The 72,089-nt window shown below is 44.7% G+C and overlaps 1 protein-coding gene across 1 annotated transcript; it reads right to left on the bottom strand.

The window, feature by feature from the left end:
* Window positions 1–24,461: 24,461 nt before the first annotated feature.
* Window positions 24,462–61,860, bottom strand: FAM174B (family with sequence similarity 174 member B). The gene is made up of 3 exons (XM_079127377.1): window positions 61,333–61,860; window positions 32,801–32,932; window positions 24,462–24,850 (listed from the first exon to the last, which is right to left on the bottom strand). Exons 1-3 carry the CDS (start codon window positions 61,668–61,670, stop codon window positions 24,847–24,849), a joined length of 474 nt encoding a protein of 157 aa, XP_078983503.1. The 5' UTR covers window positions 61,671–61,860; the 3' UTR covers window positions 24,462–24,846.
* Window positions 61,861–72,089: the final 10,229 nt, after the last annotated feature.

Below are 72,089 nucleotides of genomic sequence, written 5' to 3'. Positions count from 1 at the left end.
TGCACCAAAAATTTGGCATATTTTCATAATTTTTGTATTTTGTTGCTAAATAATGAGAGAAGGGCTGTGCGCATTCTACACTCCTACTTAACACACTGCAGCAGAGGAAGGCTTTCATCCCAACATCCCTGAAATACACGTTTATTTTCCTTTTGAACACTTTTTTTTTTTTTTAAGGTGCTGGACACCTCTTGATGTAAGAGTACTTCAAAGTGTTGTTCAAACTAAGGATTTTGATGAGATGAATGTAACTTACAGCTCTGGCAAGGATTATCTCACAGCACATCTGTAGAATTATTTTCATGTCTGTGTTCCACATTGACGTAATTCAACATCAAGATTCCCCTTGCTTCCTATTTTTAACTTAACAAGTTCATTATGACTATAAAACAAATGACAGAGGACCAAGAAAAAGAGTAATCACTATTTAATGGTCAGAAAGCCTCATGGTAACCACCAGTGATGGACAAAGGGCTAAGATCTGAATGACTGGAGTCCCAAACATACTCACAGGGTCTCCAAACTGTCAAAAGATGCAATCGACTGATGCACAGAGCTTTATTAAAGGGGAATTATTTTCAGAAAATATTTAAGCTTTTTTAAATTATATATCTACCTTTTTAAATTCCTCCGTGCGCCTCTCAGAGTTGATGAAACAGCACCTGGGTAATGTCTTCCAGAACACCTGACGAGAGGCAGGATGACCAGGACTTTGAAAAGTTTCAAAAGGGCTTATTTGGGGTTGCTTTCTATTGGTCGGCTTGTTGGAGGGAAGCCCTGCCCCCTGCATGTGCTGCTGTCTAACCCTTGCTCTTCCAACCCGTGGGTCATTTCCTAGATCTCAGTTCTACTCCAGCTGAGCTGACTGTGAAAGCACCATGGAATCAACATGCTCTGGGGTCAGCAGGGGCTGTGTACTCACTCATCTAAGAACAATGGGCAAACCTTTCCAAAATGCAGACCATCCTGTTCATTGGGCATTCCAAAGTGGCATTGTGCAAGTTTTTAAAAACCCATTCGTCATTTTGATGAATACGAAAAAAGCATACTGTTCTTTAAAGTTACTTAAAATTTCAAAATTCAACCCCTTAACTTGAAAAATGTTGAGGCAATGGGCCCATGCACCCACTTGCTTTCTTTTTTTTTATTTGTTCTAATCAGATACATGACTGTAGAATGCATTTTGACACATCATACATATGTAGAATATAACTTCTCATTTTTCTACTTATACATGATATAGAATTACACATGTTATGTACTCATATATGCACATAGGGTAATAATGTCTGATTCTTTCTACTATCATTTCTTCCCCCATTCCCCCTTCCCCTCCTTTCCTTTCCCCTTTCTAATCCAAAGTACCTCTATTCTTCCCTAATTTCATTCTTTAGGGCTGAGTAATATTCCATTGTGTATATATACCACAATTTCTTTTTTTTATATAATTTTTTTGGTTGTGGATGAACCTTTATTTCTTTTCATGTGGTGCTGAAGATCCAACCCAGTGCCTCACACATGCCAGGCAGGTGCTCTACCACTGAACCACAACCTCAGCCCCTCCACAATTTCTTATCCATTTATCTGTTGAAGGGCATCTAGGTTGGTTCCATAATTTAGCTATTGTGAATTGAACTGCTATAAACATTGATGTGGCTGCATCACTGTAGTATGCTGATTTTAAACAAGGAGTTTAAACAAGGAGTAGAATAGCTGGGTCAAATGGTGGTTCCATTCCAAGTTTTCTGAGGAATCTCCAAACTGCTTTCCTGAATGGTTACACCAATTTGCAGTCCCACCAAAAATGTATGAGTGTACCCTTTTCCCCACATCCTCACCAACCCTTATTGTTGCTTGAATTCTTAATTGCCATTCTGACTGGAGTGAGATGGAATCTTAGTGTAGTTTTGATTTACATTTCTCTAATTGCTAGAGATAGTGAACATTTTTTCATATATTTGTTGACCGATCTTATTTCTTCTGTGAAGTATCTACTCAGTTCCTTAGCCCATTTATTGATTGGGTTATTGGGTTTTTTGGTGTTAAGTTTTTTTAGTTCTTTATATATCCTAGAGATTATTGCTCTACCTGATGTGTGTGTGGTAAAGATTTTCTCCCATTCTGTAGGCTCTCTCTTCGCATTGTTGATTGTTTCCTTTGCTGAGAAAAAGTTTTTTAATTTGAATCCAACCCATTTGTTGATTCTTGGTTTTACTTCTTACACTTTAGAAGTATTGTTAAGGAAGTCAGTTCCGAAGCTGACATGGTGGAGATCTGGGCCTACTTTTTCTTTTATTAGGCACAGGGTCTTTATTCTAGTGCCTAAGTCCTTGATACACTTTCAGTTGAGTTTTGTGCAGGGTGAGAGATAGGGGTTTGATTTCATTTTGCTACATATTGGATTTCCAGTTTTCCCAGCACCATTTGTTGAAGAGGCTATCTTTTCTCCAGTGTATGTTTTTGGTGCCTTTGGGTTTGTCTCTGTGTCTTCTATTCTGTACCATTGGTCTACATATCTGTTTCAGTGCCACCCACTTGGCTTTCAGACTCTACAATAAGAAGAAGAAAACAAAATGATTGATACTTGGGGGCTATACTATGATTACACATTGCGATGCCATAAATTAACTGTCAAATTCTAGGTACTAATAAGGAATTAGGGAAGTGGTCAGATACAAGATAAACATACCAACATCTCCAAAATCAACACCTTTCCTATTTCAACAAACATGCAAAAAATATAGAATATTGTATTCATAAAACTATTGAAAAAAATTTTGATCCCTCCCTCATACCATACCCTCAAAATTCCAGTGTGTAAAATATAAAAGACGAATTGAAAATATCCAGAAGAAAATATTGGCATGTATTTAACTGAAGTTTGAATTGAATGAAAGCTTTCTGAACATGAAGTAAATGAAAGTGATCACAACAGAAGAGTGAGTTATTTTAAAACACATAAGATATAAAGTGAAAATTATAGTGGTTAAAAATATACAAAGAGGGCTGGTGCATGGGGGGATGTGACTTAGTGGTAGAGCACTTGCCTAGCATGCATGAGGCCCTCATTTGATTCCTAGCACTATAAAAAAAATTTTTTTGACAGAAATAAACGAATAAGTTTAGTATAACACTCTTACATATCAATAAAGAATATAATCAGATGTAGAAGAAATAAGTATAAATTCATGAGAAATATTTGATCTCAAATGTTAATCAGACAATCACAAACCAGCAAAATGAGATCATTTTTGCTGTTAATAATTACGTGTTTTAATTATATGTAGTGCTGACCTGGTGAAGTGGGATAGCCATGTTGGGGGTGTGGAGGGGTCCTCTGGCCTCCTCCTTGAGAACTTGGCCCTGGGAAGCAGAGTTGACTGACCAGTTGCCTGCCCCCTGGAAAACCCCAGCCAAAGCTTCAGCATGACGAGAGTCCTTAAACCAACCCATTCCTGCTCTCCTAGAATTCTTCTTGCAATCTACTTTGGTTTGGGGGCTCCACACCCCCTGTTCAACTTCTTAGCATCAGGCAGCAGCTGGAGATGACTCTACCCAATTCTTCCCTCCACCAACACTGGGCTGAAGGCTTTCCTTCTTGTCTGCTTCCTCCCTCTTGCTAGAATCTGACCCTAACTTCATCTCATTATGGTGAGATAATACAGGCACTGAGGACACACGGCTGTCTCCTAGACTGCTAGTGGGAAGATAAATGAGCACTGCCATTTTGGAAGCTATAAATAATTGAATTATGATATTCTCTCATTCATTCAATAGAATATTTCCATAGCTAGTAAATATCAAGTCTGGAAAGAGCCCCGACTAGGAAAGCACTTGTTCTTTAATCTTAAGTGAAAAAAGTGAGAAACAAAAATACATCAACATCATAGTATTCATTTGATAAACTATCACATATAGTAGATACATAGGTAGGAAAAAAGATGGTCAGTGGTTCCATCAAGATGTATGGATGCCTCTCTCCAAGGATGGAATCATGAACAATTTTTATTTCTTCCCTTCTACCTTTCTCTGTTTCATGCTTCCTGCAAAAAAGTGTACATTCTTTCACAATGAGAAGATGTTGTTTAAAAAACAGGATTTAAATCTAAGCCAAAGCAAAAGGTAGCAAAAGCGTGGGGGGAGTGCAGGTAGAAACAACTGTAATGAACTGGAAGAAGAAAGAGTGTCCTGCCTGGGTTGGATAGAAAAGGTGCCATTCTGATGGCAGGTAGGGCCATGCCCACCAGGAGGAAATGGATATGCATAGAGAATAATCTGAACAGTCATGAGGGCTTGTGAGGAAAGTAATGGGAAACACTAAGAAACTCAAATCAGAACTACAAAGAACCAATGCCAAACTATGTGGTCAGAGGAAACCATCAAAGGTTTTATGGCATTGAGAATTGATCAACACAGCTTTCTCCCCAGCCTTCCTCTAAATTTTCAAAATATGCACTCAGAGAAAGCAACCTCCCCTAGAAGAGGCCCCTGAACATGGCCACTGCACCATTCGTGCCTTCCCATCCAGGGAGGCCAGGCTTCCCTCAAAGAGGCTGCTTCTCTGGATTCGTTGTTGTTTTATTTTGCTTACCCTGCTTTTCCATTTTAAAGGGAGATGTTTGGGAAATATTCCCTTAGATTATGTCATAGTCACACATCCCCAGAATGTGGCTCTGAATCATCCTCCCCATCCTGAGGGATGCCCACATGTCATTACATTCTGAAGTGTGCAGAAATATCTCAAATATCTTGAAAGGAGGGGTGAGGGTAAACAGAGTCTGTAGGTGAATACGTGGAGCTCCAGTCTGTCAGAGACGTCTTTCTGGTACAAACACACTCACTCTCTCGCATGGAGGGGTGGGGCAGCAGGGACCCACCACAACCTATCGCTTCTCCTTGCTGTGGACCTGAGAGGAAATCTGAGATGAAGTGGTCGAGGACATTTCTACGCTCCTGTCTTCTGGAGAGACCTCTGCTAGGTCAACAATGATCAAATTTTTTAAAGGGATGGAGAGAGACAGAAAACAGATCTCCAACCCTGCCCTTGAAGAGTTGGGAGAACATACTTTTAGAAATTTCCCCAGGCAATATTTCTCATCCATAATTTAGCTCACAGTTTGGGCAATTATGACAACTGATCTTCTAAAGATATTTCCATTAGCAAAGCAATAATAAAGGTCTTCCAGGGTTCTCCCTCTTGTTTCTGTTTGACTCTCAGGGATCCTGCAGAGCCCATCTCCCCTGAGGATCCACCTTTGTCTGCTCATGCTTTATACTTCTGTATCCTGTAAGGAGCCACACCTGTCACTCTTAGATATCAATGATGTGAGACCATGTGACCCAAGAACCCATTCTGGCGGCCTCTCTTCTCCCTACCCCGGGGAAATACTAGCCCCTATAGTGTCTTCCTGGATCACTACAGATCTGACCTTCCAGTAAGGGATGGGTCCCAGATACTGGGACCTCCCACCCCGTCCAAGTGCTGTCTATTCCAATCTCCCTCCCCTCAGGGGTGGTGGGGGCTGGATAGGGAAGGAAGCCATCAAGTCTCCTCTTCCTTCCATGCTGTAGCAGGGCTGTCTCCTTCCAGTCTGTGCATCTCAGAAATTCATGGAAGTTTTAGGGGTGAAGCAAACACTGGTCGTGTCATTTACACTTTTACAACTGGCCACTAAATCAATCCCTTTTCATTAAATTCCCAAAGGGCAGGCTTCCTTCCTACCCAGGTACTCTTGACAGGACCTGCTACAAGAAGTAGTCAGAGTACAAGACTCATGATGGTCTTCCAGGCCCCCAAAGGCAGGATCAAATCACCTTAGACTCTCAAGGAGCTGAGAAGGCTATTGGCATCTAGCTAGGAGGCAGCCTTTTCTCTCATCTCACCCTACGTAACTCCAGGATTAGTGGGGATCAACTGAGATGCTTTAGAGAATCGTTCAAATGTTGTTGTTGTTTTTAACAAGGAATACCATAAGAAATATATTTTATGTGGGCACCCTTTCCATCCATTATTGTACCCAAACATGAAACACAAGTTTTGCAGACCATTCAACATATGATGTTCAGTACATGCTGATATTTTCTCTTCTATTATTCTGACTTTGTTCAAGATCCACTAAATTATTGGGCAACTCACTATCAGACAGCAATTGGCAGTTTAAAAAGCACTGACATAGGAGGCAAGAGCTACCCTTGGGCTCCCAGGCACCTCCCTTTCTGCTCTGATTCCCTGTGGTGTATCACAGTGAGCACCCAAGACTCTGGCACAGCTGTCAGGGAAGAGGGATCAAGCACTGGAGAATTTGCTGCTGGACCTCACACCATAAAGAAGACACAGGCCAAATGATCTCAGCAGAGCACACCTTATGGATGTCATTCCAGGATCTTATTCATGTCTCTCCAGAACTCACCTCTGCATACTTCCTGTCACTTTTTAGGTTGAGGGGCACAAACTCAGCTCCTGAGTAGACAAAGATGCCCAGAAGACAGATACTAGCAGAGGAGGGAATTTCTGAGGGAATCTGCCAGATGGTTTCCCATGCAATTTCCAGGTTTGAAGCAAAATTTGTCCAGTAAAACTGTGTTCACTAAGTCTTTCCCATGCAGTCCTTCCTCCCGCCTGCTGAAGAAACATTTTTTTATCTATTGGGACAATCACTCAAGGAATCCTGGGTCCCCATGTGACCCCAAGTTTCAGAGATAAGCTGGTCAACCACTTGCTGAAGGACTGGCATTTAAGAAGTCCTTCAAATCCCAACTTGCAGAGGGTGAGATGAGCCCCTCTGGTATCCTTTCCCTTTGGACGCAAGAAATAGATAAATCCCGCTCCAAGTCACCCTCCCTCTCCCAGGGTGAAAAGCCTTGTCTAAAAGGTTCCCAGGGGAATGAAGCAGGAAAGGCAGGGGAGGCAGCCCCAGAACCCTTCCACAAGCCCTGCTTTCCTCCCTTGCCTTGCCCACAAACCACCTGTCATTGCTTTGGGAAGCTGTGGTCCTATTGTTCTGTCCATTGAGCTGAGTATTTCCAGGAAAATCACCATCAGACTCCAGCAAAATAACATCCATCTGGTTGCCAGCACTCTGGCCCTGCCAGACACTCCAAGGTCCCAGAGCACTGCACAGGAGAAACTGTAGAAGCTAAGGCTGGGTTCACTGTTGCTGAGAAGTCAGGAGGTCTAACTTTTGTTGTTCTCTCCTCTCCTCTCCTCTCCTCTCGTTGAGTCTTTTCTTCTGTTTCCAACCACCAGAGACTGACCCAGGAGCAGGATTTTATCAAACCTGACCATCCAAGGCTACATTTATCTGCATTCTCTGGCTCAGGCCACTGCAGAGTCTTCTGAGTTCTCAGTGGACCGTAAACATTTACAGAGTGCTCACTGCACCATGCTCAAAACTGAGGAAGTGACAAAAGGCAAGACAAATTCCAAATGGGCAAAGGGCTCACAATGTCACTAGGAAAACAGGATTAATATTGAAAAATGCACACTATAATCCAAGCAATGTTTTGGCCCATGAGTGACCAAGATAAGAAGTCCAAGGAACAAGAAGACAGAGGCAGGTGGAATGGGAGCTCCAAGGGCAGTGGTAGGATTTACATGTCGAAGAAGAACTGAAGATTCCACTAAACCAGGGAGGGAGTGTCTGTGTGAGAATGTCACAGGGGGTTGAGAGAGGGACATCAGGAAGTTTAGTCAAGCTAAAGACACCATTCGTGCAGTAGGCAATTAGAATTCTGAGAAGCTTCTAAAGCCTCCTGTGGGTTCATGTTGGTTTTCTCCAAGATCACACACATAAAAACATTCTAGAAAGGCAGTCACAGCCACAATTCAAGCAGTAACTTCAGGTTTCAGGGATCCTGTGACATCATCAGTGACACAGCACAGTTCTGTGAGTCTGAGAATAATGAAGGCCAGGGATGGCCCAGTCTCAGCCTCCCAGGGCCACGAAGAATGAGCTTCCCCCTGTAGGTTACTTCTCTGGATTTATTTTCTCCCTCCTCTGCATTTTCATTTTTGTCAAAGCGGCAACAAATATGTTTGAAAAAAGAGATTCTTCCTGTTCTCCTCCCATTCACCAATGCTTAGTCTTCCTCCTGCCACAGATCAGAGTCAGTTTAGGTACCTGATGGGTCAGGAAGCACAATAAGCAGGAGGATCAGTGCCTGTACTGGGTTGTATTGGACTTACGGAGATGCCTAAGACCACTTCCAAATCCAAAGGCTGCCAATCTCTACTCCTCCCAAATTTACCCCCATTTCCAAGGTGGCTGGGTATATGGTTGACAGTTATTACCCCATTTTCAATGAGGGACAGGCACGTGACTACCTTCTTTCCAATGTGAGCAGAAGAGGTGCATGGTATCCATAAAAGCTCCCAGGTTTTTCCCATAAGTCTCATAAGCTAAAACAGTGATGACGATAATGATGGCAATGTTGGAAGCCCTTTGTTACATTCGGCAATGCCACCATCAGCCTGGTCCCCAGGGGACTGCACAAAGCAGCACATCCTCTACTTGGACTGACTGCACTCCAACAATCTAGAACATCTGCCCTGGACTATTAGGTGAGAAAGAAGTAAAGGCCTCTTGTGTTTGAGTCACTATCTTTTGTATCTATTTGTCATAGCAGTTGGGCCTAACATAATCTATAAGACCCAAGTTTTCTTCATGAGTCAACTGAGTGACCAGATAACCAATTACTTATGATTTTGGGTACTGATAGCCTAGGGAAAGAGAGAATTAGGTGGAAATTTAAATGAAGGGCTACATATTAATATACTTTTGGAGATGTCAGCCTCTGCTGGGTGTATCTCTGCTGGATGTATTTGAAATTGAAGGCAGTTGTGGAAATTCACTCAAAGGGGAGGTATCTAATTGAGAATTGTTCTTCAATTCAGCAAATATTTCCTGAGAGAATCTCACAGGTTCCCTAATGGAAAAGGAACCGTAAACAAAATTGAAGAAGAACTCAGGCCTGACCCTAATCAATGTAGCATATAGTAGAGGGATAAGTTTCAACAGTTTACTACTCTTTCTTCCTGCTTGGCTCAGCGGTGTCTCAGTTCCAGACATACCTTGTTTGATTCTGACTGAAACTCTTAACAGAATTCTGCTGAGCTCAGAACAGGGCTTCAGGACTTCCAGCCTCATGCTGGCTCGGGCATTAAGGTGAGCAGAGATCCAGGTGTGTTTCGAGTGACTTCCTAGAAACAACGGTGCTCTTTATTGAGCTCCAAAAAAGCAATACAACACAGTGACCAAACAGGTCCTTGCCTGCAGAGTTCTTTGGATAATACTGACATAATGCTATTGTGCTGTGTAAGGGAAAGAAACCAAAGGGTCCTGGAAGGAGGAATGATGACTTTCCTCCACTTAGAATTCCCCTTTCAAAGGGGAATTGTGTCTTAGGAAGAAAACTACTGTTATCAGCACACACCATCCAGGAAGGCAGAAATGCTAGGGGGAACCTGGGCTGGGAAGAGAAAGACTTCCCCTGGGTCAGCCACGAAAACATCCTCGTGAAAACTCCAGGAGGTTTCTGGAGCCGGCATTTTAAAACACACATGTTGACATATTACACATCAAAGAACCTGATATATAGCTTCTCTCCAATTCCCATTAAAATAAAAATATCCCCAAATATGCCCAGCCCTGGGGGGACCCTCACCAATTGCTTTAGTCACGACGGCAGGTGAAGAGGCATGTCCCTCGAGAAGCACGAGCTTCCCTCTGGTGTAGCAGAGCACATCTTGCCTCAGCTAAGGCACAGGACTGCCCTGGCCCACCTGTCTGCTACTAACTCTGGAACACGGGAGCTTCCAGACTAGCCCGGAGGCAGCCCCTCCCTACTGCCCAGAAACTGTTCTGATGGGGAGAGGATGGTGCCCCAGCTTCACCCTCACCAGGTCAACAGAGAGAACAAGTGCTCGTGGGCCCAGAGCCAGGCTTAACAGGTGGTGAGGCCTAAGTGTAGTGCATCTAGGCTGGGGAACGGGGGGTGCACTGGCAGTCTTCCCCTCTCTACCCTATAAAGTTCTAATCATAATCTCCCTTATCTTCTCAGGAGGGCTGGCTTGGTGAAGGAAAAGCCCTTGTCCTTGCTGAGCACCATCGGGAGTGAGATGTAAGCTTAGACAGAGAATGTGCAGAGGACTATACTATCTTACCCAACAGAGAGGGGAGTTCTCCTAAGAGAGGGAAAGGTGTGGGAAGAGGAAGGAGTGACAGGGGAGGGGAGGAACACTAGTGACATTTCTGTGGTCGAGCAGAAGAGTCAACAATAGAGCCCAAGCAATCTCTGGTGCAACTGGATTATCTGGGGGAAATGGTGAGGGGCAGTAGGAATGCAAGCCACTGACAAGTCTGCGGCCGGGGGACAGTAAGAAGATGCTTTTCCAGAAGTCAAGGGTATGCTTTGGCCTTGTGCAGATCTAAGCCCTGGAGCACTGACGGTAAGGTGACCTCACAAGCTGCAGGCAGCTGGGAGGCCCCCTTCCTAGAACAGGAGGGACCCATGCAGTGGACCACTGTCGTCCTGCACAGTGGCCTCACTGGTGACACACGTGTCTTAATGAAGCTCAGTCACTTCGATAAGTTGAGAAGTGCTAAATTGTAATCATGCAAATCCGTTCTACATCCCATTTCTTAATCTAGGTAATGGAAAGAAAATGCAAATGAATGCCCCCAGAACATGCCACAACTGGATAAACCCTTTTTTCCATCTCTGTACTCTTGTGAAGTTAGACATCAGTTCCAGCAATGCCATTAACTGGTCTCAGGTCCTAACAACCCAGCTAAATGAACTTCTGCTGCCGCACTCTTAGCTGACATCAGGGCCACCAGAGACAGAAGTCAGGCTGCCTCTGATCATCTGGCAACCCACCCTCTGGACTCTGCACAGCATCCTCCCCTTGGTGAAAGTTTTGTAGTACCTGACACTGAGCTCTGGAGTACTATGCAACCTGCCCTTCCCTGCAGGCAGAAACTTGGCAGAGGGATCTGCCCAATCTTGGGAGGCTAGTGATAGAAGCTAAAGAGGCTCTATCCTCCCTGGGTTATTGACAAGAAGTTTTTTCTAAAAACAAGTAAACCAGGGGGTGGGGAAAAGGGGTTCTAGAGCACAAAGAGAATGGAAACTCACCCTGGTGACTCAGGAGCGTGAAAGATTCCTAAACATCCTAATGCAGGAAAGCAGGCCTGAGAACTGGAAATCTACAAGGGCAGGTCTTTCTGCCCCTCACCCCCACCACCACACCTTTGGTCTGTTTTGTAGGCTAGTATGTCTCCAGTGACCAACATAGGACTTGGCATATAGTAGGTGCTCAGTAAATATTTGTGAAATGAATAAAGGAATAGATAGATCAGTTTCTTACAAACTGAAAGTTGATCTGTGGAATGATGGAGTTGCAGAGGACCCATGCTGGTAGAGCTGCTGTAAGCAGATCCCTAGGAGGACAGCTGGCTCCTTTCCAAAGGGCATGTTTTTCCCTAGAGGCCACAGGAGGACCAGTGGAGGCACAATGCCTCCGTCCAGCCTTCACAAGCTCAGAATCCAAGGAGATCATTCAAAACAACACCTCCATCCCAGGGGCCATCGGCAGGGTCTGCAGGCATACCTGCCAGAATTGGACCCCTCTCTCTGAACCACTGGGGTCTACAGGTCCCTTGAGTACTCAGGACTCATCCTCTCTCCTCTTTTGTTGTCCCCCTGCCTACAAGGCCCCTTTGACTAAGCACCAAGTGAGTGACAATGCCACCTCTGGAGGCTCCCTTGGGTGACCTCAATGCACCAGCCTCCTCCAGTCTCATGCCAGGACCATGAGCCTCCTATCTGCCTTTTCTGCCAAGCTCTGATGCTCCACTCTCTCAGCGTGCACATCCCTGGAGCTGGTGAAAAGCCCACAGCAAGGAAGGGCCCAGAGAAGTTGCTAAGGCTTCTGCTTTTAGAAACAGCCCACTAGGCCATTGAAATCACCCACTGGAGCCAACTAGGAAACAAAGGCATGGGACATTTAAAAAAAATAAATAAGGAGAAGGAGAAGAAGAAGGAGAAGAATCTTTTTAAAGGCATCAAAGAGATTACAAGATAGTGAAGAACTACTGGGCAAAGACAGTCCTAGAGAAGAGAACCCAAAAGAGTAAACTCAGCTCTCAAAGCTGCTTTTGCCTGGAGGGCACTGGTGGCTCCAGGTGAATCTGCTTAGAAGCCCAATTGTGCTTCTGATGGGCTCACAGTCCAGTGCCCTCCCACCCTGAAGGCTCACACTCTCAGAATAAGGGGGAACTAAAACTCAGCCAACCCTGTACAGACTTGCAGCTCGGCTTCATGCCATTGGGTTGGTCCAGAGAACTTCAAGCTGTGAACTTGGATTATGGTGGTTCCAGCCTGGGAGCACCAGCCTGCAGGTATCCATCAGAAGCAGAGAAATGTTTTCTCAGGAGGAAGACAAAATATCATCCTAGACCTTAAGTTATTTCTACAAAGAAAGAGCTACCCTGTAAGTGCTCCCCAGGAACTTACAAAAGAAAAAAAAAAAAGAAGTAGTATGGAAGCCACCCCAAAAAGATGCTGTACTGTTGTCTGACCCCTGGGGCAGAAACAAAACTAATCCCTCCCCAAGCTTCAGTCCGCCCTCACTGTCCACTTTTCTGGGATGAACCTGGATCCAGCTGCAGGTTCTCTATGAAATCTGCTGCATCCAAGCTGGAGGCTGTTTCTGGCTAAGGGGCAAATAGGAAATGCAAACGAGGACCATTAAAACCCATCACGCTCTCCAATTTTTTCTTTGCAAGGAGCTGTAATGTTCTCTTAGCCACCAGCTAGCCCCACCCCAGAGAGGGCATCTAACACTGGACTCAGAACACATCCCACCTCTTGACCTGTTCTCCTGAGCCTCACTCTGATCCTTCCTGGTCCCACCCACATCCCTTGGCCTGCCCCCTGTGATCAGCTTCGAGACTGATCACCACCTGAGCCTGAGGTCTGCAGTGGTTGGGCAGCTGCCCTCCATCATCCCTGAGAGCTCCAGGCCACAGGGTTTTGTTTCTTGTCTTTTACTTAATAAAAACCCTCGGAAAGGAGAAACTGTCTTATTTTATTCACTAGGGTGTTCTCAGTTCCTAGAACAGTGCCTGGCACAGAGCAGGACTCGAGAGTCTACTTTCAGGGGAATGAATGAAATCATAGCCTTTCCTTGAATCCTGGCAGCATCGGGGCTCCCCCACTTTTCCTGCAGTACTGGACTTCCCTTTCCTCAGGTAGGGCGGGGAGCCCCTCTCTGTATCTTGCTTCATTTTCCTCTTCTTTGGTGTCCTCCTTTTGTACAAGATTTTCCCAGTGCCTGGATCATCTGGTGTTTTCAGAGGATTTGTACAGTGAAGTGCTGGCCAACTTCATCTTCCTCTCTAAAAACACTCCCAAACTCACCTAGAGGCAGGTCCTCATATTACTATCATTGTCACTATCAAAATTGCTCACTGCCCTGCCACTCAAGTGCAAGATCCAGGCCTGGCTCTGGTCCATGCTCACCCTGAAGCTGGGCCACCAAGGGGAAGCCTGGACCGATTGTAAAGAGTGCATGGGGAAAGTATGAATAGCTGGAACCTTCTTCGAGAAGGAATGCTCTTTGCTTGAGAGTGGAAGGAGGGGGTTGGTCCATGCTTATGACAGGTGAGTTCTCAAGACCCTGATGTGGACTATGCCAAGACTCAGAGAAGGGACTGTCTGCATGCAATGAGCAGGCAAAGCTGGAATTTTTTTCTTTTTTTTTTTTTTTTTTTTTTTTTGGTTGTTGGGGAGGATGAGAGAAGGAATTGAGTGATGAAAAAAAAAACAGGAAACAAAAGCACAGAGGAGCAACAAGTATGAGGCTGGACACTGAGCTGGGACAAAGGGGACCTTCCAGTGACAAGGGGACAAGAATAATATTTAAAAGCAAGAATTCCTCAGGTATCCTTGTGAGCATGTGGGTGTCAGCCATTCGTAATGCTGGTCCTCTCCAGCTCCTCCATAAAGTCAAAACTTTACTCCCAAATATTTCATGTGACTGACTTTTGATTGTATCTTAACTTGTCATGATATGGTAAACAGAACAGATGTGTAGAAGGGAGAAACCGCAAGGCCCAGACAGCTTTGTGGTCCCAAGCCCTTGGGTCTTCAGGGAAACTTAGAAAGTCGAATTGCATCTGAATTCCCTAGATCTGGTGCCAGGCAGGCCACATTGCTACTTAAAAAGTGGAACTTGAACTGAGTGTTGACCTAAGAGGTCCGTGCAGGACAGGGAGGGGATGTGGCATGTTAAGAAACAATTGAGACTGGGAGGACAGAAATGAAAGGACTGTGCAGGAAGCTAAAGGAGCCAGGTGCCAGCTTCAAAAAGACCCCTAAGCTGAGTTAAAGAGTTTGGACTTTTAATCTGTTGGCACTGGGGAGACACTGAAAGTTTATCAGCTAAAGGAATGCCTGAGCCAAAGAGTGATTGAGACAAATCACCCTGAGAGTGGCATCTAAAAGGTCCTAGGACAGCCCTGGGAGCTCCTGGAGACTGAGCCACTCTGCGGTTAGGAGACTGCAGGAGTTTAGGCTACTGGGCAAAAGACCTGGACAAGAACTGGGCGGCGGCAAGCAAGGACCAAGACTCACGTTGGCTGGAAAAGTGGCAAGAACCGGTGAGCTGGTGGTCAGTAGGGGAGGGGAAAAGACTAGAGAACAGATGGGCACTGATATCTGGGAGAAGAGGGGGACCAGAGATTCCCCCAAGAGAAGCAGGGAGCTTAGGGTGTGTCCGTTGGGAAGGAAATCTGCCAGATGAGCTCATGTGAGGAGAGACGGGAGGTTTTCCTCAATCTTCACACTATTCTCAAATGCAAACCTCCTCTGTCCTCTGCTGTGTATAGAGGCGGCACACAGGCTTGCTTTGGGATAAGAGAGGCACCTGTGTCTCATTGGGCAGAAAAATGCCTCACCCCAAAATACCCTCTATGCAGCCATTCAGCACCCCTGACTTAACTAACGGCATTTGCAAAGGGAAGCTGGCAGCTACCACCTGGCCTGGGTCTTTTGCCAGTTTTTGCTGGGACCACCCTGCTGTCCTGGCGAACCTGCTCAGAATCCACACAGCCTCCAGGCTACCCAGCTACCCAGCTACTCAGCTGCCTTTTCCCAAAAAACCACTCAGACCACCACCTATACAAAAGCAGCCCTTGGGCATTTGATGTGCCCCCTGGGTGAAGATCTGAAACTCTTCTGGGATTTAATCCCTCCCCCGTGCATGTCTGCTGTCCTTTGTCTTCTCGTGCTGTCTCTTGGTTCTTCACCTCTGCTTCCAAAGTTTGCACCTGTCGCTTTTCACGTAATGCAGTTGGAGGTTTCACATTACATTTCTTTTTCTCTTTTGCATCTATTTCTTCCTTGGGCCAATTTGTGTCACTGGTTGGCTAGTTTGCAAATGCTTTGCTGTATTCATTTTCTCCACAATCATCATTCCCCTAGATAGATAGTGATGATTTGGCCTACAGCCCTATAATTACACCATGTCCCGTCCTTCTCTAACCCAACCTGAACTCTTATCTCACACCACAAGTCCTAGAGCCTGGCAGCATCATGTTCTGTTTTAACTCCCCACCTACCCTAAGCTCTGGCCCTTCGTGCTGCACTGATTCCTGGGGAAGCCAGTAGTGGCCTGTTTTTTTCTGGGATCTTCTCCAGGCAGGATGCAGGGGTCCTGCAGGGAACATTTGGTCTTCTTCAAGGACTAGATCCTCTTGTTCTGCTTCAGCATTATTTTGCCTATAGGTTTCTGAGAAGGAAACTCTGTAGTACTTTTTGAAGTCTTTTCTGCTCATCAGAAAGACCCGGTCAAATATCTGTGGGGGTGCAGCCTGCCTTCCTACCAGTCTAGCTGACCCTTCCTCAGATGTAAGGAAATCCTGTTCCTCCAAACAGGGAGGTGGCTTCCAAAGCATGGAAAGGAGTCTGTTCCCCCACTCTCCTGCCCACTCCCCTCCAGGGCAGGCGATGTCTTCATCCAAGCCTTCTGGCCTCAGGTATCTGGGATGGTATTTGGAGTCACATGTGTGACCCTCTAGCCAGGACATCCATATCTGGCCACCATGATTTTGATACAAGAGGCATCAAGGTATCTGAGAGTGAGAGGGATGGGGGTGATTACTGGCTGTGGCCCATACCCTCAAGGAGAGAATCCACACAGCCAAGGGACACTGGAAATGGGGTACTAGAGGAAAGGAAACCTAAAAACCTCACTTCTCAAAATGGAGCCCCTGAACTAGGAGCTATGGTGTCTCCTGGGAACTTGTTGGAAATGCAGAATCTCAGGCTGCACACGTGTGGAGTCAGCACATGGCACCCTCTACACAGGTCTTATGGCGATCCCTCATGCATCTTCATATACTGTGTGGCCTTGGCCTCGGTGAGTTTCATGGTGGTCCCCAAGGGGGCCTCCCAAGGACTCCCCCTGGGCTGGATGTTGGATTCTCTGGGCCTCGCCCCTCTTGCTGGAACCCCTGGTGCTTCTCATATCCAGCATCCCCCTCCCCCAACACAGGACACCCACCACTGTATCCTCCACCACAAAGCCCCAGAGTACCCTGACTGAGAATTGCAGCTGAACCCCCAGCAGAAGCTGCAGTGGCTTGACCAACCAGTTGGTGTCACCACCCTCCACAGTGTCTCCTGGCTCCCCTAAAAAGCTCAAGGCTGTCAGACCCCTGGGAACCTTGGTAATCCTGAGCTTACAGTGCATCTGTTCAGAAGTGCTGCATTGTGAATCCAAGGGGATTTTTTTGTTTTGTTTTTGATAGGCACCTCCAAATCCATTCTCTGCTTTGCATGCAGTGGCCCCACCCCTCCCAATCTGGATGGGGGTGAGAATGCCCACCAAGCCCACACTGGGCATCCTCCTCTGTGTCGGTGGGGAAGCTATGAGGCACAGGTGTAGACATGTGGCACTGGTCTTGCTGAGGGCTCTGGGGACAGATGGCCCAGGCTCAGAGAGGATTTTTCCCTCCTGTGGGGGAAATGGTTGGAATTCACATAAACTCTGACCTCGAGTTTCCCTAGTATAGAATGTGGACATGGAAGTCCAGGGTGTCAGGGTCCTTTCCAATGCAAATCACCCACGTGACAAATTCCCTGGGTGTCGTCCTGCCCAGTAGGGCCCAGTCCTCAGGTACCAATTGCAGGTTGGACCCTTCCAGGCTCTAGGACTTAGTCCCCACGATAACTGTTAGTAGCTTAGGGAAACGATGCGAAAGCTTTAAACACAAAACTCTAATACGGAATGGAGCTTATGACAGCCATGCTGGCATGACTGAATAGATGCCTGGTAACAAATAAAGTTGAATCCAAAGCTCCCACAATGGCTGTTTCGAAGACAGGGCTCAGGGAGACTTTGCACATCAGGGTCTTCGGGAGAAAAGCAGGGCAGGGAGAGGGGACAGTGTTGACAGGCTTGTCACAGGCAAGGAGCCTTGACTTGATCTGCCCTTGGAGCCTTCATCTGGCAGGCTGCCCATGGGCAGCAGCTGCCTTTTGTGAGGTTTGTTCCACATCACAAGCATGGTCACTGCTGCCCTCTGCCCAGGGAAAGCATAGGGTCAGAGCTGCATGAGACCCAGTCCTAACTGCTGGTGTGGCAAGGAGCAGACCCTCCATGGTCGTGCAGAGATGATGGGTCACAGCAAGCTGAGTTCAGCACTCAGGCAGGTTTCATCCTTCTCCAAGTTTCACACTGAATGATCGAAGGGATAGGTGTACAGGGAAGGAATGTGGAGGAGGAAAGGACACTACCCAGTCAGTGTCTGACAAGAACTTCTTAGGAACCAGTTTACACCCCAGGGGCCTCGCTCACACTTCTCTGCAAAGCCAACACTCATCTAGAATAGCCTGGTGGAACTGGCTAGAGTCAGCCATCCTCCTCCCTCTGCACACCTGGTCTCTCACCTTGGAGAGAATCCCAGCACTGGGTGGCAATGTGACACCATGAATAGCACCCAGACCTTCAGCAGCAGGCAGACCACTGCTAGCAAAGGATCTGGGCAAGGTCATTATCAAAGCCTTGGCTTCCTCACTCAAAAGTAGAAACGGTGACACAGAAGCAACTTCGCAGTACTGCTGTATATGTGAACACATTAGTGCTGTGTGCCTGGCACTATCGAAAGTACTCAAAAAACATTAACACATCCAATTCACAATAGCCAGATAAGAAAGGTACTAATACTGATTCTCCTGTCACAGATGAGGAGAGGGGATCACAGAGGTTAAGAGAGTTGCCTAAGGTCACACAGGTGGTAAATGTTATAATCTGGATTCACACCCAGGGAGTCTGGCTTCAGAGTCCAAGCTCAGCTTACTGTGCAAATGAGTTTCTTTACAACACATGTAGAGTTCTTATCCTGACCCCTGCAACACCATAAAAGCACCACAAATTGCAGCTGTTGCTCTCAGTTGCCGGGATGCAGATGCCTCGGAAAAGCAGACACTGGCCATGATGGGCCTCTGTACAGACTTCATCTCCCTCCTACTCCAACAGCCTGAAAGCCAGCAACGTTCCTGCCCCAGTCACCTTGGAAGCCCAGCAGGCGCCAGCATCCTAGCCATGACTCCCTGAACAGCTGCGGGATGTGTAACAAAATGACACTTCATTTCCTGAGCACCCACTGTGAGTGCCATCCCTGCCTCCCAAAGTTGTGAGAAGATGAGAATTTTAGGTCTCAGCGAAGGGACACCATCACCAAGTGAGTGGTGTAGAGAAGGAGGCTGGTCTGCGCTGCAGCGTACCCTGCCCCTGGCAGAGCTGCCAAATGAAAAGGAGATTATTCCATTCCATTAGTTACTTTATGTGGTACTTATACAACTCTGCTGTTCTTCACTTTCTATTCCAGAGCATTTCCAGTAATTATTTTCCACGGGTACTGATTCCAGCTAACGTAAGAAGAGAAAAGTATATGCACGCTCGCCAAGACCTCTGGGGAACAGGGAGGGAGAGGGAAAAGATCAGATACCAAGGATTGATGTCAAGCCCGGCTGAATCAACAATGGTCTTAAAATCTTATAATGTGGGAAAACAATCATTACAAAGAAAAATGTGTGATGGTGGAACAGTGGCCATCCCAAAGCCCATCTCTACACATTGATTTAAAAGAGAGAGGAGACGAGGACAATCCCTGCAAAACAGACTCCATTTTGGCAAATGGTTAGTCCTAACCTCACGTGTTCTGAGTGCGCTCTTCAGGGATCACAACCGGACAAAGAGGGAAACCAAGTGTCGTGGTTTGGATCTGGAATTCCCCCAAAGGCTCATGTGTTAAAGGCTTGGTCCCCAGGGCAGCAGTGTTCAGAGGTGGGGCCTTGGGACGTGATTGGATCATTAGGGCTCTGCCCTCACCAGTACATTAATCCATTGCTTGGTTCATAATTTTATCCGGAGACGGTGGAGGCTTGGGATGTGGGGCCTAATTGGGGGTGGGAGGTCCTTTGGGGCATGCCCTTGAAGGCTATATCTTGTCCCTGTCTTCTATGTCTCCTTCCCCTTCCTAGCTGCCATGGTGACAGCTCTGCTCCACCACACTCTCTCCACCATGATGCTCTGCCTTACTGTAAGCCCAGAAACAACAAAGCCAAGTGATCATGGACTGAAACCTCTGAAACCATGAGCCAAAATCAAACTTTCCTCCTTTCAGTTAATTTTCTCAGGTATTTTGTCACAGCACTAGAAACAAACTAATACACCAGGTATACTATGTTTGGGCACAAAGCCCAAATCAGATTCCAGGCATATCTGGGCAGAAAGCAATCCAGAATCCTGGATGCCCAAATGAAATCTAGAAGGGAAAGGGCCTGCACTCTGGGGGGCACAGCCCCTTTGCCCTACAGAGACTCCTTTCTTCATCAGGAGGGACATAGCCTGAGTTGGCACCTCTTTGTAATCTTAAGTCTCCTTGACTCGGAGCTCATTATGCCATCCCAAGTGTAAACTTTTAGGGTCTCAAAGGAAAGTACCCCACCTCTTCCCTTCAGGGAAATGAGCTGGAGAAAGGCAGAAGACTCCTGATCCAAGACCTGCCCCTTATAAACCATGTGACCCTTCCCAGACTCATTCCTGCACATACGAAATTAAGACAATCACCCAACTCACCACATTGTCAGTGGGACTCAGAGAATGATGAAGTGCCAGGCAAATGGATCTGTTTTCTTATGGAGAACTGGGGAGAAGGGACATGGTTGAGTGGAACAGCCCTAAACCTATGTAAATGATCACAGAATGCTCAAGTTCATTCCAGGGATAACACCTAACCAAGCACTTACTGAAGAAGTGAATAGGACATTGTACGCAAAGGCTCCTGACATACAAGAGGAAATTAGTGGTGACCATTCCCTGGTGTCCCCTGAGGCAGATGGCTGCAGTACATTCTTGGCTAAATTATACCTTTCAATGATCAAAATAACTAATGGAATGTGCTTGCTCCCATATTATAGGTGGGAAAAGTAAGGCCAACATGGCAGAGTCCATGAGCAGCAAGGCTAAGAAACACATGGAGGCCTGCCACATCCTGATCCTTAGCACTGCCCAGCTGATTTTCTTGCAGACTCTTGCAGGCTCTGAGGTTAATGCATTAAAAACACTCACAGCAGGACACATGCTCACAGGGCCCATGCCAGATGAGCCACTTAAATATTTAAACTGGAGACTGTGAGCTATCTTCTTTGCCAACAGATACATATGAGCTCATTGTTTCCATCCATGTCAACTTGGCTCATCCAGAAACCCATCCCCAGGAGCTAGGCAAGGGGGCACACACCTGTAATCCCAACTACTCAGGAGACTGAGGCAGGAGGATTGCAAGTTCAAGGTTAGTCTGGGCAACTTAGTGAGACCCTGTATCAAAATTAAAAAAAAAAAAAAAAAATAGGACTGGTAGTATAGCCCAGAGGTAGAATGCTCCTAGGTTCAATACCCAGTACTGAGTTGCAGGGGGGGGCAGGAAAATGGAGTTTGCTAAGCTAACCCACTAAACCTCATAAGACATAAAAGCAAATTTTGAGGCACTTTACAAAGAATATCACACCCAGGTACTTTGTGGATCAAAGACTCAGGATGTGGCTCATGACAACCACCTGGAAAGTTCACATCTATTTGGTTCCCAACAATAATGGAAAATGAACCCTGTTTTCACAAGTTGGGTGTTGTGTACTGTACACTGAGTCCACATCAAGTGTTCTTGAATTCTTAAATAAAAGCCACAAGAAATTCTGGCACTGCTGGGCTGGAGGTAAGCGCTGGCTCACACCTGTCAGTAGGAGCGGTCAGGAGGTCTCATGGGAACAGATCCTTTTCCTGCATTGGTGGTGTGAGAGTGGACACGTCCAGGTCCCTAGAGCTGCACACACACAAGAGAATTAAGTCAGTCATTTGCACCAAAGTAAACTTACCTCTATCCCCAGAAGACTTGGAAACTGTCAGTGATTAAAATACAATATTTAGATCTGCAAATTCATGATGTGCATAAGCATGAAGGGAAGGTGTATGACCAGGAGGGCTGAGTCCAGGCAGGTAGCCTGGAATTGCACTTTACTACCATTCTCCCCTGTGTTGAGTCATGATTCTCTCTTCTGTGCTTGTAACACAGCCCTGGCCCACCCCATCCACCTTCTCCCTTTCCCTTCCCTCCAGGAGATGGCAATACCAAGGCACCCATCACGAGATGGCTTCAGTAAACAGTCTCCCCAGCAAGTTTGGGGCACTGGTACCCCCCACCTGCTGGACCCTGCTCTTCTGGGTCATTTTCCCCGATTCCACTCAAAGGGTCTCCAAATTCAAGAATCTCACCGAAGTGGACAGACATGGGATGCAGACTTAAGACATCACCAGGTGCCTTTAGGGAGTAATGTGCCCATGGCCTTCCAAAGCATCATTTTGTAATGACACTCCCTCAGTTTCTCCCCCATCCTCACACAATATAAGAATAACCATACAATTGGTACTTTTTGGATAAGAAATGCAAGCAGAAGAGGGAAGGATTTTGACATTATGAATGGTCCCCTAATGGTCCCCTAGCTCTTCCTTGGCACATAGGGAAGGAAAGGCTTTCTTTGTGTAGAAGGAGGTCATGCAAGGGATGGCTCTCTGAATTCTCAAAACTGCATGGTAAGCTTCAATACCAGCCAGTCCTCCATCACAAGAAGGGATGCTTCCCCTGGGGAGCACCTCCTTCTCCCCCTGGGACTGGTGTATCCCTGAGTATCCAGAAGGTGCTCAGAGGAGGGGGCTCAGATGATTGGAGACCCACCATCTGGTGCTTGCATCCAACACAATCGTGGTTGGATAAAGAGCTAGCCCAGGGAACTCTAGTCACAGCTATGGCAATAGAGGAGGCAAAGGGCAGAGAAGTCAAGTAGACCACACCCTTCAGTTTTTAAGTCCTGTCCGAGGGTGATAAGTTAGAATGGAAAAAAATGAGCTTTTTTTTCTGTTACTCACTTAGGGGGTTAACTCAGCCTGGATGCATCTCATTCACATTCATAAAAAGCTTAAGCTGAGCCCTGTGTGAGGGAATGATAAGCCAGCATTTTGTTTGTTTGTTTGTTTTTCAAGTGATTGGTTCTGTCCTCTGCAGATACTTCAAGAATTTCCAAACACAATGAGGGGCAGTATCTCCTACCTATAGCCAGTTCCCAGGAAATGATCAAATGAGCCTACACGTATGTTTGTCAAAATAGTGTGCTCTCCCCAGCACCATTTCATTCCCAAGCCTTTTTCCAAATCACCAGGACCCAGGTGCACCCTGCGGGCCTCCACCCCACCCTCCTAAGGACCACAGCCTTGCACCCACACTCCTAACCACAAAAAGGAACCTTGCCAGCACCCATCTCAGAAAGCATCCAGACCCAATGTACACGTGGTTCATGTCTAAAAGGTCTTTATTTTAAGCGCCTGCAGTGCTGAAGTTCCACCAAGGGTTTGGAAGGTCATTGTCTGTGGCCGCTCCTGCCAGGACCTGTGGCAAGCACCTGGCCGGCAGAGCTGCGCGGGGTTTAGACATAAGGCGGAAGAATCCAGCTTTCCTGGAGGATTGAGTTGTAGTCATAGGACTCCACAGATGAGAGCTGGGCAGTTCCAGTTCAAAGGTTGAGAAGGCGCACAGCTGTGAGGTGGCCCGGCTTCCTCCTGTCACTGTTCTGGCCCTGAGCGCACCGTGGAGGGGAAAGATGGTAGTCATGGCTGGCTTGCTTCCAGCCCCACCCCTCTGACAAACAGGGTGGAGGGGAGAAGCGTCAACAAAGGAGGTGAAATGACGGGGCCAGGCGCAGCTGCCCCGCGTGTGGGCTTCCCAAGACTCGCCTCTAAGCCACCAGCATGCCTGCTAACAGCTAGGGCCATGGAGCACCCTCATCTAGGTGGGCCTTGGGGCCAGAGAGGCCCCTGCCCATCTCCTCCTACCAGGAGAACCCTTCTCGGGAAACTGAAGAGGCCGAAAATGGGGGCAAGCGGGGGGGAAAGGTGGGAATTTCCATCCCAGCCAATGGAACAGGACCATAGACAGGCAAACCTACACACCTTGGGGCAGTGCCAGCAAGGAAGAAAAGGGATAAAAAAATCAACACCACCTTTTCAGACAGAATGGAACCCCAGGGTCCCAAAGGCACTGCTAGTAGGCTTGAAACAGAAGCATACTGGTTGCATCAATATGGGAGGAGAGCGAAACAGGAGGTTTCCATCTGTCTGAGAGGTCTCCCAAGGCCCTGTTCCACAGGGCATCTCTGGGTAAAATCACCTCACAAAGCTCCCAGGGAAGCCACCACCTGAACCCCTACCCAGCTTGTGGGAGGGTTCCTCCTGCAATAAACTCCTGGGTCCAGGAGGTTCCCAGTCCAGACTGACTTCCAGTATAGGCCCTAACCACGTCCTTTACTTGACTCAGCCAAATCACCATTTAAATTACCACAGTGATTTTTAATTATATTTCTTAGACAAACTATGTAGAATTGTGACAGAGAACACACACACACACACACACACACACACACACAAGCATTAAAAAAAAAAAATTACTAACCCAAAGCTGCCCAGTGCTTTCCATTCTCTTGAGAGGAGAAATTATATGTCCATACACACATGCCCCACACACACACATATATACTTTTTTTTCCCTGATAATTGAAATTCAAATTCTTTGTGAACTAGCCAGGCCTATTTCTGCTGAACCTTTTTAATAAAGGTGTAGGGGCAGGGCAGGAGCCATGACTGGTACACTTCCAGCAGGGCCCAACCCATCAAAGCACTCCCAGCCTGAAATTTCGTACAGCCCTCACCAAAATACGACCAGAGCCCAACCAGGCCAAAGAGATCGCCAAAGGGCCTGATGTGTAGCCCACCGATTCAGGAGAGCAGAATGGCAGGAATTCTAAATGTGCAGCTGAAGAAGACTCTTCGGGCCATTCTTAGAGTCTTGATCCTCCTAATTATGGTTGCACTATTGTCAACAGTTTCTTTAAGAATATTTTTCAACATGTTTCTACCCTTTGCCTTAGAAAGGCAAAAAAAAAAAAAAACTCTTAAAGGAGGCAGGACGAGGGTGACATTTTAAAAGGGCACCCAAAAACTAGCAGAGGCAACCCCCATGTGGCAACTTGGAAACAAGCTTGATGGTGACATTCCGAGTGGATGCTGGACACACACGACGGAGCCAGGGTTTCATGAGTGATGTTCATTTGATGGAGCCAGGGTTCATGAATGATGAACACCATGGATGAGAAGCTGCTCCCAAATCCTTCACAGCCCAGGCTGCAGCTGACCATCTTTCCATGGTATGCCAACCCACTGGAAAACAGGTTTTACCTGAAAGAAAAGGAAGATGGAGAATCAGCACCTTCTGACAGAGCACTGAAGCCCTCCTGATCACTCCGTAACAATCTCCATCCCTTGAGCCACACTGCCATACTCTCCTCCCCCATCTCTATTCCTGCCACCCGAATTGCCTCTTCAGTTCTTAAAAACTCTCTCCAACCACAGGACCTTTGGACATGCTTTCTGGAAGGCACACTCCATTCTTCCAGGAAACTCCTTCCTTCAACTCCCAACCTGAGACTCTGGCTTTGCTCCCCACAGGGGCCTCCTAGCACCCAACCTCTTTTTTCCTTTGTATCTCTCCTTCCTAATCCTTCTCCAGGTGTTTACACCAGGGGTCAGCAAACTGTTTCTGTAAAAGTTCAAGAGTTTTATGGTTAGGCAGACTTTGTGGCAACTGTTCAGCCCTGCTGCTGTTGACAGAAAAGCAGCCAGACAGTACGATGTTTGAGCATGGCTGTGTTCTGATAAAACTTTATTTATGGACACTGAATTCTGAATTGCATATAATTTATATGTCAAGTAGTGTTCTTCTTTTGATTCTTTCAACCATTAAAATGTAGAAAACATTCTTGGCTCTTAAGCTATTGCTATAGTTTGGATCTGGAATGTTCCCCAAAGGTCTGGGGTGTTAAATGCTTGGTCCCCAGGCTGGTGCTACCAGGAGGTGTCAGAATTAGTGGGAGACCATTAGGTCACTGGAGGCATGTTCCCAAAGGATTTACAGGACCATGGTCACTTCCTCTCTTTTGTTCCCTGGTTCATGATGAGATGAGAGGTTTTGCTCCACTAAGTGCACCTTCCATGATGCGCTGCCTCACCACAGGACCAAAGCAACAGGACCAACTGATCATGGACTGAAACCTCCAAAACTGTGAGCTAAAACACTACTTTTCTTTTTATGTTGATTATCGCTGGTATTTTGCTACAGTGATGGAAAACTGACTAACACACTTGTACAAAATCAGGCAGTAGACTAAATTTGGTCCATGAGCTGTAGTTTGCTGACCCCTGACAATGTAAGTATCTGATTAGTATCTGTCTCTTGCTTGGAATAAGAGGTCATACAGGTTAGATCCATGTCCAAGTTTGCTCACCTTTAAACTCCAGTACCAAAGTAGGGTTAGACAATGTAATGTGTACAAGAAATATTTTTGTAAGGAATATAAAAAAGTTTTAAAACTCAAATTTATTCAAAATATCATCTAAAGGAACTTAGGAGGGAAAAGCCAACCAGTTACAGCTGCTACCATCACCTATCAATGCTTAGATTACAGGTATTATATAATCATACATGTAAAAATAATAAAGTTTATAAAATGTATTCCTTTTTGTAATATTTTATGTTCCCAAATATAAATATTATCATGTCAGATAGTGACTTACTGAAGATATGGACATCCTTTGTGCTTGTGTGTGTGTGTGTGTGGTGTGTGTGTGTGGTGTGTGTGTGGTTGGGGATAGAATAGTCATACTCTATCACCTGAGGTACCATCCCCAGCCTTTTTAAATTATTTATTTTGAGATGGGGTCTAACTAGGTTTCCTAGGTTGGCCCAAACTTGTGATTCTCCGGCCTCAGCCTCCCGAGTACTGGATATCCTGTTTTTAGGAAATAAATGCACACATTCCTCGACTTACACTGATTGGACTTACGATTCTTCAGCTTTACAATGATGCAAAAGTGATATACATTCAGCAGAAACCACACATTAAATCTTGAGCTCTTCCAGGTTGGGACACCCTCTCCCAATTCTGGGTGGCAACAGCAGCCGCAGCTCCCAGTTGGCCACATGATCATGGGGCAAACAACCAACACTGCACAGAGTATCCTGTTGCTAGGCCATGATGTTTGCTAGCTTAGGTGTATTAAATGCATTTTTTTACTTCTTGTATTTCCAGTTCATGAGGGGTTTATCCTGATGTTCGTGGGAAAGGGATATATATATATATATCCTTTGAATGACTTGGGGGAAAAATTGCATGCTCACGACACATACAGGGCAATCACAAGGTGAGGAGAAACGTCAACAGGGAAATCTGGGTGAAAGGTACAAGGTGTCCTCCCCATATTACTTGTATTTTTGCACTAAGTTTGAAAGTTGTCTCAAATAAAAAACTTGAAAAACTTGTTTAAAGAAAAAACAGATATGAGCATCTCCTCATGTTAGCCACCAAGGGCTCCTATCTAACAGACTAGGGGAAGGAAAAAATACGGGAATAGCAGCCACATCCACACTGCAAGGTGGCTTTTTTACAGCAGCCACCTGATCCCTCCTGTGGGCAAGGGAGTCGGGGAGAAAACCCACACTGATTGGTGCCTCTGCATCTTACCAGCACCCCAAGAGCACACCCAGACCTTCTGTCAGGTCTTGTGCCTTCACCTCTGTCCTGGTTGCAGTTATACGCCTCATGCCAGAGCATGGAATAGAGGGGAGCCCCACCACCCATCGGGAGCACCTCATGATTCTCCTTCCCAGCAGAACTAGGCCTGGGTGAGGAGAAGGGCCTTCCAAGTCCAACCATCTAGGGGTCCTTAAGAAGCAGAAGCTGCCACAAGAAGTCACTACCCTGAATGTGTCTAGCAACTGCAATGAGAGCCCGGAGCCTCAGCCTAGGAGAGGAGCAAGTAGGTCTGTTTTCTCCCACTCCTTGCTTACCCTGCAGGGGCCTCTTGCTGGGAATGGCATGGAATGCCCTTTGTTCCCAAGATGAGATGCCAGGCACGGTGCCCAGCCTTACAGCAGAAATCTCATCAGTTTCTAATTATCATTGCAGCAAGTTCCATCCACAAGAGGGTGGGCGGCAGGCATGTTTAGAATGCATGTCCACACCCCCATGGGGCCACATCATTTCCACACTTTAGAACTGGGGACAGAGACCTCCCTCTTGGCACGGAGGCAGGGCTGGCAGGAGCGGGGGATTCTCCCGGCAGCATACCTTTGGGCTGCACTTGTCACAGCTGCTGGGCCACCTGCCACACAAGTAGGAGGAAGAGCCAGCATTTGCCTTGCCTTGGAGGATGCCTACAGGGTGTGACGAAAGTCTCTGTAATATACCAGGGATTGCAGAGGCCCAAAACATCCACCACAAGTGCACGCTGGGCCACACCGTGTCCCAAACAACAAGAGAAAACCAAATGCCTCGTGAACATGGAACCATTTCAAAACCCCAGGATTCTCTGTACTCCATTTAGTAATCGCTTCCCCCTTCCTAGTCCTTTTAAGTAAAGAATTGGAAAGACTCTACAGACTCCCCTTCCCCATTTGCCAGAAACTCTGGAAGTATCATCTCATGGACAAACAACCCCAGCTGCACCGAGCAGAAAGAGTGCTGTCACAGAAGCCCCCCTCTGCCCACCTCCTCTTCCTCTGCATTTCCTACTGGCTGAAAATTCAGAAAAAAGGCCTTACTGATACGCAGAGGCTCCAGTCATGAGATGGGGTTATCAGCAGGAAAATCACACGTGCAGCAAAAATAGGTTACCACCTTGCTGTCTTGGTACTAAAAACATGATTTTACTCTTTCCACCTCGATCATAAAATAACACAGTCATGATCCAACTAACATCTGAATTAAATGCAGTCTGTTTCCTAGAAAAAAAATTTTTTTTTTGGTTGAGCTACAACTAAATAGGAAAAAGAAATCCCGTGAATGGATTATCAATGTGCAGACAGGAGAGCTTAAAAACACTACACCCAAAATGAAACTGGCCTTAAAACCTTTGTTCTTCCTTCCATACTTGTTAACCTGAAAAGTTGTTAGAAAAAAGCTGTTGCTGTACAAGTGTTCCGAAACAGCCATTCCATTGTGGAAAGAAAATCCACAGATGGGTACTCACACACACTCTAGTGGTTACTGTTAAGAAAATCCACAGATGGGTACACTCATACACTCTCTAGCGGTTACTGTTAAGAAAATCCACAGACAGGTACTCACACATACTCTAGTGGTTACTGTTAAGCAATAAGATTACAGGTCATTTTATTTTCCCTGTGTCTTACCTGTAGTTTCTGTAATGTACATTACACCTGAAAAAAAAGCTACTACTGCCAGGTCTTCATACATGGTCCATTGTCTTTTGGCCTGAGGACTTGGGGCAGGCCCTGTGTCTAGTGACTGGCTCCACGTTCACTCACATCCTGATTTTTCTCTCAGCCACAAACAGCACAGACTTCTAATGGGAGCTGCCCAAAGTTCTGTTCTGCAGGATAAACCAGAAAGGAGGGTAGAGCCTGATAATGACAGCGAATGTCCGCGGGAGGCAGCGATGCAGGTCAAGTTACAGAAGAAGTGCTTGTACCGGATGAGAAGGCGGACAACAAACCAGCTAAACATTCAACGGAAGAAGAGAAACGAGAACAGCACACACCCAGGGAAAGCCTAAAGAAGGAACACACACGTCAACCAGAAATGGAAAACGATAACAGGAGCACAGGAGCCGGACTTTAGTTCTTTGTGTGGACTAATGAACTTGCTGCAAGACTGATCCAGAAAAAGGAGAGAAGGCAAAAATAGGAACTAAGAAAGGGGACCACGGCTACCCGTGTTCCAAGATTTACAAGATGATAAAAGGATGTGGGGAGTAGTAACTTTAGTAGTCACGCTGGAAAACTCAAATGAAATGGACAAAATCCCTGAAAGCTACAACTCATGACAACTGAACCAAGCAGAAATAGACTAAATAGTTCTGTAACTATTCAAAGAACTGAACATCTATGGTTTTCAAACTCTATGCATAAAGCAAGCCTCAGTCCCAGCCAGTTTTAGCATGCTGTACTAAACCTTTAGGAAACAAGTCATTCCAACCTTATACAAACTGTTATGGAGGAAAGGAAAATAGGGAAACAATGCCTTTATTCACTTTATGAGGTTAGTGAAACTTTTACCTAAGCCCTACAGGGATATCACAAAATAGGAAAATGACAGACCAGATCTAAGTCATTAAGAAAGACAAGAAGCCAGGGGTCAGGGGTGTGCACACCTGTAATCCCAACGGCTCAGGAGGCTGAGGCAGGAGGATTGGGAGTTCAAAGCCAGCCTCAGCAAAAGCAAGGCACTAAGCAATTCAGTGAGACCCTGTCTCTAAATAAAATACAAAATAGGGCTGGGGATGTGGTTCAGTGATCGAGTGCCCCTGAGTTCAATCCCCAGTACCCAAGAAAAAAGAGAGATACAAGAAAGCCCTCAACGAGGTATTAGCCAACTGAGTGGAGCAATGCATACGAAAAGATAACATGGCTGAGCTCATTTTATCTCAGGAATGCTAAGGTGATTGAATATTAGAAAGTTAATATCAATTCACCAATTTAACAGATTAAAAAGAAAAAAATGGCCTTGATGAAGCAAGGCAAAAACACTGAATAAAATTCAACTTTAAGACACTAGGAATAGAAGAAAAACTCCCGGGGGAGAGGGATCCACAGAAACCCTGTAACAAACACTACTCCTAGTGGTCAAATACTGAAAGCATACCCTTTAAGTTCAAGAATAAGACAGGATGCCTGTTATCTTCACTTTTATTTAACATTGACTTAGAGGCCAAGATAGAAAAAGGCTAAAAAGGAGAAAAAAAAAATGTTTATAAGAACTAGGGAGGGGGCAAAAGGGGCAGGGAGACCCTTACTATCTCAGATGACATCTCTACATAGAAAACCCCCCAAAATTCTAGATTTATATTACTAGAATTAATAAGTTTGGCAAGTTGCTATATTTTGAAAAAAAAAAAACAACAGCCATGAACAAGAATATTTCTAAAAAATATTTTTAGAAAGATACTCTTGATGAAGTCACTAATAATCAAGAATGGCAGCTTGCATAAGAATATGTTTTGGATGCTGTCCCCAGAGTGACAGCAGAGAGAAGACTGCAGCCCCAGGAGCAGAAACCCAGGCATGGAGATTGAGCCTGGGAGATAGAGGGGTTCATTATGGACAAGAGCCTCGGTTAGGCGATTAATACAAATGGATTTGCTGGGTCCTGAGTTTCTTCCTAGAATAGGGACAGAGGAGAGATGCTTAAGGTGCTTAGGGAGGTAATGCAATTCTCGTATCAAAAATGATCCAGTGCTGAAGAGCCCCATGCCACAGCTGTGTCAGAGATGGAGTGCTGTGATTCAGGTGGCGGTGAAAAGCTCGAGAGCATGCTTGCAGACCCGGTTTCTCACTGACTTTGGCCCTGGCAACAGGCTGGGGAGCAAACTTGGCCTTTCAAAAAAACAGCAGTATTTGCTATTACCTGAATGCTGACCAAGTGCTTCGACTTAATGGTTTATCTCTGGTGGTGAACTTCACAGCCAGTGACAATGCCAATCCGGGACCAATTGTTAGCCCAGCAGTGGAACTCGCACCATCACTTGGAGGACTGAGACACATCATGGAAGTGTCTTAATCTGAGAGTGCTTTCAATGCGTACCAGAAGTGGTTTCGACCCTTCACGTTCGGTAATCGCACCTGTATCCACGCCCTCAAGAAAGGGCCACTTCTCTACCTTACATTAAAGAAAGAGTCTATAGATAGAATTTCTGAACAGAATGACTGTTGGATCTCCTTGTTTAGGGTCTTTTCTTATGTAATGAGATGTGAATACAACATAAAAATGGTTCAGTAAGATGTATCCCATTTGTTTACAATAAAAATGAATTTTAAAAAAATGGTTCAGCGTATCATGGTTTTCCATGGAATCAGTTTAGTTGCCAAATATGGATGTGACTCTGTTCCAAGGCTCAGAATCAGTACAGTAGTACATTGATCCACTCAGACCATTAAGTGCTCCATATTATAGCATACACCCAGGCCTGCAGGTAGAAGCAAACTGCAACTAATGGGTTTCCCCCCAGTCTGCTATCTATAACCAATCAAAATGGTATTTTTAAGGTCATATATACATGAGGTCATGTATATGGGGTGTATGAGTGTGTGTGTATGCATGTATTTGTACATCTACAAATACATCTAACAAATTTAATAAAAATTTGTAGGTAAAGTTTTGAAATTACTGAAAGACTTTTTTTAACACCTAAATAAATGGAAAGTTATTCCATGTTCATGGATTGGAAAAGTCAACATAAACAGGCTGATTATTGACCTACAGAGTCGATGAGGTTCAAATCAAAATTCCAAACACTTTGTTTTTGTTGTATCTGACAACTGGTTTATGTAGAAGGACCAAGGGCCAAGGGCAGCCAAGAAGACTGCTAAAGAGGAACAAATGACAGTAGGTGTAGAGAAGGCTTGCTGTCCCAGCATGGAGAAGTCAGAGAATGAGTGAGCTCAGACTGGGACCCAGCCTAGATTTCTGTTCCACTTTTCCTACTACCTGGGACCTTATATGAGCAACTTCTTCTCCAACTCTGAGCCTCCACGCCCCCCAGTTCTTTCACTGAGAATCTCACATATTCAAAGTACATCCCACATGGAAGCGAACACCCACGCTGCAGCTGTGATGTCACAAAGTCATCCTGACTTTCCTACAGACATCTTTGGAGCTCACGGGTAAGTTCCATTCCATCAAGAACCCTACTCACCCACATCCTTGACTGTTGGCTTGCACAATTCTGAAAGAGAATGTCTACTTGGGTGCACAGTGTGGGGCACATGCAGCTGCTCAGGTCAGACCTCCTCCAGTCAGGTACATGACCAGCTCCCTGTGTGAAATCTGACCCTCCTTTTCCCCCGCTAAAACTGATTTAGCATTCTCATTTGGCAAAACCAAGAGGTACGCATTTCTCTGTCAGCACTCCTCTGCTAGGTCTGTGGGTACTGTGTGTCCTGAGAAAGGATCGGCACAGGATCCCCCCAGGAGCAGAATGACCCCAGGCCCAACGTGCAACCAGAGGCAAGGGCACATTCATATCATGCCTGGGCTCCTGTGCTTTCAAAGGTGAACTATTCCACCAACCCAACACCTGGCCCAGGAGGACAGCTCTGTCCCCACCCTGCACCTGTATTTGATGTCAAATACTGTGGAGTCCTCATCATCATCATCCTCTTCATTCAGAGGGGCCATTTCCACCCGCTCAGCTGGAGTAGTGATGATGTCATACTTGCGGGTCTTCTTTAATCTCTTTCCTGACCTGGAAAAGAAAGCAAAATCATAAGAACAGAGCTGGGTCAGAGGCCGCCAGGCCCAAGCCTCAGAGGGCTGGACACAGACATGTGCCTGCAGCCTGGCCAGGAGGAGACCTGAGTAAGATCCCAGCAGCTGTGGGACCTTGAGTAAGTTACTGACCTCACTGCAGAAGTGTGGTATGGTCCTTACTCGCAAAGCAGAGCACTTGCCCCAAGCACCAGCAACTCACTAACCAAGATAGAATATCTAAATGCAATATATTAAAAAGGCAAAATTCATGCCAAACAAACCAACAACAAAAAAAAAAAAAAACTATGACAAACACAACATTCCATGAGGACAGGATCCGGCACAGCCTAGCTGGCAGTGGCAAGCATTGTCCTTGGCTCAGCCACACTTGCTTGTGTGATCAGGGGCAAGTTCACTAATCCCCCTAAGCCTCAGTTTCCTCAGAAATAAAACTGTAATAAAAAAAAAAAGAAAAAAAAGAAAATAAAAAAAAAATAAAATGGTAATTTTTCCAACTCCAAAAAAAAAAAAAAAAAAAAAAAAAATCTCATTTGAATCCCCAGCACCGAAAAAAAAAAAAAAACAACCTCATTTGAGGGCTCAGTGGTGGAGTAATCGCCTAGCATGCATGAGGTACTGGATTCAATCCTCAGCACCACATACAATACTAAATAAAATAAAATTATTATTAAAAAAAAACTGTAATAAAATAGTCTTCCTCATAAGTAAGGAAAGACCACAGGAGAGGTTGAGTGCAGGAGGTTCTTGGCAAAAATTGTCCATAGTAATTATAAATTAAAAAAAAAAATTCTATCCTCTTTCATAGGATGAGGGCTTGTGAAAATGAGTTGAAAATCTTTCCAGTGTCAGGATTTACTAGGACAGTGGTTACAATACTACGCCCTTCCCTATGGGATGGCAGAGGGTCACCCTCAGCCACAGGGAAAGGGCTGACAAGGACTCTCTGCATGAAGGCTACGGTATTTCTCAGGGCATGGCTGGGAAGTTTATAATACCATCATGACAACTGGTGTCCTTTTTTTTATTTTTATTTTTATTTTTCACAGACTGCATTTGGATTCATTGTACACAAATGGAGTATATCATTTCATTTCCATGGTTGTACATGATGTAGGTTCACACCATTCGTGTAATCATACATGTACATAGGGTAATGATGTCTGTCTCATTCCACCATTTTTCATACCCACCTCCCTCTCATTTCCCTTTATGTAATCTGAAGTTCCTCCAGTCTTCTCTCACCCCCAGCCCCTCACCCCCATTATATATCATCATCCTCTTATCAGGGAAAATGATCAGCCTTTGTTTTGGGATTGGCTTATTTCACTTAGCATGATATTCTCCAATTCCATCCATTTATCTGCAAATGCCATAATATTATTATTCTTTATGGCTGAATAATATTCCATTGTGTATATATACCACAAAAGTGTTCAAAATCTAGTAATTAGAGAAATGCAAATTAAAACAACTCTAAGAGTTCATCTTACTCCAATTAGAATGGCTATTATCAAGAACACAGGGATTTTTCAAGATGGCAGCCTAGAGGGTGGCTGCATTTCATGTTGCTCCAGGACTCAGGATTCAAAAGAGGAGATATTGAGACACTTGGGACCAACTCAAAGCAGCCGGGTGACTCTCTCCCGTTGGAGAGGCATCCCGGATGGGACGGTGGTCCCGGAACACAGGAAACTTTGTGAAGTAGAGCTGCCGGCGAGACACCCCTCCCCCCGCTGGAGCAGTGAACTCGGACAACTGGGAGCGCCGTAAAGGAGGCCACTCGGCACAGCGCTGGGACTCGGAGCAACCACTGGGGCTCCGGCGGCTGCCCAGGGGAGGAGTGGCGAGGAGAACTGTGTGGACTCAGAACACCGGGGCCTGCCCTGAGGAGGAGGAGAAGGAACGTGGCCGCTTGGATACGGAGTGACTGCACCAGAGCTACAGGCAGTTGCCAGAGGAGAAGCTCCGCTGCGAGCTGTTAGGACTCAGACCACTTCTGAACACCGGGGCCTGCCCGGAGGAGTAGGAGGAGGAGGAGGAGGAGCGCAGCGGGTCGTTTGGACTCGCAGTGACTGCATTAGCGCTCCAGGCGGCTGCTCAGAGGAGAAGGCGAGTGGTGAGTTGTTTGGACTTAAAGTGACAGCTCCTGAACACAGGGGGCTGCCTGGAGGAGAAGCGTGGTGGGACGCTTGGTCTTGAGTGGCCGCACCAGAGCTCCGGGCGGTTGCCCAGAGGACCCGTGCAGCGGGTCACGTGGATTCAGAGCCACTTAGAGCGACCGCTCCTGAACACCCGGGGGGTTATCTGGAAAAGGAGGAGGAACGGGGAGGGTCACTTCGACTCGGAGTGATTGATTGCCCAGGGCTATGGGTGGTTGGTGGGAGGTGGAGGCATGCAGTGAGTTTCTTGGACTCCTAGTGACCGCACCGGAATACTGGGCGGCTGTCCGGAGGAAGAGGTGTGTGGCGGGTCTCTGGGACTCAGAGCGATTATACGGGGCCCCAGGTGGCTGCTCAGAGGAGGGGCCGCATAGCCAGGCGATTAGGTGCAGAGCAGGGTCCCAGGATCTAGGAGGCTTCTGGGTGGAAGAGCCCCACAGAGACAGGCTTAGGGTGGAGCGAAGATTCTAGGCCTGCGGGCAGATTCTCTGAGGAGGGGCAGCCTAAGGAGATTCATCTGCGAAGGGTGAGGCTCCCAGGCCCAGGAGGTAGGGCCGGGCCCCTGGGAACTTTGCAGAGGAAGGCAGCCCAGCCCAGGCGGTAGCTGTAAATTGAGGGGAACCTCTAGGAGGGAACTGACCAGCGAGACCTCCCCACTGGGTGAGTCTTCCCTGCCGGATGAGGTTCCCCCACAAGGACGGTAAAACCAGAGACTCAGGCCCAAACAGGCCTTGCCTCAGCCCGCAGCCTAGGTCCCCTTTGGAAGACCATTGGTCAACAAGTGGAGGCACCTCTACCCACTAGCAGGGATTATACCCCACCTGAAGGCCACCACTCCTAGAGAGGCAGCTTCCTTGTGGAGCACCACATTATCAACTTCCTCCAAGACTTCAGCCTACTGAAGGCTAAGGGGGGATATATATAGAAATCTTCAGGGACATTGTAAGTCAATAGAGGAAATCTGCAATATCTCAGCGGTCCACTGATACCTGAACAATATGAGAAAACAAGGAAAGAAAATGCTGCAAACAAATCTAGATGTTACATCAATAAAACCCAATGACAGCATGGCAGAAGAAATGACAGAAAAGGAGTTCAGAATGTACATAATTAAAATGATCAGAGAAGCAAACAATGAGATGAAAGAGCAAATGCATGCACTGAATGATGAGATGAAAGAGCAAATGCAAGCATTGAATGATCGCACCAATCAACAGTTAAAAGAGCAAATACAGGAAGCAAAAGATCATTTCAATAAAGAGTTAGAGATATTGAAAAAAAACCAAACAGAAATCCTTGACATGAAGGAAACAATAAACCAAATTAAGAACTCCATAGAAAGCATATCCAATAGGATAGAACACCTGGAAGACAGAACCTCAGACATTGAAGACAAAACATTTAACCTTGAAAACAAAACTGAACAAACAGAGAAGATGGTAAGAAATCATGAACAGAATCTACAAGAACTATGGGATATCATGAAAAGGCCAAATTTAAGAATTATTGGGATTGAGGAAGGCCTAGAGAAACAAGCCAAAGGAATGAACAATTTATTCAATGAAATAATATCAGAAAATTTCCCAAATCTGAAGAGTGAAATGGAAAATCAAGTGCAAGAGGCTTATAGGACTCCAAATACACAAAATTACAACAGACCCACACCAAGGCACATTATAATGAAAATACCTAACATACAAAATAAAGACAGAATTTTAAAGGCTGTGAGAGAAAAGAACCAAATTACATTCAGGGGGAAACCAATACGCATATCAGCAGATTTTTCAATCCAGACCCTAAAAGCTAGAAGGGCCTGGAACAACTATTTTCAAGCCCTGGAAGAAAATGGATGCCAACCAAGAATCTTATACCCAGCAAAACTTACCTTCAAATTTGACAATGAAATAAAATCCTTCCATGATAAACAAAAGCTAAAAGAATTTACAAAAAGAAAGCCAGCATTACAGAACATTCTCAGCAAAATATTCCATGAGGAAGAGATGAAAAACAAAGAAGCAAATCAGCAAAGGGAGGAATTATCCTAAAAGAATTGTCAAATAAAGGAGGAAACAAGTTGTGTCAAACAAATAAATAAATAAAATTTAAAAAATGAACCAAATGACCGGGAAACCAAATCATATCTCTATAATAACCCTGAATGTTAATGGCCTGAATTCATCAATCAAAAGACATAGACTGGCAGATTGGATTAAAAAGAAAGATCCAACAATATGTTGCCTGCAAGAGACTCACCTCATAGAAAAAGATACCCATAGACTAAAGGTGAAAGGATGGGGAAAAAACATACCATGCACATGGACTCAGCAAAAAAGCTGGAGTATCCATCCTCATTTCTGATAATGTGGACTTCAAGCCAAAGTTAGTCAGAAGGGATAAGGAAGGTCATTTCATACTGCTTAAGGGAAGCATAAATCAGCAAGATATAACAATCATAAACATCTATGCCCCAAACAGTGGCTCATCCATGTATGTCAAACAAATCCTTCTCAATTTCAGAAACCAAATAGACCATAACACAATAATACTAGGTGATTTTAACACGCCTCTCTCACCACTGGACAGATCTTCCAGACAAAAATTGAACAAAGAAACCATAGATCTCAATAACACAATCAATAATTTAGACTTAACGGACATTTATAGAATATACCATCCAACCAAGAGCGAATACACTTTCTTCTCAGCAGCACATGGATCCTTCTCTAAAATAGACCATATATTATGCCACAAAGCTAATGTTAGCAAATACAAGAAGATAGAGACACCACCTTGTATTCTACCAGATCATAATGGATTGAAGTTAGAAATAAATGAAAGAGTAAAACACAGAAACTATATACAATATGGTATTATATGATGAATGGATAACAGAAGACATTAGGAAGGAAATTAAAAAATTCTTAGAGGTAAATGAGAACAAAGAAACATCATATCAAAATCTCTGGGACACTATGAAAGCAGTACTTAGAGGGAAATTTATTTCATGGAGCGCATTTAATAAAAAAAGTAAAACTCAACAAATAAACGACCTAACACTACAGCTCAAAGCCCTAGAAAAAGAAGAACAGAACAGCACCAAACGTAGTAGAAGACAGGAAATAGTTAAACTCAGAGCTGAAATCAATGAAATTGAAACAAAAGAAACAATACAAAAAATTGACAAAATAAATAGTTGGTTCTTCAAAAAAATAAACAAAATTGATAAACCTTTAGCCACACTAACAAAGAGAAGACGAGAGAAAACCCAAATCACTAAAATTCGGAATGAACAAGGAAATATCACAACAGACAGGATTGAAATACAAAACATAATTAGAAGCTATTTTGAAAATCTATACTCCAACAAAATAGAAAATTTTGAAGGCATCAACAGGTTTCTAGAGACATATGAATTGCCTAAACTGAACGAGGAGGACATAAACAATTTAAATAGACCAATTTCAATTACTGAAATAGAAGAAGTCATCAAAAGCCTACCAACAAAGAAAAGTCCGGGACCAGATGGGTTCTCAGCCGAGTTCTACAAAACCTTTAAAGAAGAGCTCATTCCAATACTTCTCAAAGTATTCCATAAAATAGAAGAGGAGGGAACCCTCCCAAACTCATTCGATGAAGCCAATATCACCCTGATACCTAAACCAGACAGAGACTCATCAAGGAAATTTCAGACCAATATCCTTAATGAACATCGACGCAAAAATTCTCAACAAAATTTTAGCAAATCGCATACAAAAACATATTAAAAAGATAGTGCACCATGATCAAGTGGGTTTCATCCCAGGGATGCAAGGTTGGTTCAACATCAGGAAATCAATAAATGTAATTCACCATATTAATAGACTTATAGTCAAGAATCACATGATTATTTCAATAGATGCAGAAAAAGCATTTGATAAAATACAGCACCCCTTCATGCTCAAAACACTAGAGAAAATAGGGATAGTGGGAACATTCCTTAACATTGTAAAGGCCATTTATGCTAAGCCCATGGCTAATATCATTCTAAATGGTGAAAAACTGAAAACATTCCCCCTAAAAACTGGAACAAGGCAGGGATGCCCTCTTTCACCACTTCTATTCAACATCGTTCTTGAGACTCTGGCCAGAGCAATTAGACAAACCAAAGAAATTAAAGGGATACGAATTGGAAAAGAAGAACTCAAACTATTCCTGTTCGCTAATGACATGATTATATATTTAGAGGAACCTGGAAATTCCACCAGAAAACTCTTAGAACTCATAAGTGAATTCAGTAAAGTAGCAGGTTACAAGATCAATGCCCATAAATCCAACGCATTTTTATACATAAGTGATGAATCTTCAGAAAGAGAAATTAGGAAAACTACCCCATTCACAATAGCCTCGAAAAAAATAAAATACTTGGGAATCAATCTCACAAAAGAGGTGAAAGACCTCTACAATGAGAACTATACAACACTAAAGAAAGAAGTTAAAGAACACCTTAGAAGATGGAAAGATCTTCCATGTTCTTGGATAGGAAGAATTAATATTGTCAAAATGGCCATACTACCTAAAGTGCTATACAAATTCAATGCAATTCCAATTAAAATTCCAATGACGTACCTTACAGAAATAGAGCAAGCAATTATGAAATTCATCTGGAAGAATAAGAAACCCAGAATAGCTAAAGCAATCCTTAGCAGGAAGAGTGAAACAGGGGGTATTGCAATACCAGATCTTCAACTCTACTACAAAGCAATAGTAACAAAAACGGCATGGTATTGGTACCAAAATAGACAGGTAGATCAATGGTACAGAATAGAGGACACGGACACAAACCCAAATAAATACAATTTTCTCATACTAGACAAAGGGGCCAAAAATATGCAATGGAGAAAAGATAGCCTCTTCAACAAATGGTGCTGGGAGAATTGGAAATCCATATGCAACAGAATGAAACTAAACCCATATCTCTCACCATGCACGAAACTAAAACTCAAAATGGATCAAGGACCTCGGAATCAGACCAGAGGACCCTGCAGATTATAGAAGAAAAAGTAGGTCCAAATCTTCACCTTGTTGGTCTAGGATCAGACTTCCTTAACAGGACTCCCATAGCACAAGAAATAAAAGCTAGAATCAACCACTGGGATAGATTCAAACTCAAAAGCTTTCTCTCAGCAAAGGAAACTATCAGCAATGTGAAGAAAGAGCCTACAGAATGGGAGAATATCTTTGCCAATCATACTTCAGATAGAGCACTAATCTCCAGAATCTATAAAGAACTCCAAAAACTCTACTCCAAGAATTCAAATAATCCAGTCGACAAATGGGCTAAGGAAATGAATAGACACTTCACAGAAGAAGATCTACAAGCAATCAACAAACATATGGAAAAATGTTCAACATCTCTAGTAATAAGAGAAATGCAAATCAAAACCACCCTAAGATTCCATCTCACCCCAATTAGAATGGCGATTACAAAGAATACGAGCAACAACAGGTGTTGGTGAGGATGTGGGGAGAAAGGTACACTCATACATTACTGGTGGGGCTGCAAATTAGTGCAGCCACTATGGAAAACAGTGTGGAGATTCCTTAGAAAACTTGGAATGGACCCTCCATTTGACCCAGCTATCCCACTCCTTGGCCTATACCCAAGTGACTTAAAATCAGCATACTACAGAGATACAGCCACATCAATGTTCATAGCTTCTCAATTCACAATAGGCAGACTGTGGAACCAACCTAGATGCCCTTCAATTGATGAGTGGATAAAGAAACTGTGGTATATATATACAATGGAATATTACTCAGCCATAAAGAATGATAAAATTATGGCATTTGCAGGCAAATGGATGAAATTGGAGAATATCATGCTAAGTGAGATAAGCCAATCTCAAAAAGCCAAAGGACGAATGATATCTCTAATAAGTGGAGGATGACACATAATGGGGGGGAGGGAAGGGTTAGTGTTAGTGTTAGAATTAGGGTTAGGGAGGGGGGCAAGTATGGAGGAAGGAAGTACTGTATAGAGGGTAAAGAGGGGTGGGAGGGGTGGGGGAAAGGGAAAAAATAACAATGAATCAAACAACATTACTCTATGTAAATTTATGATTTCACAAATGGTATGCCTTTACGCCATGTACAAACAGAGAAACAACATGTATCCCATTTGTTTACAATTAAAAAAAAAAAAAAGAACACAAAAATAGGGGCTGGGGATATAGCTCAGTTAGTAGAGTACTTGCCTCACATGGACAAAGTCCTGGATCAATCCCCAGCACCACAAACACACACACACACACACACACACACACACACAAAATAATAGATGTTGGTGTGGATGTGGGGAAAAAGGCATACTTTTACATTGCTGGTGGAGTTGCAAATTGGTGCAGCCACTCTGGAAAGCAGCGTGGAGAATCCTCAGAAAACTTAGAACGGACCCATTTTTTTGACCCAGTTATCCCACACCTCAGTTTATACCCAAAGGACTTAAAATTAGCACACTACAGTAACGCAGCCACATCAATGTTTACAGCAGCTCAATTCACAATAGCTAGATTGTAGTACCAACCTAGATGCCCTTTAACTGATGTTCTTTGCATCTATTCCTGCACTATCTTGAACCTTTTCCCAATTGTATATTCTCTGCTGTCCCTCTTTTCTAAGAACATTTGATACTGTCCATGAGAAACCCACTAAACCAAAAGGACCCAAGTGTACTTAAGAACGATGTTTCCTACACATTCTCTGGCAGACCACAGCTGTTCCCACAGAGACCACGTCAACACACGGTGAGCTCTCTGTGGAATCCTCAGCACAGAGAAACTCTTCAACAAGTTTGGAAAATGAATGAAAGCAGACCTTTACCTTCAGTTTTTCTAGAAGTTTCTTAGCAACAGCAACATGCTCTTGCCTTACCTAGTATGTTATCATAAATAAGATTTACCAAAGTGTTGTATCACTCACAGAACAAATTTTAGTACTGTATCTTTAGCATTCGACCTCTTTGACCTGTAGTTAGTACCTTCTCCTTGAGGTACTTTGCATAGAAAAAAGAGGTAAGTCTTTGGGAAGGAGGATAACCCAGCTATAAAATCTGATAATCTCAAGCCAAGTTGCAAAACAGTTTCCCTGCAGATCTTTGCAGGTACACACACAGGCACAGGTGTGAGTCTACCTGGATTCCAAACACAGGATGAAGAATGGTTCAATGCCAGGTCTGGCGGTAAGAGGCTAAACCAAAGGAACACAGCCAGTTACCTCACCAGTGACCCTGCAGTGGTCAAAGCAGGCTTTGTTCAAAAGCACAAAGGCTAACCTTACAAATACTGTTGGTCCAGCACTCCCTCCATCAATAGATCGCCCAGTCTCTCCACCCCCAAACAAAGGAATGAAATAAATCTTTGCATTCTACTTTATATAATTTATAATCCCTGACCAGTTCCACCCCTGTTACTAGAATATGGAGGGAATTTAAGCTCAGAAATGACTCTGAATGGCACAAGCAATCCAAGACAAAGGCACCAGGAAAACCACCCATCCCCAAGGCCTCAAGACAAGGGTCCAACTGCCAATTTACACAGACCCACACACCACACCTTTCTCAGGAAGACAGCCCCAAAGCTCCACATGGATGATGTGCAGCTGTCTGGAAGGAGCACTTGGCTTTGCAGAGGGGCAGGGCTCCCTGCTGTGTTCACCCTGCCTTATGCCAGGGCCAAAGAGGCATCAAGAACATCTGGAAAAGGAGACGTCAGTGAACCCCAGGACTTGAGGAAGCCCTCTGTGGACCTTCAAAAAAGACTACACCCAGATGGTTTCAGGCTGAGGAACCATGGCTCTGTATGGAAGTATTTTCCAGGTATCGTGAGGCCTAGAAAATTCAGAAGCTGGTTTGTAAACCTCACAATACACTTGGAACTTGATGCTCTGATTAGTCAATGGCATGGAGCAGGACTAACTACTGAGCCCAGGAAAAGGTTCTGAAGGCTCTGCCTCAGCCCTGCCTCATGAGAGTGGATCTCCACACCTGTAAACTGGCGTTCTTTCTTTCTGATTTTTATAATAAAGTCTTGTATTGAGGAAATTAGCCTACTGAGCTAAAATAAGGCACTTGAAAACTTACCCATGAGAGATGCTAGAAAACAACAGCAGCCTCAAATGGCCTACAATGCTTTAACACCAACCAGTCCAACCATGCAATCTCAAAAGATAATCTCAAACCCCAAGATGACCCCACAGGTGTGAGAATGAACATTGCATGTGAACTTCATGGGGCTACAGGGCACCCCCAGACATGCATCACACAGTATCCTGTGCATGTCTGTGACAGTGTTTCTGGATCAGTAGATTGAATAAAGCCAGATGTCTTCCTTGGTATGGGTGGGCCTCACCCAATCAGTAAAGACTACATAGAACAAAAGGCTGGCCCTCCTTCCAGGAATAAGGAGAAACACACCTGCCTAATGGACACAGGTTTTTATCCTGACTTTGGACTCTACTGAAACTTCAGTTCTGTCTGGGTCTCAAGCCTGCCTGCATCTAGACTGGAACTTATACCATGGGTTCCTGAATCTCCACATTGCAGGAACTCATCAGCCTTCATAATGTTGTGAGCCTATTTCCCATAATAAACATGTCTTGCCCCTGCCCTCATCTATCTCCCTCTCTCTCATACATACACAGAGTATCTATTGGTTCTGTTCCTCTGAAGAGCCCTCACTAATACAAAAGGCCATTAGAAAGAGCCTCTGTGGGTGCTTCAAATGCTGGTTTTGACATAACAAGCTGAAGAAATTACATTTCAAATAGTCAACTCTCTGAGACACAACACCCTTTATAAAAGAGGAGCAATTTCTGCTGTTTCACTCTGGGCGTGTTAATAAGGGAAAACTGAGATTCATGAGTTTAAAAACATTCAGTCCTTAGCAAAGGTACATGCATGCATTGGCAAGGGCCTCTGCTGATGAGCGGGAGGGAAACTGCCACACAGGGATGGAGGGTGTGAGGCAGTCACAATGTCCTCACAGCAGAAGGCAAACCCGTCCTTTACCAGTGGGGTGTCCATCAGAAGCTGGGAAACGTGTATGCACAGGGCAGGTATGCTTTCCCACAGACCTGCAGACCCCCAAGCCTGTGTCCTGGGGTCAGAAAAGAGTGGCACCCTGCCTCAGAAAGAGAGAACATAAGAAAATAGGAAATGGAGAGCCCTCGGTGTTGGAAGAAGCCTGCCAAGTTCCCCCTCCACCCCCAGCTCTCCTCTAAGCACAGACCCTACTGTGAGCCTTGCCACATGGTGTCCTGTACCACCTATCACCAGATATGCCCTCTGACCTGGGACTAGAACTGTGAGTCAAAATAAACCTCTTTTTTCATAACCCACCCAGTCTTTCATATTGTGCCATCAGCAACAGAATACAGACTAATACTGCATCTTCTTACATTCATTCTGTAAGTGTTGAGCTCTTCTTGGGTAGTGGTTAAGCAATCACAGGTATGTTCACATGCATAACTTCTACAGAATCTCATAAGGGACATGTCACTATTATCTGTCATACAGCTGAGGAAACCGAGATTCAGAAAGGTCAATTTGCCCAAGGCTCAGAGGCAGAGCTGGGTTTGAAGGCAGGCAGAAGGGTGATCAAAAGGTCCTGATTGGCATGGCCACCTCCTTCCCTGCACAGTTAAGTCAAAGTGTTTCCCAACCACTCACAGTTTAAAATGTGCCATGAAGAGAGGAGAGCATGGGGCATAAGAGTACAGTCTATGCAAACAACTCAGGAAAACTGCTGGACATAGGAAGCACATATTATCCCTGGGAGGACCAAAGGCTGCCCCAGCAGGTCACCTTGACACCCTGTGCTGGCCAACAAACAAGGCGCCAGCTCTCCTTTGCCACTTCCCACTCACTCCCAACAGAGAGCCCCACTCCACACCCCCACCAGACTCTGCCACCACTTGACTTTAACACCAAAAAACTCTTTGCCCTCCTTACACTTTCTGGAACGTGTCACCTAACACGACTCACACATTCCTATTTCACATCAATCTAGGCACACGTCTAACCCTTCCCAAGAGGAACTTCCTGAGGACACATCTACTCTGGAGTTAGCCAGCATACATTGTCTCCTTCTTTCTGGCATCTGTATCCTCCATGCCTGGCCATACCCCCAGCTCCAGGAGTGAATGCAGGAATTAAGCCTGAGCCAAGCAGTGCATGGCAGCAACCCTTGAGCCAACCAATAGAAGGAGGGAGGGAAGGAAACTATGACCAATCAGAGCCAGCCACCCTTTGCTAGGAAGGCTAGAACAGGGGCAGGGGAGTACCCTGCCCTTGGCCTTGAAGCCTAAATGGTGTAAGCCATCTTGCTACCTTCCGGAAACAGAAAATAAAGCCAACCTGTAAGAGATAGAGAGAGGCAGAAAGATCAAATTCCTAAATCTGCTATGAAGCCAGCCCTCTTTGAAAACTACAAAGCTCTCTTTATTGCCAGAGTAATTCCAGGCTGGGTTTTCTGTCACACATAACCTAAAGAATCCTAACTGCCAAGGGTTCTCAAAGGGAGGCACAGCATGATGTGAAACCACCACTGTAATAATAAACACTATCTTTGGATTTTTTTAACATTTTAATAGTAAGCCTTCCACACATCAGTATAATTTTCCCATTTTCTCAAACCCTTTTAAGCCCTAGGACTCTTCCCCTTGTAGAAACAAAGAGCCATACATATGGAACAACTTGGTGACAACAGCATGACATTTTCTGCTCAGGGCTACCTGTAGCCAGGTTTTCCAGAAGGCAAACATCCGGGTGGCTCCACCTCACAGGACTGTTTACAAGCACAGGAGCCTGAGGAAAAAGCAAAGACCACACAGCCACGAAAAATCTGAGGTCACCTCAGTCTCTCGGGGACAGTGGGCAGCTAGGCCAAGGGAGCCCCAGCTCCCTCTTACCCAGGGACACATGTAGCTTGAAGACAGGCACCTGGTTCTAAAAAGAGCCCAGGTAGAGTCAGACTTGGGTCCACAGACCCAACTTCCCACTGACAGGGCCTGTTACAGGGTGAAGTGTGGGAGTGGAGTTGGGGAGAGGGGGACACAAGAAAGAAAGCAGCCCAAAAAATCTGCCAAGCATACCAGAGAAAAAAGGAGATTCAGAAACAAAAACAGGAAGATATTGCTGGCCAATCCCCCAGGGCAGGGGGTACAGGGGGTGGGGGTAGCCCTTGCCACAACTTTTCTTTTCTGGAATCCCATTACCTCAATGAAGAGACAGACATTGGTGGTCTTGAGTAAACGCCCATTTCATCTTCCATTCAAACCCAAACACACACTTCTAACAAGAGAGAGGAGATGTTCAAAATTCTTCTGCTCTGAAATGTAATCCCAAAGCCACAGGGTTTGTTTACTGAAAGGACCTTTCAACAGCTGGTCAGATATGAGTCTCCCCAGGAGCACTCATATGCCCCACTTAGACAAACAAGGAGGCTGAGGGAAGGGGCCCCAGAGCCCCAGGGAGCCCCGGAGCCCAGCAGACAGAACTGCAGAGGGGCCTTCTTTTCCCACCCTCCCCCGCAAAGAAAAACAAAATAAGACTGAGCCCTGATGGGATGGTTCAATTTGGAGTGTGGCAGTCAGCCATGCAGAGGAGGAGGCCAGAGAATGAGGTTCAGGCCGCAGTTGTGCGGTTCCCTTGTCTGTGTCCCTCTGAGCAAGCCACGCATTCTCAGCCCTCATTTCTTTCCATTTCTACTTCTTGCCAGGTGTGGCTGGGGTTCTGGTGATAGATCTTCACGAACCTCCTCCCTTTCTACTCCAAGGGCCATAGCACTCCTCCTTCTCCCGAGGTCTTCCCAGCACACCCCAATCAAGCTGAGTTTTCTCCTCGCTGCAACTCCTATAATCTCCAGTCATGGGTCCCTGCTGTCAGGCACAGTCCACACTCTAAGCACATTTGGTCCTCCTGCATCATCTGCTCCACTGGAGTGACAGTAACAACAGCCACCATGATGGGACAACTTTTAGCACCAAAGAGTGCACACATGATCTCATCACAGTCTCCAGTCAGTGAGGCAGCTGGGGGGGAAGGGCTCCCCTTATCAAGTTAAGGAAACTGAGGCCAGGAGACACAGAGCCACTTGCCCCAGTTAGCAGGACTCACACCCAGGTCCACCACACTCCAAAACTTGAGCTCTTCACACTCCAGCAGAGGGGAGGAAGCTTACCTGACTCTAGGTTTCCCAACACCTGAAGAGTAACCACTCAATAGATTTTTCCCAGGCAGCTAGAAGTGCAAACAAGTTCCTTTGACTGACAGCCCCTGCTGTCCAAAAGCAACCAAAAGAAGTTTGTGCCAATGAAGGAAGGCACACTGTGTTTCAGTCTCATAACGACATCTACACATTTAATGAAATACAACAAAATACTAGCAGATTTCTGTTGGGAACCTAGACAACTGATTCCAAAACACAGAGGGGACAGAGAGCAGCACTAATATAAGAGCCAGAAGCATTCTGAAAAGGAAGCTGGTCCCCAGATAGTAAAGCACACCACAAACCACAATAATGGGACTCAGTGGTGCTGCCACACTAACAAACAGATGCTGCAGCAGAAAACAAAGTCCAGAAATAGACCCCAAAACATCCTGGAATCTAGGATAGAATAAACGTGGCATTCCATCCAAATGAGTGGGGGAAAGGTTACCATTCAATACTCTGCTGATAGCCACCCATGTCTCATGCTTTATATCAGAACAAATTAAATGAATCAGACTTAAAGGTAGAAAATAAAACCATAAAAGTACTAGAAGAAACCATGGGAGAAACTCGAAAGCCTTAAAAAGAAAATAATGACTAATTCAAACACATAAAAGTTTAAAAGTTAAGACAAATGATAAACTGGGGGAACTATTTCCAACTCACATTTTAGATAAAAGACTAACCTCCTTAATGCATAGAAAGTTCCTATGAATCAAAAAAAAAAAAAAAAAAAAAGGATCAATAATCTTACTGAAAAATTGGCAAGGGATATAAAGCAGGCAGTTTACACACAGACAAGTAAATGCAAATGGCTCTGCATTCTTTACTATGAAAAAATGCCCAATCTCACACTCAATAAGAGAAATGCAAATCCAACCTTCACAGAGATTCTACTTGCTACCTATAAATTTAGTAAAAATTATAATGTCTGAAAACACTGTTAGTAAGTATATGGGAAAACAATTTATCTGGTTAATTGCTTATGGAAGAGTAAATTGTTATATACAGAGAAGTTTTGCAATATTCATCAGTTATGAAGATATAAATCTTAGCAGTTCCCTCTCTAAATATAGGTTTCCACCTTTGTGAAATGACCCATCAATAGGAAATGGGTTAAATAAATTATGATACATCCATATAATAAACACAAGAAGCTATATGGACAAATGAAGTAGCTTTATACACAATCTCTCAGATACACAAGATATATATTCCTATAAAGCAAGATGAGAAGCACATCTTCTTTCTATAAAAGACAGAAATGATTTTTTAAAAGATAGGGAAAATTTTCTACATACAAGAAAAGTGAAGTTGGATGCCCCTCTATACATAAAGAATTAAACCCACCATATATAAAATTGCCTCAAAATGGAATTTCTATACAAGTATATAAATATGTAAGATTCATATAAGAGCTAAAACTATAATACTCATAAAAGCAAACAAAGCACAAACCTTTGGGGCCTTGGATTAGCCAATTAGCTTCTTAAATAGAATACCAGAAGCTAAGTGGAAAAAGAAAAATAGATCAATTGGACCTCATCAAAATTAAAAACTTTTGTGCTTCAAAGAACACAATTGAGCAAGTGAAAAGATAACCTAGAGAATGGGAGAAAATATTTGAAAATCTTATGTCTAATAAAGGTACTTATATTTAGAATATATAAAGAACTTCCAGGCCTCAATAATAAAAAGGACAACCTTAATTTAAGAATACACAAAGGATCTTAACAGTCCTCCCAAGAGGATATATAAATGGCCAATAAATACATGCAAAGAAGGTCAATATCATTAGTCATCAGTGTAATGTAAAATCAAAACCACAATGAGATACCACTTCACACCCACCAGGGTGGCTATAATCAAAAATACAGACAAAAACCAAGGTTGGCAAGGATGTGAGGAAACTATAACCCTCATAAGTTTCTAGTGGATGCAAAATAGTGTAGCCACTTTGGGAAAAAAACAGTTTGGCAGCTCTTTAAAAAGTTAAACATAGTTACCATATGACCCAGCACTCTTAGATAAATACCCAAGAGCAAGGAAAACAATCCATACAAAATCTTGTACACAAAAATGGTCAGAGCAGCATTATTCATAGTAGCCCCAAAATAAAAACAACTCAAATATCTGCCAGCTGATGAATGGACTCAGTGGAACACTACTATTAGCAATAAAAAGGAACGAAGTACTGACAGATGCTACAATGTAGATGAATCTTGAAAACATGCTAAATAAAATAAGCCACTTAGAAGAGACCACATATTATATAATTCAGTTCACATGAAAAGTTCACGAGAGATTCATAGACAGTCTGTCCATAGACACAGTGAATGCCTACAGCTGGGAGGAAGTACACAGAGAGTGACCACCAAGGATTACAGGGTTTCAGCCTGGAGGGATGAACATGTTCTAAAATGGATTTGAGTGACTGAAAGCAGAATTCTGTGAATATACTAAAAACTCTGACCTGGAAACTTGAAATGGGTGAACTATATTGTCCGTAAATTACATTTCAATAAAGTTGTTACAAAACAATGAAGATGTGTATGTATACATTACATTCATTTGTTTCTATATTTATAAAAATCTCTCTGGAAAGAGTCAGAGGACATTGACAGCATCCAGTGAAGTAAGTCAGGAAGATGAGAGACAAGGGCAAAAAGGAGATTTTTCAAGAGAGGGCCCATGGCAGGAGGATCTAAGTTCAAGGACAGCTTCAGCAACTTAGCAAGGCCTAAGCAACTTAATGAAACACTGTCTTGAAATTTAAGAATAAAATGGAATGACAGTAGAATGAAACAGACATTATTACCTCAAGTACACATATGACTGCGTGAGCACTGTGGTCCCACAGTATGTATAATCAGAAAAATGAAATTACACTCCATTTAGGTATGAGCTATCAAAATGTATAAATGCATTCTACTGTCATATACAATTAATTAGAACAAGTGAAATTAATTTTTTTTTAAAGTGTTGCGGGTGTAGCACAGTGGTAAAACGTCCCTGGGTTCAATCCCCAGTACCAAAAAAAAAGAAAAAAGAAATGAAGGAGATTTTTTCCCTATGTGTTCTTTTGTCCTCTGTGCATTCTGAACCACACAAATATATTACCTGTTTTTACAACAGAGAAATAAATAATTAAAATTCAAAGGAAGTAATTAAAATGAGTTTCAAAGTGGACAAATTTGTGACAGGCCCTTCCAGCTGGGAACCTTCTCCCAGGACCTAACCAGGGGCTGCCTATGGCCTCCTCAGTATGGCTTTGCTTCACTTTCCTGGTCACTTCAGAACCCAAACCCAGAAACTCAGACTGTTCCTTCACCTAACTGTTCCATGTGGAAGCCCCCTCAAGTGGCTCTGTTTCCCACACCCGTGTTCTGCTGAAACCATCCTATTTGTCAAAGCAGCACATTTTATCTCTATCATTTAGAAAACTCAGTAAAGACAATGAAAATGGAACATGGGGGTGGGGAAGACTGAAGTAAGCAGCTGCTCTGAGTGTAGATTGGGGTCAGGGTGACATAACAGGTGAGCCTCAACACCAGATGGTGGCATCCAGCATTCTGAGCATAGGCCTCTTTCAACTTTGACCTCTGAGCTCTACTCTGCACCACCTCCTCAGAATGTAAGAAATAACTGTGCCTCCTCAAGGAAACCAACCACTTGAAGAAAGGAAGAACGGAACCCCAAAACCTGCTTTCCAGTCCTGGCTTCCACCTTATCCTTCATGGAAGAAGGTATCCAAGGCCCCCAGAGCATTCATGGGTTAGCCAGGATCTTAGTGGCAAACCTACCACTGCCTACCACCAAGGCACACTTACCAGTTACCTACCTGCCCTCCCTCTCTACCTGGGCACAGTCCCCTGAGCTCCACCTGACACTTTCCCTTGAATGCAGATTCAACAGGCCACTGAGATAGGCAAACACCCAGTGAGAGTAATCTCGCCTGCTCCACTGTTTGGGCACCTTCAGATAAACACAGTATCACATGACACTAAAGCATTTCCCTGCAGTGCAGTGAGTAGTTCAAGACCTTCAGCAGCCCAGCTCCAACCTGGCCCAGCTGAGCCCTCCTGAACATGAAGCTGGAGAGACTTCCAGATGCAACCACTCCTTACTCCTTACTCCTTACTCCCCTCCCTGCGGTGGCCCCTCTGTCCCACCACCCAGTGCCCAGTCAAGCACAACGACTCAAAGTACCACGTCATCAACTGAAATGCCCAGTACCCTGTAGATGCAGGAAACCCATGAAGCAGAACTAGTGTGATACAAACAGGTACAAACAGGATGACAACTGGTGACCAAAGCCCTACCTTCAAGTCAAGGAAGCACAAAGAGTGACGCCATACCCAGCCTAGAGGGGGCAACAACTACACAGCCCCTGTCCCTCGCTGCCCCATGAACCAGAGGCCCTGCACATCTGGGTACCCCATCTGTCAAGAGAAGCAGGCGCTCCAGATTTTTATAGGAAGACTCCCAATTTTTAAGTGTTCTCAACTATCTCAGTTTTTATAACCACTGTGCTGATCAAAACAAGAACATGTCGGTGGGTCATATTTTCCAACTTGCAGGCCATCCGTTTGCAAATTCTGACTCAGTTTCCGGGCCAACATTTATTTGGTCATAAGCTCCAAGCATGAGTGATGTTTAATAATTCAACAGAAATCTCACGAGCCCAGACAGATGTAATGATACGCATGTTCAACCTGGGTCTCCCTTATCTCTCTTCCCCAGCAATAACCATGATCAACGGGCACTGGCCATTATTTACATAACCCAGATGCTTCCCCTCCCCACGGCCTCAGGAATAACAAAGTGGTGCCCCTGTGACAGACCCCAACGCAGCATGCAGCACGCAACCCTGAGTGTGCTGCTGGGGGTTCCTGCTTTCTAGAGGATTTTCCAACGGGGGCCGGATGACCCCACAGAGCTCAGCTTCAAGTCCTGGGGCTCTTGTTCATAACATGACAGTGTTTCACTTCCATCTGCTCCTCATCCTGTTGCTCCTTCCCGCTCTCAATCCCTGAGGGATGGATCAATTCTCATGCTCCCAGGGAGAGCCAGCACGCCCTGGGTTTGACCTGTTTGAGGAGCCACATGAAGGACAGCCCCAGCCAGTGCCCCAAGTCCTGTTCCTCCAGTTGTCGGGTATGTTTGCAAAGGGCTGGGTCCATCTGGTTTTTATACAAGGTGTTAGGAGAAAGAAGCAAAATTTAAAGCAAATAAGGCAGCCTCTGGGGACAGCACCACTGGTTCAAAGACTGCACCCCAATGACCAAGAGGGACACTTTGGTGGACCCACAGGAACTGGAAGTTGTGGGATCACTGTGCTTTAGAATACACATAATAAAGGCCCTTTAGGGTTCATATCCCTGTCCAGGGATGCTCCCAACCCTCCTCCCCAAGCCCAGACATCCAGCTGCATCCACACAGGTCTTTCCTGCACTTCATCTTCTTCCTCATCAAGCCTTCCTCCTGCCTGCCCCCCCCTTCACAAGCCCCCTTCTCCAGGCCTTTCGACTCATCCCACACTTTCTTCTTCTCCTCTTTATTCACTTGGACCTCAAAACCTCCAGCCCTTCCAACTGGTTCTTCCAACACCTTCCCTGGTGTCATCTGGGGAGTCATCCTGCACCCCTATCACAGCTATGTCACTATGCATCCACTTGCTCAGCAAATACTTACGAAGACCTAAACTAGACCAGCAATTCTAACACAGACCTTTGATTAGTTCACTCTCGTATCCAAATCCCCCATTAGCTCCCTCCAATGCACCAAATCCTCTGACTAGAATAGGCATTTTTCAAAATCTGCTGCAACAGAGGAAGGGAAGGTCAGTCCCTTCCCCTTCCCCAACTGTGGGCCTTAAGCAAGATACTTCATCACTATGTGCCTTTGGTTCACTCATCTGAAAAATGGGGACCCCAATAAAGTACCCCTCACAGGAGTAAGGAAACAAAATGCTCAGCACAGAGTCTGGTTATTAATGTCATCATGATGATCTCCAAAGCCTACTCCTATCAAAATCCACTTCCCCCATTCAGTCCTAGAACACCCTTCTCCCCCACAGTGCCTTCCCAAACCATTCTGACCCTGGCCCAAGCCTCTGAGGCATCCTTCCTCTGTTTATCAAGTGTTGCTTTTGATGCATGGCTCCCCTACTGAATGGAATGGCTCCTGTTGTCCCGAGAAGAATCATTCAAGGGCATATCCTCCCTCCCAGACTGAACTGGACACTCTGATGGCCTCTGATGGGCTCCCCACCCAGCACAGTGCCCCACCCCCATGTTCACATACATGCTCAAAAAACACACTGGGAAGAATGCTGTCTACTCAGCCATGTTTTCTCTTATGTACTGGCTTGGGTATTGGGGAGGCGACACCCTGGAAGTCCAGTTGAGCACCCCAACACCTGGACTTACATCCTTCTGGGTGACCTTAACAAACTCCCCACTTCTGGGCCTCAGTTTCCTCATCTGTACAATGGGGGGGGGGGCAGAGGAGCTCTGAATTTGAAGAAAGCCCACACCTAAGAGGTTACAGGGCCCCAGAGCCTCCCATGTCTAGAAGAGCCCTGCTCTTAAGCCACACCTGCCAGCAAGTATGAGCTTCCTCTTCCCCACACCCCCAGGAAAATAAACATCAAGACTAGATTCCTGGCAGACCGCCCTTAGATTAAGTAGAGATTTTTTAAAGTGGAACCATAACAACATAATTCTAAATGCATGCTCCCAGAACTTCCCCTTGAAAATGGTTAGACCCAAACATCAGTCACAATACTAAAGTACCCAGCATAACCCAGGAAGCCACCTCTGCTCAAATCCTGGAGCAGACAACTGCTCCTAACAAACCCTGCAGCATACTCTGTGGATACTGACACTGAAGCCCCGCCCCAGACCCTCCCATCCCAACTTATTCCTAGATGTACCCGGTATTACAAGAAGGGCCTGTGTTTGCAAAGACCCTCAAGTGCAAAGGATACATGGGCATGAGACTAGGGCAAAGTCTTATAAGCTGGAGAGCTGAGGGATAAATTAAAGAGGGGTTTTCTTCTCTTTTTAATTTGATAGAAGGACTTATGGTAGGTGCCAGGTTCTCAGCAGCCTGCTAAGAAGGGTAGTCATGAGACGCCTCCTTCATTGGGAAGCTGAGTAGTCAAGGAAGCTAACAAGGTTGAAGTTCATGGATCTCATTTGGAAAAGGCTGAGAGGCAGAGGCACCTATCTGATTGTTTTGGTCATATGGCGGCATCCTTACCTATGAGCAGAAGCAAGACAAAAAGGTTTGGTATGAATCACATCTGTTTTCAGAATCATATTTTTAAATACAATAAGACATTTGGAGAGCCAGGGACTTGGTTGACACAATCTTATTCTAAATGTTCCAACAGTTCTTGAAAGCATGGGCTGTAATTAATCACGGGAAACGGATGCCCAGTAAGGTTCAATAAACTGCTCACATCAGACAACCAGAGGTTCTCAAAGCCAGAATCCCAAGAGTTTCTCAACCCCCACACCCTTGATGTCTGTGGCTGGGTAACTCTTTGGGATTTGTACTGCATGCTGTAGGATGCTGAACAGCATCCCAGCCTCTACTCACTAGGTGCCAATAGTGATCTTCCCCCTTCCCACCCCACACCCAATCCCGCCAATCAAAAAGTTCTCTGGGCATAGCCAAATGACACTAAAGGACAAAACTCCTTTCCTGTTAAGAGCTATTGAGGGAACTTTTTACTTTCCATGTGCATGATCTTTTGGAGAACTAAATCAAAGGCATACTTTCTTTAAAAAAAAAAATCTGCAAGACAAATTTTGGGGAACACTCAGTATTCTGTAGAATGTCCCTTTTTTAGGATTTGTCCTGATGCTTTTCTTACAATTAGACTGGAGTTGTATGGTTTTGAGTAGAAGACAATGGAGGTGAAGTGCTTTTCTCATTACCTCTTAAGGGGACCAACTATCAATCTGACTTATTCTTGGTATTAACCTTGATCATCTGAAAAAAAAATCTGGATTTTTCCTGAATCAGATTTGTTTAACAATTCTTCACTGGGTTTATATAAAATTAAAGATGAGGGGCTGGGGAGATAGCTCATTCAGTAGAGTGCTTGCCCTGTAAGCACAAGGCCCTGGGTTCGATCCCCAGCACCCCAAAAAAAAATTGAAGATGAAAGAAGATGAGTGTGTACATTTCTAGTTTTCCCCTTCAACTCAAACTCTTGGTCAACACTCAGAAATGATCTATTGATGCTCAATGAGTTCCACATTCTCTCTCAAACTCATAGAGAGAAGCTGAATCTTCTAACCATAGCTCCATCCAAAGCTCCAATTCATTCAAATTACATTGACATGCTAATGATCAATAACCATTGAAAAATCCAAAATGGCAACTTCCCCTACATGCTAGAGGAACTAAATTTTTATATTAAATGAGTTCTCTTATTATCACAAATGTACACACACCACAGAAAACCTGGGGAACCCAAAGTAAGTAGGAACTTCTCTAAGATCTGGCTTGGCAAATCAAGCCTCTGTGGTGTGTGCCTTTGCCACCAGCTGCTAGTCAATGTCAGATCACCAAGAACTCATCTTCCTGATCCCTGGGGAAGCACCAAGATAAATCCTCCTTTCAGATAAGAAAATTTTAAAGATATTTTGAAATAATAAGAGGCTGGGTGTACAGCCCAGGGGGATGTGAGGGAAATGGAGCCCGCACAGCGGACACGAGAGACCCACCAAAACTGTGGTTTGGGGGTGGCAAGCTTTCCCTGGCCTGCCCCCCCCCACCCCATTCAGAAGACACCAGAGGGCGAAGTGTGATTTCACTGCCCACCCCCAGCTCATTCCAGAACTCAAAGGGTAAAGTGTTGTAAGGAAACACCTGGGAGGAAAAGGCCTGCTAACAGCGATCACTGGCCTACACATGACAGCCCTGCACCCACACAACCCCCAGATGTTTTCCAATATTAAAAAAAAAATTAGGAGAATCCAAATTTTCTACTCATATCCACAGCTCTTTGTTGAACCCTACCAGTGCTCACTAAGCAGTAAACACAGGGGAGCCCGTCAAAGGGAGCAATGCCTACAGAATGCCTTTCTCTCCTTCCAGTTTGATCCCCCATCTAAAAAAGTGGAAATGATTCTGCAGACAAGGAAATAAGATTAAGAAGTATATCAAGAAACAGTTTAGATCACGTAGAGGGAAATGAGAGGGAGGAGGGGTATGAAAAATGGTGGAATGAGGCAGACATCATTACCCCTATGTACATGCTTGATTACATGAATGGCATGAATCTACATCATGCACAATCATAGAAACAAAATGATGTACCCCATTTGTGTACAATGAATCAAAATGCAGTCTGTAAAAAATAATTAAAAAAGGAAACAGTTGCTTAACCTCACAGAACATAAAGAAATACAAAATAGCAGTGATTTGTTCTTGTTTTTTGCAGTACTGGGTATTGGACCCAGGGACACTCTACCACTGAGCTACAGCCCCAGCCTTTTTTATATTTTATTTGGAGACAGGGTCTTGCTAAGTTGCATAGGCTCGCCTCAAACTTACAATCCTCCTGCCTCAGCCTCCCAGAGTCCTGGGACCACAGGTGTAGACCAAGAGTGCCAGGCTAAAACAGAGCAATAAGATACCAAATATATTCATCTGATGGAAAAGCATCAGAAAATAAGGTAATACTAAGTATCAGATACCACGTGAGAATCTAAGAACTAAGAGCATGGTAAGTGGGAGGGCACACTAGTCTATACTAAAGGAATTCTCATGTGTGCACCAGAAATCCCATTCCCAGGTATACACCCAGATGCTCTCATATACCCCAAATCCTCGGAAGGGCAGGTCCAAGGGTGCAGCAAGTTGTTACGTGTGCATACAGGGAAGAAAATCAATGCTACATGTTGCAGATAATACAGAAATGTTGAATGACACATACATTGCAAAGGAAGAATCACCCACATTTACATACATGCCCCCATACTAACAGATTTCTTTGCATATCCGTATATGTACACATTTATAATTTATTTATTGAAATGAGCTCCTATTTTGTAATCTGTTTTACTCAAAAATACATAGCCAATATTATGTCAGCAGCATCATTTTTAACAGCTGTTCAAGATTCCCGTCATCTACTGAATCAAAATTAAATGGTGGATACAAAGGTTATATAAACCTTTTCACTACCAAACAGAACTGCTATGTATATACCAAGATTCACCTGTGTCTTCGTTTCCTCTTCTAATCATTATCTTTAGAAGCAAAGAAAATGCATTGCAGTGTCCACCTTAGCAATGGAGTTGTCTGATTAAAGATTTATGTATTTTTCACTACAATATGTATTCTTTGCTTCTAATTTTAAAGGTTTCCTTGGATCCATGTTTTTTGTTTTTTGTTTTTTGTTTTTTGTTTTTCTGTAGTCTGACAAAGTGACTCCTTCAGGGAAAACAGACAAATAGGCTAGCACTGCCACTTTATAAGCAATAATGCTACACTCTTCCCCTCTGTCTATGCTGTGAAGATAATGAATGGGCATTGCCCAAATTCCCATCTCACAGGTGTCCCATATCAGCCATTCATCTATTCACAGTAGACATCCTATTTTACATCATAACATAAAATAGTTGGGAGTTCAACATTCTTTTGCTAAAAATATCTTTATTAAATACCAGCCTGTGACTGGAACCACACCAGGTGTTAGACACACAAGATTAAGGCCAGCCCTGCTCTCAGGAGCCCCTAGGCTGGTAAGTCAGAGGGACACTTCAGCAACCCTCTGGACTTTCAGGAGAAAATTTAAAAATGGGGTGCACTTTAAGAGTTCAGAGGGCCCTGAGAGAGGCTCAGACAAGGAAACAAGAGAGGGAAGATAGCAATACATTGGTCATGCAGTCTTGAGAGTAGAGAGAATTCTGGAAAAGATTCAAAATGGAACAAGAGACTCAGGCCACATGGTACCTGGGAGAACTCTTGGGAGTCCATCAGGGCAGGAGCAGTAAGCAGAGAGGAAGTGAGCAGAGTCAAGATGGGGGTTAAAAAGGAGGCAGTACCTTTGTCATAAAGAGCCAGCCTTACCCCAACATCTGTGAGTTTGCATATAGAGGAAATGGGGGTTGCTGGTAGAGAAAGAATGATACCAACATTCCAGCATAAGAGGGAGAATGAATGAGCTGGAGAGAATGCAGGATGGAGTCAGGAACTCCAGCCTACAGTCATATCGCTATGACTAAGGAGACAAAAGGAAAGGATGTAACCCAGGAAGAAGGCACAGCATGTGGGAACTCTTCATTAGGGAAGGTGATGTGGACAGAAATGAGATGGTCTCAGGAAGATATGGGTGGAGGAATGGTCAGGACTCAGTGCCTGCATGTTAAGGAGCTGTATAACAAACAGGTAAGGCACAGCCAGCAGAGCAGGCATTTGGCATGCCTGATGAACCAAGACTACAGAGGAACATGGAAGGGGGAGTAGCTACAGAACACACCACCAAGTGTTGACCCTGCCTTGGCCATACAGACTTGCAGTGCATTCTAGAATCTAGTGATGACTTGTTCTACTTCCTCATCTGCAACTTCCTCATATGTTCAACTTCCTCATCTGCAAAGGAGTACTTGGGTTCTTGGGTACCCAGCTATTAAATGCTACAAGTTCTTGTCTAAATCGGAATCCAGGGTGGGTGGCAGCTATCCACCCAAACAAAAACGCCTTACCAGGCATAGACATATCATGCCCATAGCCAACTTCTCCTGTGAAATCACAGCCCTTCCACACTTCTAATTTTAACGATTTCTAAGCTGCTCAAACAAGAGTCTCCATCCCCTCACATCTGGCCTCATGCTGCCTTCTTTTCTCCCCCACTCCTGGATAATAAAGAGCAGACGAGAAAAATAGTTCAAATACCTTCTAAAAAGTACACAGCCTTGTGGGCTCCACTTATTTTGAACTAAATGTTTCAAACCTCCAGACTCAGAGTTGCTCTAGGCATTAGCTTACTAATGAATTGAACAATCATGAAGTCAGTAAATGACAATGTGCCTCTGCTGCATGCCCGAATCAGGCATGGAGACACTAGGATGAACTGGGCATCCCCACCCTACAGTGCTTTCTGCTGAGTTTGGGAGCTGGGCCCTAAACACAGCAATCCAGCATGGCAGGATAAAGGCTGTACTGAAGGATGCCCAAGGATAGGGCTGGGGAGGACATAAGAGAAAAAGACAAGCCTGGCTTGGTGGGGCATGTAGGTCATTTCAGCAACTTGGAAGGCTGAGGCAGGAGCTTCACAAGTTCAAAGCCAGCCTCAGCAACTTAGCGAGACACTGTCTAAAAATAAAAAATAAAATAAAAAGGGTTAAAAAGGGCTAAGGATAAAAATAAAGGGCTCACTGGTCCCCAATACCAAAGAAAAAGAAAAGAAAGCAATGGCCTCTTTCAGTTGTGAGGAAAACTATACAAAGGAAGGAGAACATCTGGGCATCGGTGGGCTTGTGCGGTCTTGATAGATACAGAGTAGGCTTCGGGCCAGAAGTAGGAAAGCACAAACCAGCACCATGGAGCGACAGGAAAGGAGCAAGGGATGAGAGACAGGCTCAGAAGGGCTGGCTAAAGGGTGGGCTGGAGCCAGTATGTAAGTGCCCCAGATGCCATGCTTAGGTAGTCCCATGCCTAGTTCCATGCCTAGGTGGTGGCCACAATGAACCACTGCAGTTTGTAAGGAGAGGTGGGAGGGCAATGAGAAGGGTGGCATGAACCCGAAAAACACCAAGGAGACCAGCTTAGCAAGGAACATGGCCTGAGTCAAGGCAGGGGATTAATGTCGATCACAGTTGCCCACTCTCCATTTTCTCAGACCACTAGCTTTTAATCAAACAGACCCAGAAGGAAAATCCTGGACTCAGTGTCACACAAAACCAAGAGCACACCTCAACAGACTACTCCCAACTCTGCCTTTCCCAGGTCTGCTTTATGCTTCTACACTGAAAATGCTAACCAGGGGAACAGGCCCCTGGCCCCAAACACTCAATGGCTATCAAATGCCAAAGCACTGGGTTTGAGGCAATGGGCAGGGAAAAACTGACACACCCAGATTTCCAGCGGAGAGGGGTGATAACCTGAGCAACGGGACGTGTTTAGTTCATTTCCTACAAAAAGAGAATTTCCCAAGGATTAGGGGGAAATGTCCACCCCACTATTCCAGGGACTTCCTAATCTCCCTGACACTTTCTCCTTGACCTTGAGCAACCTACAAAAGCCTCTCAAGATCCCTCATCCCCCTGAGAATGCAGACTGGAAAAGCTTAGTTAGGCAGGGGCCTACGAGAGCCTCTGAAGCCCCCCCCCCCATGGACATTCACTAAGACCACCAAGGGTTGCCAAGCATCATGGAGTCCAGCACCAACCCTATGTGTAAAGCAAGCCTCCAATAGGCATCCTGAAGATGCCTCATGCAACAAATTGTTTCTTTCTGTGGCAGAAAAAGAAGTAAGTATGTGGGACATGAAGAATCTGCAGATGGAATATTAAGTTAAACGGACCTAAGTTCAAATTCTGCCTGCACCCCTGAGTTTATTCTGGTAAGCCATCTTTCGTCTGGAAATGTTTTCCTCATTCATGAAATAGGTAATAAACTCTGAACTGCTGTCAGAATTCAGAGCACTATTGTTAGTACTCAGCATTAGCAGAGTTAACAAATGGAATCCACTATTCTTAAAGAAAGGGGAGAGAATTCCTAAAATGTTCACCAGAAAAAAACAGATGTGCGCACCCAAAAACCGAACCCATCCTGCCCAGGCATGGAAGAGAAGACCACGTCTGGAGAGAACGCACCAAGATGCTAACGTGGGGCAGACACTCAGAGCACCTGTGCACGCGGCTCGGGCAGGCGCGGTGGCAGCAGGTTGGGTGATGCCGCCGGCTCGGCCCACGGAGAAGGGAGAGGGCGGCGAGACCCACCTGAAGACGCGCAGCAGCAGGCAGGCGATGAGGAGGGCGCTGAAGGCGCAAGCCACGATCACAGCAGCCTTCAGGGTAGGCAGGTCGCGGAGAAGGGTGGAGATGCGGGTCACCAAGGCGTCACCGCTACTGTTGGAGCTGCTGCCACCCGCTACCCCAACCCCAGGCCGAGTGGTGTTCCCGGGCTCCGGGCCGGGCGGCAGCCGCGCCTGGCGCTCGGGGTCTGGCTGCGGGGCGGGGGCGGACTCCGCTGTGCGGGCGCGGGCGGCCGGCACCACCAGGAGCGCAAGCAACAGCAGCCGCGGCAGCAGCCTAGCGGGCGGCGGCGCGGCGCGCATAGTTCGGGCGGGCGAGCAGGCGGGCGGCGCAGGGCGCGCGACTACCCCGGGTCCGCACCAGCGCAAGGCCTGCACCCGGGCTCCCGCGGCGGAGGCGACTGCGCGGTGCTGGGCAGGAAGCTGCGGAGCCCGGAAGAGCCCGCGCTGCCGCCACCAACACGTTGCACCGAGTCATTCGACGGGCTGCGGCCCCGCGTGGGCGGGGCAGGCCATCGGCTGGGTCCAGGCTGTGCTCCATCCGCTCGTGGCCCGGGTCCCCCCGGACTTGGGACCCTGTGGAGAAGTAATGGGCTCACTCTCTCGGCAAGCGCTGTGATGCACATTTCACGTGTTTTATTTCATTTAATCCCACAAGCCCCTTTGGAAACAGGTATTCTGTTATTTTCATTTGATAGTCCATTGCAGCACTTGAGAACCAGCTCACAGCAACCCAGATTATTTCATACTAAGAACCAAAGACTGTACAACCTAGAAGTGAACCCTCTTTTACTTGTGGGAAAACTGAAGCCTTCAGGGTGAAGTGGGCTGTCGATGCTCTATGCAGTGTTTCAACATCTCCCCCAATTTCCCTCATTTTCTCAAAAAAGTTTTTTATCTAACTTTTTCAATCATTTTTGCACATCTAAGCTGAACTTGAATGTGAATTTTTGCATTTGCACCTTGCTGTGGAACAGCACTTGAGAGAATTAAGACCTCCCTACTAAAGTGAAGTATAATTCGGACTTGAAGAAATCAATGACCTGCTGCCTCTGGTATGTAAACTAAATGATACCCAGGTGGTGAAAGTCAATTATGGAGGCTCTAGTGGGAGGTCTGAAGGTGAGGATTGAGGGACGGCAATCCTCCAGAGTGGTTTCCTAGGACAGTGGTGCCCAGAGCCTCAGGGTTCCCCTTTCACTCTGAGGTTGGATCCTAGAGGAAGCGCTCTATCGTGGTTAACAGATAAACACATATAGCAAGGACCCTGTGACCTTAAAATGATCATTTCTGATCTGGCTAGAGAAAGTGAGATATGAGTATAATAGTGTATTCATTGTCTATTGCTGCATAACAAATTATCAAAATAAATTACCCCAACACTTAGCTGCTTAAAACAACAACATTTATTATCTCAGTTTGTGGTACAGGAAGCTGAGCACAGATTTTTTGCAGAAATTTCACAAAACTACAATCAAGGTATCAGTCCAGACAAAGTCTCTGCTGAAGACCCAACTGGGAAAGGATCTGCTTCCAAGTTCAATCAACTTTTGCTGGCCAGATTTAGCTCCTCCCAAGCTGTTGTACTGGAGCCTACCTTCCCCAAAGACTGTTGACCACAAACTGCCCTTAGCTCCTTGATATGTGGGCTTTTCCAACACAATAACTTGTGTCTTCCAAGTGTTCAAACCAAGTTAGCTATGGAGAGAATCCGCTAGAAATTCAGGTCATGATTTTATAAAATCTAGTCAGAGAAACAACATTCTCAACCTTTGCCTTCTTCTCTTGATCAGATGCTAGTCACAGGCTTATTCACCAGAGGGGGTTACACAATGGTGTGAATATAAGGAAGAAGGGATCGTTGGAGCCATCTGAAAAACTGCCTGCCACATACAATGTGGTACATTTTGATTTGGGGGCAGGGATGAACAACAAGCAGATTTTCAGAAGTCATCACCCAAGAACTACTACTTGAAATGCATGTTGAATATGCAAGCACACTCCAGTATTGAGGCATATAGATAGACCACATGATTAACGTCTCTTCCAATTCTGAAGTACACTTTATGGTAGGTTAAAAATCTTGCATTACTCAAGAGTCAAAATTATCATCATCGTGATAGAATATATAAAGGAAATTCCTTAAAGAACTGCTTTTGATGTCCATGACTTTGCAGTCTCACTCTATGACATTCCTCAGATGCCACAGCCTTGTATTTTTATACTTATCAGAAATTCCTGGGGCTGGGGATATGGCTCAGTGGTAGAGCATTTGCCTAACATGCACAATGCCCTGGGTATGATGCCCAGTGCTGGGGGAAATAAAAATCCTGTCAGGTGTACAAGTAGTTCTCAGCTTTGAAACCTGTCAACCAGGATGAGAGGTTTGACCACTGAGCGACCTCTGCCAAGAACTTACCCACTGAATACCAGTTTTTTTGGTGTAGGAATAGGATGGGGATTGGACCCAGGGTATTCTATCACTGGACTGGCCATCATCTCTTTTTATTTTTTTAATTTAAAGATAGGGTCTCACTAAATTGCTGAGGGTTTCACTAAATTGCCAAGGCTGACCTCAAATGAATGCCAATTTTTAATATCTAAAATAGTAGGCATGGTGGTGCATGCCTGTAATCCCAGTGACTCAGGGAGGCTGAGGTAGGAGATTCTAAGTACAAGGCCAATTTCAGCAACTTAGCAAGATCTATCTCAAAAAATGAAGAGGTCTGGGGTGTAATTCCATGGTAAAGCACCCCTTGGCTCAATCCCAAGTAGTGTAAAATAAAATAAACATAATAAAAACTTAGGACAATAAGGTCACTGACAGCGTCCAGAAGATGGAAGAAAATAATCAGTGTTCTTTTCCTTCTTGTCACAATTCATTGACTGATGTATACTTGTTAGATTATTTAACATTGACAATACCAAGAATACGGAAAGTATAAATGTAGTAAAGTCAAGTTTTAGAATCTTTAATTCTTCCTAATCATTGCTCACTTATAAATTGCCCTATTTGAGAGTTAGTTCCTTAAACAGTTTGATTCAAATAACCATGAACTATGATCTTTTAAACATAGAATTTTTGTAACTGGCAATGGCAAATTGATTGATTTCAAGAAAAGAGAATATGTTGGATGCATGTTAGGTTGTTTCTAGTACTACTATCAACTAAAGCAGAAGTTCTAAAAGTGTGGTCTGTGGACACTGACCCTTTTAGGGAATCTTCAAAGCTAAAACTAATCCTGTAATGATGCTAAGATGTACTTTGCCTTTTTCCCTGTGTTGACCTTGGCACTGATGGTGCAAAAGCAATGGTAAGGAAAACCTGGTAGTAACAGCATGAATCAAAGCAAGCCATACTCGTTCCTACCAATTGTATTCTTCACAACCATGCACTATGGGGGAAAAAAGCCAATTTTGCTTTACAGTTCCCTCGAGGTACCCACACAATTATTAAATCTTGACCCTTGAGAACAGAATGTTTTAATATCATTTGTGATGAAAAGTGCAACTTCTATTGCACACTGAATCCTGGTCTTTGGCTCAAGAAAAAGCAAGTGAACAATTCTTAGAGCTGCAAACTGAACTGGCCACATTTTTCACAGAAAGGCGTTTTTAATGAAAAGAGTAACTGACCAACTTCAGACCCAGTCTTTGGCAGGCATTTTCTCAAAAAATGAACAAAAGGAGCCTTTCACTTCAGGATACCAATTGACAGTATTGTAGTCAATGATTAAATTCAAACCTTCAAGTGAAAACTAGAATTTGCAGAAAACTTGTCAATTAGGATGCTTTCTGTCATGAGCTTGACGGTTTCCCAATACTTCAAAACTTTTCCGATGAGTGTGGTGGTGCTATTTTAAAATTATGAAGTTTTTTATATTTTATAATGAAATATGTCAAAATATGAAAGATCTGAATAAATCAGCAGATTTTTCCAAATGGCCAATGCACAAAGTTATGAAATAATTCACAAGTAAGGATCCAACCAAAGTGCAAGACAAAGAATTTTGATAAAACAATGTATAAAACATTTATTGCTATGGTTACATTTTTCACATTGAATCTAATCTTTAAGAGACTGCTAATTGGGAGTTTGGGTGTAATAACAAAGAAGAAGGTCCACAACTACCTGAAAGGCTATTAAAATTTTCCTCCCTTAACTGGGCACAGTGCAAACATCTGTAGTCCTAAAGGCTTGGGAAGCTGAGGTAGGAGAATCACAAGCTTGAGGCCAGCCTCAGAACTTGGCTAGACTCTGACTCAAAATAAAATAAAATATAAGGGCCAGGATGTAGCTCAGTGGTGAGTGCCTCTGGGTTTGATCCCTAGTTTTAAAAAAAAAAAAAATTCCTTCCTTTTTTGACTATGTATCTAAGGGGCGGGACTGGATTTTCTTCTTACTCTGGTTTCAAAACTACAAATCACAACAGATTGAATGCAAAAGCAGATATGAGGATCAACTTATTTTCTATTAAGCCAGAAATTAAAGGCACTTTACAGGAGAAAAAAAAAAAAAAAAGTCAAACAAAGCCACCCTCCTAATTTTTTCTGTTTTGGAAAATTAGTTATCTTTCATAAAAATATGTTGTTGATGTTAATGAACAATATCATTTTAATTAATTAATAAATTTTATTATTTTATTAACATCACATTTATTAATACATTTTTATCATTTTAATGAACTCATAAATATTTTGATGACTTCAAATTGCCTTTCAAGTTAAAAAGACTCAACTTGAACTGACTTAAACACAAAAGGAACTCTCTTACAATGCATAAAGGAAGTATCCAGGCAGGGAGGCTCCAGGTTCTGGTTGATTCTGCAGCACATGGTGCCACAGACCTTGAATCCTTCTCTCTCTCCACTCTGCTGTCCACAGTATCTGCATCAACTGCAGGAGAGCCTCTTGGTCACAAGTGGCAATCAGGTGGTCTTCCTTCTCATTCACACAGAGCAAATGGGAGAGAAAATTACTTTTTCCAACTGTGGAGTAGAAAATTCCTTTACAGTCTGATTGGTCCATCTTCAGTTCTAGTCCTCTGAAGAATATCATGCACTGACTGGACTAGACCTGCCTTGGAATTGAGGTTAAGGTAGATATCTGAGAAAAATTACCGGGACAGAGAAGATTCTGTTGAGGAAGGGGGAGACACAGATGCCACATCGGCTATGACTCTCAGAAAACAGAACTGAGTCTAACTGGAGTGTGGAACCAAAGCCAAAATGTGAACCCAGGAAGGATCTGGTTAAAGAGCAGCACTGTCCAGCAGAGGTCCTGAGCCATCACAGCTTCCTTTTAGGTCACTGCACAGTAGACGCCGCTGCCGCCACCAGCCCTGGAAGAGTGATTTCCAGACTGCAGTTCACTGAAGTGACGACTGCATCACTGGTTTAAATTCCAAGTCTAGGACTGCAGCATCCGACTTACTAACTAAGTGACATATCATTGTCCTATCTGTCCCAGGACCTGGAGAAGACATATCCCACCCCCTTCATACGGGAGGCAGGGTCCTCCTCCACCAAGACTCACACCACTGGGGGAGTCCCCAAAATAAGGACATCTGGCTGCATGTAGTGGCACATACCTGCAATCCCAGTGACTTGGGTGGCTGAGGCAGGAGAATCACAATTTCGAAGCCAATCGTAGCAATTTAGCGAGGCGGTAAGCAACTTAGCAAGACCCTGTATCAAAATTAAAAATAAAGAGGGCTAGGGATGTGACTCAGTGGTTAAGCACTCTTGGGTTCAATCCCAGTACCCAAAAAAAAAAAAAAAATGTGGATATGGGGTAGCCAAAAATGGTAAATGACCATTTCAAACACAGAAGAAAAATCTTCAGAAATAATTCAGATTAAACAAGGGGGGGCTGTATTTTATATGTGCATACATACATACATATAATATATGAACATATATATTTATATAGGCACAATAGATACAAGAGAAATGATTTAATTCCAGTAAAGTATTTACTATTTGTGTGACCTTGACTGAACTCCTTAGACCTCAGTTTCCTCACCTATAAGATGGAGATGCTAAGAAGACCCATCTCATAAGAGTATTTCCAGGACTAATACTTGTAACATACTTAGCACAATACCTAAGAAATAGTAAGTGCTCAGCAAATGTTAATTATTAATAAAATATCAGAGCAATAAAGAAAGATCATTGACATGGCAGAAGACACTGAACTGTAAATTGTTTCTCCAATCTTCAAGGTTTGTGGATATCTGAGAAAGGAAGTTTCTGGCCTCTAGCCTTGGACACTTCCAGGAGGCAATAGCTGAGGAGCAAAACTAGACAGCTTAGTTAGCACCTTTGAATTCAGAACAAGAACCACCATTAAACATTTCTCATTTATTACCTGATCTTTTTGGCCAGTTCAGCCCAGAGGAAATGGGTCTTAGGCAAATAACATAACCCTCTGGAAGATGGACATCCTCTATTCTGAGGGACTAGCAGCTGATTTAGAGTGGGAGGACACCAGAGGGAAAAAGATTGGCAGGAAATGTACCAACAATATTAATAGCAATCATCCCTGTAATCATGGGACATTTGTATTTTCTTCTTTTCCTTATCAGATTTTTCTCATCTCTATAATATATAGTCCTACTTTTGCAAATTTTTCACATGGAGTAAATATTTTAATCTTAACCATTTTATTACTGAGAACGAATAACTATAGAGTCATCTTCTTCTTTAATATAACTTTGAGAAGAAGGTTAACAGAGATGACCAGAGGTGATCACCTCTCCTGTGATACTGGAAGCACCAGCTGCAGCTCATTTTACTCCCCACTAAAAATGGGAGTATGATCATATGCTATTCATGCCTCTTTTATAAATAATTCATCTTTTTTTGCATGAATGTAAGGTAGCCTCAAGCTAGAATGTTTAAAAGACATGTCAGTGCCTTATTCATAAAATAATAGTGTGTTCATTTGCCAGACAGTTTGTGAAAGTCCTGAAGCTAAAATACACCTCCTTCTTGGTCTATTTTCGGCCTGGAAAGGCCTTCGGATCTCCTTGTCAGTTGGCACATGATAAGCTTTCTCTGAAATCGGGCTTTCCTAAAGCCGTAAATTCACTCAAGGAAAACCAAAAGATAACTTGGCAAACAGGCGTATTTACAAAATCCAAGCTTCAAGTACACAGATGCTTTTTTTTTTAACTCCCCCAATATAAATTATAAACAAAAGGATAATGGAGTCTATGGTCCACCACAGCTATGGAAAATGAGGCCACAGATTGTCAGCGTTCACTCAAGTCTATTTCCCAAGCCAGACAGGGAGCTTCCCTTTGTAGAGTGGAAAGAGCAATTCTGGGAACTGGAAATTACCACGATGAAAAGAATTATGGAGAAAACAATGATGATAGATGATAAGATCTGGGCTCCATGGTATGAGCTCCCCCTTCCCACCCAGTGTCATGCACTGACTTTTAAACAAGAGAGATCTTTATTTTGTTCTCTGTGATGACTTCTCAAAAACTAAGATTGCTCTTGTCAAAATATTTTCAAACAAACAAAAACCACACTCATAATGTTGGTTGGCAGTAGGGTGACCATCCCAATTTCCTGGGAATTAAGGAGTTTCCCAGGACTAGGGCCTTTTTATAATGGAGAGATAAAGTCCTATGCAGGAGCAGTTGGTCACCTAACCAAAGCAGAGGGACTATGGATCCCTGGGAAAGAAACAGGAGCGAGAATGGTAATAATGTCCTTTCATGTGATTGGAATATTGAGCCATGTAAGTTTATTACCTTTTGCAAAAAATAGATAATGGTTTATCACTGTCCAGTGAGAAAACTCATTTAAATTAGTAGTTCTCTTAGCATGCAAACAATAGATTATTAGACCTAAGCAAAATTAATATCATTTTATTTAAGATCTGTTTCATTTGTTTGTTTGTTGTACCAGGGATTGAACCCAGGGGCACCTCACCACTGAGCCACATCCCCAGCCCTTTTTATTTTTTACTTTGAGACAGGATCTTGCTAAATTGCTCAGGGCCTCACTAAATTGCTGAGACTAGCTTTGAACTTGCGATCCTCCTGCCTCAACCTCCCAAGCCACTGGCATTACAAGCATGCACCACCACCCTCAGCTTTATTTGTTTCTAAAATATGTCCTCCAAAGGACATTATCAAACAAACTCAAAGATATGCACATTTCTTTAACATTCATGATTACAACCCTGAACGGTCATTGAACCTCACACGTCGAGGTTCCGTTTTGAAGATTAGGAAACAGACCCAATAAGAGGTTATCCAACTTGCCCAGCGTTGGACCAGAGCGTTCCTCAGGGCTCCTCTTTTCTGCTGGCCTGCTGCACATCTGGTTAGCATCGTCAAGCCATGGAAACAGTGGGCTGCTGCCAAAGAGAAATGTTTCTATCAGTTTCTCAAGTGTCCCGGAGGAGAGCTGCAGAAAGCCCGTGATGACATAATATTGGCTGATGGAGCCATCCCAGCCAACGGAGCTGCAGCAACCAGTGCCACCCACAGAGAAACTCTTCCTGGATTTCAACAGGGCACAAAGTCCCAAGGTACACGACACATGGAGGGGCCCCCCCTGAGCTAGGGGCACACCATCTGTCTGCAGCTCCTTTTGCAGTTCAGCATTTTTCTCATACACATCAAAGTTGCTTCCGATTGAGAGGCGAAGACCAGCTGGGCAGAAGTAAACAGGTTTTAGTCTTCTCTCCCCAGAAAAGCAGAGGGTGACAAGGGGGCAGTTCGTCTTCCAGATGGCTGTCAGTAAAATTAACATTGATTGTGCAGCAGACCCCCAACCTGCTTGAAAAAACACAGCAGCTGTTGTCTCTGCATGCAGTTCAGAGTAGATTCACCCCCATGTCCAGAAACATCCCCTCCATACCTGTCCCCGCTGCGACTCCCACAACCAGCATCAACAGCTCTTGCAGCAAAGACCCAAATTGGATTTCATGTTCACAAGAACTGGTGTTTTCATTCCCAGGCAAAGCTTGGGCCTTTGAAGGATGGGGACCAAGGAAAGTTTCCAGCTGCCCCCACGTGGGTGGGTCTTTCTCCCATTGCCCACAGTGTGGATCCCAAAGCTGTACCCCTCTATCAAGGCACCCCAGCTGCTCTCTATCCCACAAATGGCTTTGAAATTCACTTCCCAAAAAAGCACTCCTCTACATTCCTGAACATCTTGTCTTCCATCTTCTCTTGTTCCCTTCCAATCTCAGGGATACACCACCGTGACCCTTCAGCCTTTGCTCTGGATTCTACCCTCCTCCATCTCCAGGGCTTTGCTCCATGGACTACCTCTGTTTTCTCCTAGGTCTTCAACTCTCTGCTAAAAAACTTTTCATTCTAACCTCTCATTGCTTTGAAAGAAAAATTGCCCCAACTTTATGTGCTGCCTTCCTCACCTGCAATATCACTGTCTGCTCCATCCCTGAGCATGCTCTCTGTGGCACTTGAGGATGTTGGGGCTTCTTGCCTCAGTACTCTCTGCTCCTTCAATGGCCAAGACCACTTGCCCTGTGTTTTCCGTCCTCCCTTCTGCCCCTCTGTCACCCTCTCCAGAGCTGCCTTCTCTGCCTTTACCTGGTCCCCAGGGTTTCCTACAGTGTTGGGGGCTGTGCCATGTTGGCGGCGCCAGGATGGCACCTGATCACATCGGCAGCGAGGAGGTTGATTGACATAAGCACACTCAGGTGATTTTATCATCCACGCACACAATGTATGCACATGTGTTCTCCAGCACTAATTGCCTGCTCGGAGCATCTCGCCTAATCTTTGTGTAAGAGGCGTGGCCCTGCTCTCCGCGTCCTGGAGGTGATATAAGCGTAGGCGGAGCGAGACAGAGTGGGCAGCCATTTACCAGAAAAGCAGTAGCAGAAGACACGCGATGCGGCAGTAGCCAGAAAAGACACGCCACAGCAGCCATTAGAAGCAGCCAGAGGAAAAAACACGCCACAGCAGCCATTAGCAGAAAAGCCAGAAGAAAGAACACAGCAGCGAGTAGGGGCAGCGGCAGAAGGCAGATCAAGGAATGGAGAACTGAGACGCATCACTAAGGCACAGGGTGGCCTCTAAGCTCTAAGCAAAGCCTGTCTTTCTCTCAAAGTTTCTCTCTTAAGCAAAGTCTCTTTCTCTCTGATAAGCGGGGTTTCTCTCTCTCTCAAAGCAAGTAAACCTCATTTCCTCTATCCTCTATGAACAAGCAAGAAAGCAGTGCACTAAAGAGAAAGATAGAAGTGCCTCAGTTTCCACTCCACCACCCATAAGACCCGTGCAAGCTGTTGCTGCAGGCGGTGACAAATATCCACGGATTTTGGAACCGCAAAGAGCCAGCGACACTACAGAGTCCTCTCTCCCTCTGCCCCAGCTCCTGGGTCCTCAGCCATGACCCCAGCTTTAAGTGACTTTGTTTGCCCCATGACCATCTTCAGGCACTCCTGATAGCAGAAACCTCAAACTCAACATGTCCAAAACTGGACTCCTTGTCTCTCCCCTAAGCTTATTCCATGTCCAGAGCTTCCTGTCTCTGCTGGCCACTCCACTCCCATTGCTGAAGTCAGAAATCTGGGGCCCTGCTGCCCTCCTCATTCTCCATCGCTAACCAACATAGTCCAACTCCATCCACAAGTAAGGCACACTGACTTGTTTATTTATCTACCCCCCCAATGTACACAACAATGCAACACCCTCTGAGTCAGAAATTTGGTGTTTTATTTTTTGATGTA

This window comes from Sciurus vulgaris (assembly GCF_902686455.1).
Source record: "Sciurus vulgaris genome assembly, chromosome: 2".
Lineage (NCBI taxonomy): Eukaryota > Metazoa > Chordata > Mammalia > Rodentia > Sciuridae > Sciurus > Sciurus vulgaris.
The sequence above is the reverse complement of the archived record's forward strand: the minus strand, read 5'-3'. Positions and strand labels throughout refer to the sequence as shown.

What these genes read in the sequence shown, in the direction of transcription:
- FAM174B (XM_079127377.1), bottom strand. Translation starts at nt 61,670, where the DNA reads ATGCGCGCCGCGCCGCCGCCCGCTAGGCTGCTGCCGCGGCTGCTGTTG. An exon ending in CTGCTGCTGCGCGTCTTCAG is followed by an intron (nt 32,933 to 61,332) that starts GTGGGTCTCGCC and finishes TTTCTTTTCCAG; the next exon opens with GTCAGGAAAGAGATTAAAGA.